Source organism: Salmo salar, chromosome ssa10 (assembly GCF_905237065.1).
Source record: "Salmo salar chromosome ssa10, Ssal_v3.1, whole genome shotgun sequence".
In the NCBI taxonomy this organism is placed as follows: Eukaryota; Metazoa; Chordata; class Actinopteri; order Salmoniformes; family Salmonidae; genus Salmo; species Salmo salar.
In genome coordinates this window covers 50,444,389-50,516,477 of record NC_059451.1, presented here as the reverse complement: position 1 = coordinate 50,516,477, position 72,089 = coordinate 50,444,389, and the positions used below count along the sequence as shown (strand labels likewise).

General features: G+C 45.5%; 4 protein-coding genes across 7 annotated transcripts in view; 2 read left to right on the top strand and 2 right to left on the bottom strand.

Annotated features, from left to right (window-relative positions):
• Positions 1 to 14,478: 14,478 nt before the first annotated feature.
• Positions 14,479 to 42,621, bottom strand: ushbp1 (Usher syndrome 1C binding protein 1). 4 transcript variants are annotated; one of them, XR_001318616.2, is made up of 16 exons: positions 42,152 to 42,621; positions 40,829 to 41,040; positions 40,589 to 40,725; positions 39,563 to 39,726; positions 39,069 to 39,278; positions 38,485 to 38,828; positions 37,895 to 38,035; positions 26,257 to 26,345; positions 25,916 to 26,069; positions 25,502 to 25,745; positions 24,507 to 24,665; positions 21,411 to 21,508; positions 20,259 to 20,381; positions 19,701 to 19,876; positions 16,123 to 16,431; positions 14,479 to 15,156 (listed from the first exon to the last, which is right to left on the bottom strand). XR_001318616.2 is itself a non-coding variant. In XM_014123585.2 (15 exons), exons 1-14 carry the CDS (start codon positions 42,155 to 42,157, stop codon positions 19,711 to 19,713), a joined length of 2,247 nt encoding a protein of 748 aa, XP_013979060.1. In that variant the 5' UTR covers positions 42,158 to 42,621; the 3' UTR covers positions 14,479 to 15,156; positions 19,701 to 19,710. The 4 variants fall into 4 exon arrangements, 3 of the variants coding, with proteins under 3 accessions (XP_013979060.1, XP_013979059.1, XP_013979061.1); XM_014123585.2 differs by lacking the exon at positions 16,123 to 16,431; XM_014123584.2 differs by lacking the exon at positions 14,479 to 15,156 and having other exon boundaries at positions 15,684 to 16,431.
• Positions 42,622 to 43,259: 638 nt separating this feature from the next.
• On the top strand, positions 43,260 to 53,155 carry babam1 (BRISC and BRCA1 A complex member 1). Its single transcript, XM_014123582.2, has 9 exons — positions 43,260 to 43,415; positions 44,171 to 44,602; positions 44,784 to 44,842; positions 45,161 to 45,281; positions 45,459 to 45,537; positions 45,658 to 45,682; positions 46,410 to 46,539; positions 48,993 to 49,079; positions 52,297 to 53,155. The coding sequence occupies exons 2-9, from the start codon at positions 44,183 to 44,185 to the stop codon at positions 52,495 to 52,497; spliced, it is 1,122 nt and encodes a 373-aa protein (XP_013979057.1). The 5' UTR covers positions 43,260 to 43,415; positions 44,171 to 44,182; the 3' UTR covers positions 52,498 to 53,155.
• Positions 53,156 to 57,122: 3,967 nt separating this feature from the next.
• plvapb (plasmalemma vesicle associated protein b) lies at positions 57,123 to 61,892 on the top strand. Its single transcript, XM_014123581.2, has 6 exons — positions 57,123 to 57,738; positions 58,163 to 58,259; positions 58,421 to 58,842; positions 59,234 to 59,530; positions 60,094 to 60,246; positions 60,407 to 61,892. The coding sequence occupies exons 1-5, from the start codon at positions 57,349 to 57,351 to the stop codon at positions 60,196 to 60,198; spliced, it is 1,311 nt and encodes a 436-aa protein (XP_013979056.1). The 5' UTR covers positions 57,123 to 57,348; the 3' UTR covers positions 60,199 to 60,246; positions 60,407 to 61,892.
• Positions 61,893 to 70,255: 8,363 nt separating this feature from the next.
• Positions 70,256 to 72,089, bottom strand: part of gtpbp3 (GTP binding protein 3, mitochondrial) — a 33,255-nt gene continuing 31,421 nt past the window's right edge. Inside the window, exon 9 of the mRNA XM_014123579.2 lies at positions 70,256 to 72,089. This exon is cut by the window's right edge and continues 886 nt beyond it. The gene's annotated coding sequence lies outside the window, so the exon portion shown is untranslated.

The window sequence follows — 72,089 nt, the reverse complement described above, 5'->3', positions numbered from 1 at the left end:
TGTAGAGGGAGCTACACTGGAGGGCTCTATCTCTCTCTCTCTCTCTCTCTCTCTCTCTCTCTCTCTCTCTCTCGCTCTCTCTCTCTCTGTCTCTCTCTCTCTCGCTCTCTCTCTCTCTCTCTCTCTCTCTCTCTCTCTCTCTCTCTCTCTCTCTACACACACACAGAGAGAAAGAATGCCGCTGACTGCTCGCCCCCGTCTCTAACTAAGCCCTGACCCCAGGCTGCCTCCCAGCACTAGGGGAGTTAACCCTGACAGTGCCAGCAAACAAAAGGGGGCCGCTGGCCAGCACACCAGGCGCATGGCAGGGCTTTTTTTTTAAACTCGTTTCATGTTCTTCTCTCCAATACGCCCGGCTGACTTCCTCTGACTTTGTTGACCCCATAATAGCGAGGAAGAGGTTTGTTGTTATGGAGGAACTTGGTTAAAGGTCATACAGTCTATTCTGGAATCTTTGACAGACTTACTTTGACACTGTTTGGGTTGGAGTCTTGTAGGCAGGATATTTAAATGAAAAGGAATGCAAAGAAAGTGTTCATCGTAACATATGATTTAGTACATATTTATACGGTGAGTGGACAAAACATTAGGAACACCTGCTCTTTCCGTGATATAGACTGTTCAGGTGAAAGCTATGATCCCTTATTGATGTCACTTGTTAAATCCACTTCAATCAGTGTAGATGAAAGGGAGGAGACGGGTTAAAGAAGGACTTTTAAGCCTTGAGACAATTGAGACATGGATTGTGTATGTATGCCATTCAGAGGGTGAATGGGCAAGATAAAAGATTTAAGTGCCTTTGAACGGGATATGGTAGTAGGTGCCAGGCACACTGGTTTGACTGTGTCAAGAACTGCAACGCTGCTGGGGTTTTCATGCTCAACAGTTTCCCGTGTGTATCAAGAATGGTCCACCACCCAAAGGACATCCAGCCAACTTGACACAACTGTGGGAAGATTTGGAGTCAACATGGGCCAGCATCCCTGTGGAACGCTTTCGACACCTTGTAGAGTCCATGACCTGACAAATTAAGGCTGTTCTGAGGGCAAAAAGGGTTTGCAACTCAATATTAGGAGGGTGTTCCTAATCCTTTGTACACTCAGTACGTTATAATATATAATATGGTAAGGCTCAATATTGTCCGCATTGTTAACTTTCCTTCCTAATCTAGCAACTATGGTTAAGAAATGTGTGTGTGCGCACGTGTGTGAGTGAGTGAGTGTGTGTTTATGTGTGTGTGTGTGTGTGTGTGTGTGTGTGTGTGTGTGTGTGTGTGTGTGTGTGTGTGTGTGTGTGTGTGTGTGTGTGTGTGTGTGTGTGTGTGTGTGTGTGTGTGTGTGTGTGTGTGTGTGTTTGTGTGTGTGTGCATGCCATGCCAACAGCATTGTCCTTTGAAGGTCTCCTGGAAAAGAGAGGAGAAAATAAACAGAGGGACCCTGCAGCCAAGGAGTCAGATAACAGCCTAACAACCTGCATGTTACAGAGGCAGCATTCAATAAACAGAGGGAACCTGCAGCCAAGGAGTCAGATAACAGCCTAATAACCTGCATGTTACATAGGCAGAGGAGCAGAGTAGAACAGGGAGGAGTAGAGTAGAGCAGAGAGGAGTAGAGTAGAACAGAGAGGAGTAGATCAGAGTAGAGCAGAGAGGAGTAGAGTAGAGCAGAGAGGAGTAGAGTAGAGCAGAGAGGAGTAGAGTAGAGCAGAGAGTAGATCACAGTAGAGCAGAGTAGAGCAGAGAGGAGTAGAGTAGAAATGAGAAGAGTAGAGGTGAGTAGAGCAAAAAGGAGTAAACCAGAGTAGAGCGGAGTAGATCAGAGTAGAGCAGAGAGGAGTAGATCAGAGTAGAGATGAGTAGAGATGAGTAGAGATGAGTACAGCAGAGAGGAGTAGAGCAGAGATGAGCAGAGATGAGTAGAGATGAGTAGAGCAGAGATGAGTAGAGTTGAGTAGAGCACAAATGAGTAGAGCAGAGATGAGTGGAGATGAGATGAGTAGAGCAGAGATGAGTGGAGATGAGATGAGTAGAGCAGAGATGAGCAGAGTAAAGATGAGATGAGTAGAGCAGAGATGAGTGGAGATGAGATGAGTAGAGCAGAGATGAGCAGAGCAGAGATGAGTAGAGCAGAGATCAGCAGAGCAGAGATGAGCAGAGCAGAGATGAGTAGAGATGAGCAAAGTAGAGTAGAGATGAGCAGAGATGAGTAGAGATGAGTAGAGCAGAGATCAGCAGAGCAGAGATGAGCAGAGCAGAGATGAGTAGAGCAGAGATGAGCAGAGATGAGCAAAGTAAAGTAGAGATGAGTAGAGATGAGTAGAGCAGAGATGAGTAGAGATGAGTAGAGATGAGTAGAGATGAGCAGAGATGAGTAGAGCAGAGATGAGTAGAGATGAGCACAGATGAGCAGAGCAGAGATGAGTAGAGTAGAGATGAGCAGAGTAGAGTAGAGTAGAGATGAGTAGAGTAGAGATGAGTAGAGTAGAGTAGAGTAGAGCAGAGATGAGTAGAGCAGAGATGAGTAGAGATGAGTAGAGATGAGTAGAGCAGAGATGAGTAGAGATGAGCAGAGATGAGATGAGTAGAGCAGAGAAGAGTAGCGCAGAGATGAGTAGAGATGAGTAGAGCAGAGATGAGTACAGTAGAGATGAGCAGAGATGAGCAGAGATGAGCAGAGATGAGTAGGGATGAGCAGAGTAGAGTAGAGTAGAGATGAGTAGAGATGAGCAGAGATGAGTAGAGATGAGTAGAGAGGAGCAGAGTAGAGTAGAGTAGAGATGAGTAGAGATGAGCAGAGATGAGTAGAGCAGAGATGAGTAGAGATGAGCAGAGAAGAGTAGAGCAGAGATGAGTAGAGATGAGCACAGATGAGCAGAGCAGAGATGAGTAGAGCAGAGATGAGCAGAGATGAGTAGAGATGAGTAGAGATGAGCAGAGTAGAGTAGAGATGAGTAGAGTTGAGATGAGTAGAGATGAGATGAGTAGAGTAGAGATGAGTAGAGCAGAGATGAGTAGAGATGAGCAGAGATGAGATGAGTAGAGATGAGCAGAGATGAGTAGAGATGAGTAGAGCAGAGATGATTAGAGATGAGTAGAGATGAGCAGAGTAGAGTAGAGTAGAGATGAGTAGAGATGAGCAGAGATGAGTAGAGCAGAGATGAGTAGAGATGAGCAGAGATGAGTAGAGCAGAGATGAGTAGAGATGAGCACAGATGAGCAGAGCAGAGATGAGTAGAGTAGAGTAGAGCAGAGATGAGTAGAGCAGAGATGAGTAGAGATGAGTAGAGCATAGATGAGTAGACATGAGTAGAGATGAGCAGAGTAGAGAAGAGATGAGTAGAGTAGAGTAGAAATGAGTAGAGTAGAGATGAGATGAGCAGAGATGAGTAGGGTAGAGATGAGTAGAGTAGAGTAGAGTAGAGCAGAGATGAGTAGAGCAGAGATAAGTAGAGCAGAGATGAGTAGAGATGAGTAGAGATGAGTAGAGCAGAGATGAGTAGAGATGAGCAGAGCTGAGCAGAGATGAGTAGAGATGAGTAGGGTAGAGATGAGTAGAGTAGAGTAGAGTAGAGCAGAGATGAGTAGAGCAGAGATGAGTAGAGCAGAGATGAGTAGAGCAGAGATGAGTAGAGATGAGCAGAGATGAGATGAGTAGAGCAGAGATGAGTAGCGCAGAGATGAGTAGAGATGAGTAGAGCAGAGATGAGTAGAGTAGAGTAGAGTAAAGTAGAGTAGAGTAGAGTAGAGTAGAGTAGAGTAGAGTAGAGTAGAGTAGAGCGGAGATGAGTAGAGAAGAGATGAGTAGAGATGAGTAGAGCAGAGTTGAGCAGAGCAGAGATGAACAGAGATGAGTAGAAATGAGTAGAGCAGAGATGAGTAGATTTGAGCAGAGATGAGATGAGTAGAGCAGAGATGAGTAGCGAAGAGATGAGTAGAGATGAGTCGAGCAGAGATGAGTAGAGTAGAGCAGAGATGAGTAGAGCAGAGATGAGTAGAGCAGAGATGAGTAGAGATGAGTAGAGCAGAGATGAGTAGAGCAGAGATGAGCAGAGATGAGTAGAGATGAGTAGAGCAGAGACGAGCAGAGATGAGCAGAGTAGAGTAGAGTAGAGTAGAGCAGAGATAAGCAGAGATGAGGAGAGTAGAGTAGAGATGAGCAGAGTAGAGTAGAGTAGAGCAGAGATGAGCAGAGTAGAGCAGAGATGAGCAGAGATGAGCAGAGCAGAAATGAGTAGAGTAGAGCAGAGATGAGTAGAGTAGAGCAGAGATGAGTAGAGATGAGTAGAGATGAGCAGATTTGAGTAGAGATGAGTAGAGTAGAGATGAGCAGAGAGCAGAGATGAGTAGAGCAGAGATGAGTAGAGATGAGTAGAGATGAGTAGAGCAGAGATGAGTAGAGATGAGCAGAGATGAGATGAGTAGAGCAGAGAAGAGTAGCGCAGAGATGAGTAGAGATGAGTAGAGCAGAGATGAGTACAGTAGAGATGAGCAGAGATGAGCAGAGATGAGCAGAGATGAGTAGGGATGAGCAGAGTAGAGTAGAGTAGAGATGAGTAGAGATGAGTAGGGATGAGCAGAGTAGAGTAGAGTAGAGATGAGTAGAGATGAGTAGAGATGAGCAGAGATGAGTAGAGATGAGTAGAGAGGAGCAGAGTAGAGTAGAGATGAGTAGAGATGAGTAGAGATGAGCAGAGATGAGTAGAGCAGAGATGAGTAGAGATGAGCAGAGAAGAGTAGAGCAGAGATGAGTAGAGATGAGCACAGATGAGCAGAGCAGAGATGAGTAGAGTAGAGTAGAGCAGAGATGAGCAGAGATGAGTAGAGATGAGTAGAGATGAGCAGAGTAGAGTAGAGATGAGTAGAGTAGAGTAGAGATGAGTAGAGTAGAGCAGAGATGAGCAGAGATGAGTAGGGTAGAGATGAGTAGAGTAGAGTAGAGTAGAGCAGAGATGAGTAAGGATGAGTAGAGATGAGTAGAGCAGAGATGAGTAGAGATGAGCAGAGATGAGCAGAGCAGAGATGAGTAGAGCAGAGATGAGTAGAGATGAGCAGAGTAGAGTAGAGTAGAGATGAGTAGAGATGAGTAGAGATGAGTAGAGCAGAGATGATTAGAGATGAGTAGAGATGAGCAGAGTAGAGTAGAGTAGAGATGAGTAGAGATGAGCAGAGATGAGTAGAGCAGAGATGAGTAGAGATGAGCAGAGATGAGTAGAGCAGATATGAGTAGAGAGGAGCACAGATGAGCAGAGCAGAGATGAGTAGAGTAGAGTAGAGCAGAGATGAGTAGAGCAGAGATGAGTAGAGATGAGTAGAGCAGAGATGAGTAGACATGAGTAGAGATGAGCAGAGTAGAGAAGAGATGAGTAGAGTAGAGTAGAAATGAGTAGAGTAGAGATGAGATGAGCAGAGATGAGCAGAGATGAGTAGGGTAGAGATGAGTAGAGTAGAGTAGAGTAGAGCAGAGATGAGTAGAGCAGAGATAAGTAGAGCAGAGATGAGTAGAGATGAGTAGAGATGAGTAGAGCAGAGATGAGTAGAGATGAGCAGAGCTGAGCAGAGATGAGTAGAGATGAGTAGGGTAGAGATGAGTAGAGTAGAGTAGAGTAGAGTAGAGCAGAGATGAGTAGAGCAGAGATGAGTAGAGCAGAGATGAGTAGAGCAGAGATGAGTAGAGATGAGCAGAGATGAGATGAGTAGAGCAGAGATGAGTAGCGCAGAGATGAGTAGAGATGAGTAGAGCAGAGATGAGTAGAGTAGAGTAAAGTAGAGTAGAGTAGAGTAGAGTAGAGTAGAGTAGAGCAGAGATGAGTAGAGAAGAGATGAGTAGAGATGAGTAGAGCAGAGTTGAGCAGAGCAGAGATGAACAGAGATGAGTAGAAATGAGTAGAGCAGAGATGAGTAGATTTGAGCAGAGATGAGATGAGTAGAGCAGAGATGAGTAGCGAAGAGATGAGTAGAGATGAGTCGAGCAGAGATGAGTAGAGTAGAGCAGAGATGAGTAGAGCAGAGATGAGTAGAGCAGAGATGAGTAGAGATGAGTAGAGCAGAGATGAGTAGAGCAGAGATGAGCAGAGATGAGTAGAGATGAGTAGAGCAGAGACGAGCAGAGATGAGCAGAGTAGAGTAGAGTAGAGTAGAGCAGAGATAAGCAGAGATGAGGAGAGTAGAGTAGAGATGAGCAGAGTAGAGTAGAGTAGAGCAGAGATGAGCAGAGTAGAGCAGAGATGAGCAGAGATGAGCAGAGCAGAAATGAGTAGAGTAGAGTAGAGCAGAGATGAGTAGAGTAGAGCAGAGATGAGTAGAGATGAGTAGAGATGAGCAGATTAGATTAGAGATGAGTAGAGTAGAGTAGAGATGAGCAGAGATGAGTAGAGCAGAAATGAGCAGAGACATGTAGAGCAGAGATGAGTAGAGATGAGTAGAGCAGAGATGAGTAGAGATGAGCAGAGATGAAATGAGTAGAGTAGAGATGAGTAGCGCAGAGATGAGTAGAGATGAGTAGAGCAGAGATGAGTAGAGTAGAGATTAGCAGAGATGAGCAGAGATGAGTAGGGTAGAGATGAGTAGAGTAGAGATGAGTAGAGCAGAGATGAGTAGAGCAGAGATGAGTAGAGGAGAGATGAGATGAGTAGAGTAGAGATGAGTAGAGCAGAGATGAGTAGAGATGAGCAGAGATGAGATGAGTAGAGATGAGCAGAGTAGCGCAGAGATGAGTAGAGATGAGTCAAGCAGAGATGAGTAGAGCAGAGATGAGATGAGTAGAGATGAGTAGAGCAGAGATGAGTAGAGCAGAGATGAGTAGAGATGAGCAGAGCAGAGATGAGTAGAGATGAGTAGAGCAGAGATGAGATGAGCAGAGTAGAGTAGAGCAGAGATAAGCAGAGATGAGCAGAGTTGAGTAGAGTAGAGATGAGCAGAGTTGAGCAGAGTAGAGTAGAGTAGAGCAGAGATGAGCAGAGATGAGCAGAGTAGAGTAGAACAGAGATGAGCAGAAAAGATTCGAGATGAGTAGAGATGAGCAGAGATGCTTAGAGATGAACAGAGATGAGCAGATATTAGCAGAGTAGAGTAGAGATGAGAAGAGTAGAGTAGAGCTGAGTAGAGTAGAGTTGAGATGAGCAGAGATGAGCAGAGATGAGCAGAGATGAGCACAGATGAGCAGAGATGAGCAGGGTAGAGATGAGTAGAGTAGACTAGAGCAGAGATGAGTAGAGCAGAGATGAGTAGAGCAGAGATGAGTAGAGATGAGTAGAGCAGAGATGAGTAGAGATGAGCAGAGATGAGATGAGTAGAGCAGAGATGAGTAGACATGAGTAGAGCAGAGATGAGTAGAGTAGAGATGAGTAGAGCAGAGATGAGTAGAGCAGAGATGAGTAGAGCAGAGATGAGATGAGTAGAGATGAGTAGAGTAGAGATGAGTAGAGCAGAGATGAGTAGAGCAGAGATGAGTAGAGCAGAGATGAGCAGAGCAGAGATGAGTAGAGATGAGTAGAGCAGACATGAGTAGAGATGAGCGGAGTAGAGTAGAGTAGAGTAGAGTAGAGCAGAGATAAGCAGAGATGAGCAGAGTAGAGTAGAGTAGAGATGAGCAGAGTTGAGCAGAATAGAGTAGAGTAGAGCAGAGATTAGCAGAGATGAGCCGAGTAGAGTAGAGTAGAGCAGAGATGAGCAGAGATGAGCAGAGTAGAGTAGAGATGAGCAGAGATGCGCAGAGATGAACAGAGATGAGCAGAGATGAGTAGAGATGAGCAGAGTAGAGTAGAGTAGAGTAGAGTAGAGTAGAGTAGAGTAGAGTAGAGTAGAGATGAGCAGAGATGAGTAGAGCAGAGATGAGCAGAGATGAGTAGAGTAGAGATTGGTAGAGATGAGAGGAGTAGATCAGAGTAGAGCAGAGAGGAGTAGAGCAGAGAGGAGTAGAGATGAGTGGAGATGAGTAGAGCAGAGATGAGTAGAGATGAGTAGAGATGAGTAGAGCAGAGATGAGCAGAGCAGAGATGAGCAGAGCAGAGATGAGTAGAGCAGAGATGAGAGGAGTAGATGAGAGTAGAGCAGAGAGGAGTAGTGCAGAGATGAACAGATCAGAGTAGATCAGAGTAGAGTAGAGATGAGTAGAGTAGAGCAGAAATGAGTAGAGTAGAGATGTGAGGAGTAGAGATGAGTAGAGCAGAGAGGAGTAGAGCAGAGAGAAGTAGATCAGAGTAGAGCAGAGAGGAGTAGATCAGAGTAGAGCAGAGAGGAGTAGAGCAGAGAGGAGTAGAGCAGAGAGGAGTAGAGTAGAGATGAGTAGAGCAGAGAGGAGTAGAGCAGAGTAGAGCAGAGAGGAGTAGATCAGAGTAGAGCAGAGAGGAGTAGAGTAGAGTAGATCAGAGTAGAGCAGAGAGGAGTAGAGCAGAGAGGAGTAGAGCAGAGTAGAGCAGAGAGGAGTAGATCAGAGTAGAGCAGAGAGGAGTAGAGTAGAGTAGATCAGAGTAGAGCAGAGAGGAGTAGAGCAGAGAGGAGTAGAGTAGAGATGAGTAGAGCAGAGAGGATTAGAGCAGAGTAGAGCAGAGAGGAGTAGTTCAGAGTAGAGTATAGATGAGTAGATCAGAGAGGAGTAGATCAGAGTGGAGTAGGTCAGAGTAGAGCTGAGAGGAGTAGTTCAGAGTAGAGTAGAGATGAGTAGATCAGAGAGGAGTAGATCAGAGTAGAGCAGAGAGGAGTAGAGTAGAGAGGAGTAGATCAGAGAGGAGTAGATCAGAGTAGATCAGAGAGGAGTAGATCAGAGTAGATCAGAGCAGATCAGAGAGGAGTAGATCAGCGTAGAGCAGAGAGGAGTAGATCAGCGTAGAGCAGAGAGGAGTAGAGTAGAGATGAGTAGATCGGAGTAGATCAGAGTAGATCAGAGTAGATCAGAGAGGAGTAGATCAGCGTAGAAGATCATTGAGGAGTAGATCGGCGTAGAGCAGAGGAGTAGAGTAGAGAGGAGTAGATCAGAGTAGATCAGAGAGGAGTAGATCAGAGTAGATCAGAGAGGAGTAGATCAGAGTAGATCAGAGAGGAGTAGATCAGAGCAGAGATGAGTAGATCAGAGTAGATCAGAGAGGAGTAGATCAGAGCAGATCAGAGTAGAGCAGAGATGAGTGGAGCAGAGATGAGTAGAGCAGAGATGAGTAGATCAGAGAGGAGTAGATCAGAGATGATCAGAGATAAGTAGATCAGAGAGGAGTAGATCAGAGTAGAGCAGAGATGAGTAGATCAGAGAGGAGTAGATCAGAGTAGATCAGAGAGAAGATCAGAGTAGAGCAGAGAGAAGTAGATTAGAGCAGAGATGAGTAGATCAGAGAGGAGTAGATCAGAGTAGATCAGAGTAGAGCAGAGAGGAGTAGAGTAGAGCAGAGAGGAGTAGACAGCCACCCTAAATCAAAAATAGGTTTTGGGTGACTGTCTGAGGGTGGAGTATGTGGTTGTGTATTGACCACTTTTTGCAAGAGAATGTTTGCATGTGCTTGTGCATTCATGTGTGCGACTCTCTGTGTGTGTCCCTTGCTCTTTGAACTGCAGGTCAGGAATGCATCTGTTTTCTGCATGGAGTCTGCTGAGGCAGGGTCTGTACATTCTCAACACATACAGAAGCCCATAGCAGAGTCAATCACCACCTTCCGGAGACACCTGAAACCCCACCTCTTTAAGGAATACCTAGGATAGGATAAAGTAATCCTTCTAACCCCCCCCTAAAAGATTTAGATGCACTATTGTAAAGTGGTTGTTCCACTGGATATCATAAGGTGAATGCACCAATTTGTAAGTCGCTCTGGATAAGAGCGTCTGCTAAATGACTTAAATGTAAATGTAAATGAGAGGAGCAGAGTAGAACAGAGAGGAGCAGACACACACACCTCTATATCTCTATACCTCTTTACCTCTGTACCTCTATAGATCTATACCTCTATAGATCTATACCTCTTTACCTCTATACCTCTATACCTCTATTCCTCTTGCTCTATAGCTCTATACCTCTATACCTCTATACCTCTATAAATACCTCTATACCTCTATAGATACCTCTATAGATACCTCTATACCTCTATAGATACCTCTATACCTCTATAGATACCTCTATACCTCTATAGATACCTCTATACCTCTATAGATACCTCTATACCTCTATACCTCTATACCTCTACCTCTATACCTCTATAGATACCTCTATACCTCTATAGATACCTCTATAGATACCTCTATACCTCTATAGATACCTCTATACCTCTATACCTCTATAGATACCTCTATACCTCTATACCTCTATAGATACCTCTATACCTCTATACCTCTATAGATCTATACCTCTTTACCTCTATACCTCTATACCTCTATACCTCTTGCTCTATAGCTCTATACCTCTATACCTCTATAGATACCTCTATACCTCTATAGATACCTCTATAGATACCTCTATACCTCTATAGATACCTCTATACCGCTATAGATACCTCTATAGATACCTCTATACCTCTATACCTCTATAGATACCTCTATACCTCTATACCTCTATATCTCTATAGATACCTCTATACCTCTAGCTCTATACCTCTATACCTCTATACCTCTATTGCTCTATACCTCTATAGATACATCTATACCTCTATAGATACCTCTATAGATACCGCTATACCTCTATACCTCTAGCTCTATACCTCTATACCTCTAAACCTCTATATCTCTATAGATACCTCTTTACCTCTATACCTCTATAGCTCTATAGCTCTATAGATACCTCTATATATACCTCTATACCTCTATCTCTATACCTCTATACCTCTATACCTCTACCTCTATACCTCTATACCTCTATACCTCTATACCTCTATACCTCTTTACCTCTATACCTCTATACCTCTATATATACCTCTATACCTCTATACCTCTATACCTCTATACCTCTATAGATACCTCTATACCTCTATACCTCTACCTCTATACCTCTATACCTCTACCTCTATACCTCTATACCTCTATAGCTAACAAGATTATAGCTAACAGGTTGACACATGCTGGCAGTCACTGGCTGATGTTCATAGCCTTACTAGTGATTCCTTCTCCTGACCCACCTGGCCTGTGTCTCTGTTCTACCACTCTCTCACCCACCCAGGGCCTGTCTCTGTTCTACCACTCTCTCACCCACCCAGGGCCTGTGTCTCTGTTCTACCACTCTCTCACCCACCCAGGTCCTGTCTCTGTTCTACCACTCTCTCACCCACCCAGGGCCTGTCTCTGTTCTACCACTCTCTCACCCACCCAGGGCCTGTGTCTCTGTTCTACCACTCTCTCACCCACCCAGGGCCTGTGTCTCTGTTCTACCACTCTCTCACCCACCCAGGTCCTGTCTCTGTTCTACCACTCTCTCACCCACCCAGGGCCCGTGTCTCTGTTCTACCACTCTCTCACCCACCCAGGGCCCGTGTCTCTGTTCTACCACTCTCTCACCCACCCAGGGCCCGTGTCTCTGTTCTACCACTCTCTCACCCACCCAGGGCCTGTGTCTCTGTTCTACCACTCTCTCAACCACCCAGGGCCTGTGTCTCTGTTCTACCACTCTCTCACCCACCCAGGTCCTGTCTCTGTTCTACCACTCTCTCACCCACCCAGGGCCCGTGTCTCTGTTCTACCACTCTCTCACCCACCCAGGGCCTGTGTCTCTGTTCTACCACTCTCTCACCCACCCAGGTCCTGTCTCTGTTCTACCACTCTCTCACCCACCCAGGTCCTGTCTCTGTTCTACCACTCTCTCACCCACCCAGGTCCTGTCTCTGTTCTACCACTCTCTCACCCACCCAGGGCCTGTCTCTGTTCTACCACTCTCTCACCCACCCAGGTCCTGTCTCTGTTCTACCACTCTCTCACCCACCCAGGGCCTGTGTCTCTGTTCTACCACTCTCTCACCCACCCAGGGCCTGTGTCTCTGTTCTACCACTCTCTCACCCACCCAGGGCCTGTGTCTCTCTTCTACCACTCTCTCACCCACCCAGGTCCTGTCTCTGTTCTACCACTCTCTCACCCACCCAGGGCCTGTCTCTGTTCTACCACTCTCTCACCCACCCAGGTCCTGTCTCTGTTCTACAACTCTCTCACCCATGCAGGGCCTGGCAGTTTTGACATCACTGGAAACAGAGAGTGAATTGATGTCTTAATCTAATGAACTGTCAAGGTTACCACAAAAACCTACTCACTTTTGTTTCCTTCTTCAATCTTGTTTAAAACTTCCATTAAAACTTAAAGCAAGCTGCACCTAAAATAGACAGAAAAGGTCCAAACTAAATGAAGCATACCTCAGTGTTTGTCCCAGGTCTGGTATCATGACCATGCTACTGAATGTGCTGCGGGTGTGAAGAAATTTGGCCAGCGGGTTTAAAGTTTAACCCTGTTTGTGGACTGACTCTCTGGCTGACTCCCAGCATGCTCACCCATTAGTTCCACTAACCTTTGGCCTACAAGTAATTATCTTTTTCTCGCTCTCCTTCTGTCTCTCTCCTTCTCTCCCTCTCCTTCTCTGTCTCTCTCTCTCTCTCTCTTCTCTCTCTCTCCTTTCTCTCTCTCTCTCTTCTCTAATTCTGTATTCCATCATGATCTATTTCTATTCTTCATCTCCTCTCCTTCTCTCCTTTCCTGCTCTCCTCTCCACAGAGCCTTTGACCTCTGTAGAACCTCCTCCGTCCTCCTCTAAACAGGGCAGTGGAACCTGCCTCAGACAACATCTACCTCATCCGTCCTCCTCTAAACAGGGCAGTGGAACCTGCCTCAGACAACATCTACCTCCTCCGTCCTCCTCTAAACAGGGCAGTGGAACCTGCCTCAGAACATCATCCACCCCCCCGGCCGCGACTGGGAGACCCATTGGGCAGCACACAATTGGCCCAGCATCGTCCGGGTTAGGGGAGGGTTTGGCCGGCAGGGATGTTCTTGTCCCATCGCGGAAAAGTGACTCCTGTGGCAGGCCGGGCTCAGTGCACGGTGACACGGTTACCAGGTGTACGGTGTTTCCTCCGACACATTGGTGCGGCTTGCTTCCGGGTTGGATGGGCATTGTGTCAAGAAGCAGTGCGGCTTGGTTGGGTTGTGTTTCAGAGGACACATGGCTCTCGACCTTCACCTCTCCCGAGTCTGTACGGGAGTTGCAGCGATGAGACAAGACTGTAACTACCAATTGGAAACCACGGAATTGGGGTGAAAAAAAGGGTGTAAAAAAAATTGAATAAAAAAATGAATAACTAAAAGAAGTCAAACATTACTAGTGTGTTTCCTATCAACTAAATATTTTGTTCAACAAATAAGAAATGAAACTGATCTACATACAGTTATATATTTGTTAAAAATATTTTAACACATTAAATAGCGTCATAACAGAAGACTGCTCTCTGCAGATAAGAAAACACACGTCCCAACACGTTATTTAAAATAACATTGAATCATCATCTTCTAACAAGCTTTACGTTTTAAGACTAAGCATTACCATAACACCCTGAGGCAGACACAACAGTTTGGACATCGGTGTCCATCTCCATTTCCTCTCTCCTGTTAAATCTCCATTTCCAATCTGTTGTTCAGTAGTTACTGTGGACGGATGGAGCGGAAGGCAAGACAGTGGAGAGCGGGTTAGCTGAGGCCAGGCAGACAGAGGCCCTGGCTAACGGGTCTAAGACATCTCAGAGTTAAACTAACTGGATTATCAGCCAGCCCAGCAGACAGGAACCACTCCCCTCCATGGCCTTCACCTCTCCAGACCTTAGTCCCATAATCCACCTCTTTACAGAGAGGCTGAAGCGCTAAATGACCTTAATTAGGTTGGTTGCTCTCCGTGATGGCCTTATCTGGGACCCGACATGATCAGGGCTTAGGTTTCATCCCAAATGGCACCCTATTCCCTATATAGTGCACCACTTAGTGCCATAGGGATCTTGTCAAAAGTAGTGCACTATATAGGGAATAGAGTGCCATTAGGGACAAACATTTGGTTATAAAGCCCTTTAGGTCATTGAATGTAGGCTAAATCCTACTACACCCTACAAAAGCAACTTGTTGTTGTAGGCTGCCCTGGTTCCAGTCCTGTGTGTCTGATAAGGAAGTGGCGAGACCCATTTGTGACTATTATAATGGTCGGCCATTGTGTTTCTGAACAGACGCGTGTGTGTGATTGTGTTGTGGAGTTGCCTGGGTCACCCTATCTGTCTGGGCTCAGTAATGACGGGATCATTTGGCTGTTGGCGATGTGGATTGTCGGGCGTCATTACGCGCGTGGGCGAGAGCACAAAGCGGATGTGATAGGTCATTTTAAATCGACGTCAGAGAAAATCTCTGACCCCTCTATAGTGCTCTGCCCTGGCAGGCTGTGTCATCATATCACTAGTCAGGGTATTGTAACGTTACAGGGGGAGAACAGAGAGGGTGCAGGGAGAGAGAGAAAGAGGGATAGCCGCTGAAAGAAAGGAGCAGGGAACAGCCGGTGATCTCTTTATACGGCTTAGCAGGACAATTTATTTAAATGACATACGGATGCAGAGAGTAAATGAGGTGACCTTCAACCCTAGGGTTATTGCCCTCTGTGTGTGTGATTGACAGCCTCTGTCATTGTGTAATAATGTTCCCAGGCATCTACAGATCCCCTTTTTCCCTATCCTCAATCTGTTCACAGATCATTTTTGTACATGGCGGTGGTGTGGAACATTTTTGATATATCCCTTATGCAAAGCAAACACACTTCATATCCACATTTCCTGCATTACATCATTACATCAGGATTATATTAAACTTGTACTTTTTCAAATAGATTCAATATGTCTTTCAGTAGCATGATTTCATTCCAAACCAAGGAGATAAGATCATTCAATAATTCAACACAGTCATTGTGAAACACATTCCAGTTCATGAAAATACATGATCATCAGCTGGACCCTATCATACAGCAGCTGAATCCTGAGACTGTAGAGGAATCACACATTACTATAATGACATAAGCCCAAGGGTTCTTTCCACATGATGTTTAGTGTAACAACGCTATAGATATGGGTGAGTGCATCAATATCTCCTTCTCTTTCCCCTTCTCTTCCCCTTCTCTTTTCCCCTTCTCGTGACATCTTTTGCCAGGAAAGCGGAGTCAACCAGAGGTTAGAACCTGGATTGAGACCCTTTGATGAGCAGGAGGTAAACGAACAGCAGTGAGAACGAGAGAGAGAAAGAAACAGAGACAGAGCGAGAGAGAGACAGAGACAGAGAGGGGGGAGAGCGAGGGAGACAGAGAGAGAGAGACAGAGAGAGAGAGGGCGAGAGAGAGGGAGAGAGAGAGACAGGGTTGAGAGAGAGAGGGTGGAGAAAGAGAGAGAGAGAGAGAGAGAGAGAGAGAGAGAGAGAGAGAGAGGGAGAGTGAGAGGGGGAGAGAGAGAGAGAGGGGAGAGAGAGGGGGAGAGAGGGGGCGAGAGAGAGAGGGGAGACAGGGAGAGAAAGAGAGAGAGAGAGAGAGAGAGAGAGAGAGAGAGGGGGATAGAGACAGAGAGAGAGAGGGAGAGAGGGGGAGAGAGATAGAGAGAGGGGGGAGAGAGGGGGAGAGAGAGGGAGAGAGAGGGGGAGAGAGAGAGAGAGAGAAAGGGGAGAGAGAGAGGGGGAGACAGGGAGAGAGAGATGGAGAGAGAGAGAGAGGGAGAGAGAGAGAGAGAGAGAGAGAGAGAGAGAGAGGGGGGAGAGAGAGGGAGAGAGAGGGGGAGAGAGAGAGGGAGAGAAAGGGGAGAGAGAGAGAGAGAGGGGGAGACAGGGAGAGAGAGATGGAGAGAGAGAGAACAAAATGGAATGATATTCGTATACTATGTTCTAATAGCAGCTATTATAACAATGGTCATTAAGACCCAGGGAGACCCAGGGAGACCCAGGGTGACCCAGGGTGATCCAGGGAGACCCAGGGAGATCCAGGGAGACCCAGGGAGATCCAGGGTGGCCCTGGGAGACCCAGGGAGACCCAAGGAGACCCAGGGAGACCCAGGGAGATCCAGGGAGACCCAAGGAGACCCAGGGAGAGGGGAACAGGGCAGCAGACCCACCCTGATGACCCCTGCTGCCATAGAGGGCAGGCTCAGGCAAGAGTCAGGGTAGCAGGGGCTCACCTCCTAGTCTGGCCCCCTGAACCCTCCATTCAGAGGTTGACACAACAGCCAGGCACCGCTGTGACCCGGTGGGTGTGACACTCAACCTTTGCCTTAACCTCCTGACCGCTGGTCACAGCTGCAGCTGGCCGGCCGCCTCAGACAGGGCAGAGGGGGAGAGAGGGAGATGAATGAAGAGAGGGCGGGAGAGAGAGATGGGGAGAGGAGAGAAGGAGAGTGAATGAGATGGAGGGGGGGGGGCAAGAAGATGGAGAAAGATGAAGAAAGGGAAAAGGCGAGGGAGAGAGGGAAATGATAGAGGGAGAGAGCCTGAGAGAAAGAAAGAAAGAAAGAAGAGGGAAGAGAGAGATAAAGATTGTGAAAAAGCACCAAAAACAAGACCAGCGGTGAGCGTGGACACATCAGATCTGATCACTTCTCCACTGTCAGATCAGAGGAGCAGGTCCAGGATTCATAGAGTCAGGCTGTGTGGGAAAATAACCCATGACCTCAGGGTCAAATCCTAACCAGGCTCAGAGCTGCTGCTTACAGCTCTCTGGATCTGAGCATGTGGATAATGCTGTCATTTTCTTGAATGAAGATAGCACACCATCGTCTCTCTATGGCCAGAATTGAGGCAGGGCTGGCAAGAGGAGTTGCCTCTAACCACAGATCAAGGATCAGATTATTTGATCATCAGTCCAATCCTTACTTGGCCTCGTACTACCATCCTGATTTCGCAAGCTTAGTAAAGTAGATTAGTAAAGTAGCTTAGTAAAGTAGCTGTATTTATTTCACCTTTATTTAACCAGGTAGGCTAGTTGAGAACAAGTTCTCATTTGCAACTGCAACCTGAAGTAAAGTAGCTGTAGTAAAGTAGCTGTAGTAAAGTAGATGTAGTAAATTAACTGTAGTAAAGTAGATGTAGTAAATTAGCTGTAGTAAAGTAGCTGTAGTAAAGTAGCTGTAGTAAAGTAGATGTAGTAAATTAACTGTAGTAAAGTAGCTGTAGTAAAGTAGCTGTAGTAAAGTAGATGTAGTAAATTAACTGTAGTAAAGTAGCTGTAGTAAAGTAAATGTCGTATAGTAGTTGTAGTAAAGTAGCTGTAGTAAAGTAGCTGTAGTAAAGTAGATGTAGTAAAGTAGCTGTAGTTAAGTAGCTGTAGTTAAGTAGCTGTAGTCAAGTAGCTGTAGTAAAGTAGCTGTTGTAAAGTAGCTGTAGTAAAGTATATGTAGTAAAGTAGTTGTAGTAAAGTAGATGTAGTAAAGTAGCTGTAGTAAAGTAGCTGTAGTAAAGTAGATGTAGTAAAGAAGCTGTAGTAAAGTAGTTGTAGTAAAGTAGCTGTAGTAATGTACAGTTGAAGTCAGAAGTTTATATACACTCAGGTTGGAGTCATTAAAACTCGTTTTTTAACCACTCCACAAATTTCTTGTAAACAAACTATAGTTTTGGCAAGTCGGTTAGGACATCTACTTCGTGCATGACACAAGTAATTTTTCCAACAATTGTTTACAGACAGATTATTTCACTTATTATTTCACTGGATCACAATTCCAGTGGGTCAGAAGTTTACATACACTAAGTTGACTGTGCTTTTAAACAGTTTGGAAAATTCCAGAGAATGATGTCATGGCTTTAGAAGCTTCTGATAGGCTAATTGACATAATTTCAGTCAATTGGAAGTAAACCTGTGGATGTATTTCAAGGCCTACCTTCAAACTCAGTGCCACTTTGCTTGACATCATGGGAAAATCAAAAGAAATCAGACAAGACCTCAGAAAAACAATTGTAGCCCTCCACAAGTCTGGTTCATCCTTGGGAGAAATTTCCAAATGCCTGAAGGTACCACATTCATCTGTACAAACAATAGTACGCAAGTATAAACACCATGGGACCACGCAGCCGTCATACCGCTCAGGAAGGAGACGTGTTCTGTCTCCTAGAGATGAACGTACTTTGGTGTGAAAAGTGCAAATCAATCCCAGAACAACAGCAAAGGACCTTGTGAAGATGCTAGAGGAAACGGGTACAAAAGTATCTATATCCACAGTAAAACGAGTCCTATATCGACATAACCTGAAAGGCCGCTCAGCAAGGAAGAAGCCACTGCTCCAAAACCGCCATAAAAAAGCCAGACTACGGTTTGCAACTGCACATGGGGACAAAGATCATACTTTTTGGAGAAATGTCCTCTGGTCTGATGAAACAAAAATAGAACTGTTTGGCCATTATGACCATCGTTATGTTTGGAGGAAAAAGGGGGAGGCTTGCAAGCCGAAGAACACCATCCCAACCGTGAAGCACGGGGGTGGCAGCATCATGTTGTGGGGGTGCTTTGCTGCAGGAGGGACTGGTGCACTTCACAAAATAGATGGCATCATGAGGAGAGAAAATTATGTGGATATATTGAAGCAACATCTCAAGACATCAGTCAGGAAGTTAAAAGTTGGTCGCAAATGGGTCTTCCAAATGGACAATGACCCCAAGCATACTTCCAAAGTTGTGGCAAAATGGCTTAAGGACAACAAAGTCAAGGTATTGGAGTGGCCATCACAAAGCCCTGACCACAATCCCATAGAAAATTTGTGGGCAGAACTGAAAAAGCGTGTGTGAGCAAGGAGGCCTACAAACCTGACTCAGTTACACCAGTTCTGTCAGGAGGAATGGGCCAAAATTCACCCAACTTATTGTAGAGAGCTTGTGGAAGGCTACCCGAAACGTTTGACCCAAGTTAAACAATTTAAAGGCAATGCTACAAAATACTAATTGAGTGTTTGTAAACGTCTGACCCACTGGGAATGTGATGAAAGATATAAAAGCTGAAATAAATCATTCTCTCTACTATTATTTTGACATTTCGCATTCTTAAAATAAAGTGGTGATCCTAACTGACCTAATACAGGGAACTTTTACTAGGATTACATGTCAGGAATTGTGAAAAACTGAGTTTAAATGTATTTGGCTAAGGTGTATGTAAACTTCCAACTTCAACTGTAGATGTAGTAAAGTAGCTGTAGTAATGTAGATGTAGTAAAGTAGCTGTACTAAAGTAGCTGTAGTAAAGTATATGTAGTAAAGTATATATAGTAAAGTAGCTGTAGTAATGTAGATGTAGTAAAGTAGATGTAGTAAAGTAGATGTGGAAAAGTAGATGTAGTAAAGTAGAGGTAGTAAAGTAGCTGTAGTAAAGTAGTTATAGTAAAGTAGCTGTAGTAAAGTAGATGTAGTAAAGTAGCGGTAGTAAAGTAGCGGTAGTAAAGTAGCTGTAGTAAAGTAGGTGTAGTAAAGTAGATGTAGTAAAGTAGATGTAGTAAAGTAGCTGTAGTAAAGTAGCTGTAGTAAAGTAGATGTAGTAAAGTAGCTGTAGTAAAGTAGGTGTAGTAAAGTAGCTGTAGTACAGTAGGTGTAGTAAAGTAGATGTAGTAAAGTAGCTGTAGTAAAGTAGCTGTAGTAAAACATATTTTATGTAAACTCGCGAGATCAGGATGGTAGTACGAGGCTAATCCTAACTCTCAAATCCCAATTTCATCCTAACCATTTTTGGAGGATAATATCTGACCCTGTACCAGAAGTTAGGACCAATGTCCCAGAAGCTGACCTCAGCTCAGTCAGAGTACAGTCTCCTCCCTCCTGCACTCCATGGCCTCCAGCGTGGCCTTCAGGGCCCCGATCTGGGTCATGTGACGATCTGACATTGCTGACACCTGACTCTCCAGCCTCCACAGCTTCTCCCTGTACTTCCTGCGAGCGTTCCGGTACGACCCTGTGGCCTTGCTGCAAAACAGAGACAGATGGCTGTCAGAGCCACTCACTAAGTTTATTGATTGATTGAATTGATTAGCTAATTAAAAGTTACAGGATGCTCTAGCCAGAGACAACATTATAAAACAGAGAAAGATGGCTGTCAGAGTCATGCGAAACCGGATTTAACTCCAGCTCTAATCTAGCTAACATCTGACTCCATTTATCAGCTGCACATCAATACCTTGAATAACTGAATCAGGTGTTTTAGTGTAGGGATACAGCAAGAAACCTGCACACCCACTCGCTCTCTGTATGTCAAAGAGATACTATAGAGAGCGAACTGGAAGTAGTCATAGAGGTAGGTAGTGGACAGGAAGTGGTCATATAAGAAGGAAGTGTGTTTCCTGGTTACCTGTGAGCTTGTGCGAGCCGAGCCATCTGCTCATCATTGTCTCTCTTGCGAGAGGAGCTGTCGGAGAGAACCAAGTCCAGAGACTCCCTCACCGCCGACACCCTCCTCTTCAGCACCTGCTCCCTGGGAGAGCCCAACACCAAAACCACAACACAGGGGTGACTTTACTGTTCCACAAAGCTTCGTAATGGATGTGGTCCTTCATTTCCCTCAACATGACGACCCAGCCCCATTACTGCAAGTAAAGCAGGGTGCATTTTTTAAGTATTTGAACAAGGCCTGAGGCACAACAAAACACTCTCTCATTCCACACACACCCAACTTCAAGGACCCTCAGTGCTGATCTGGAAGGTATAACCCCCCCAACAGTAAGCCCCAGTAGACAGCCAGTAACAATTTACATCCTCAGTCTGCATTTCTCCTGATACCGTTCCTAAGCAACAGTCTAACACCCGGCAACAGATGCCCTGAGAGATGGCCTGTATGGGCTGAAGTGATTCTGATCAGCTGAATACCTCTTTGTAAGTACACACACACACACACACACACACACACACACACACACACACACACACACACACACACACACACACACACACACACACACACACACACACACACACACACACACACACACACACACACACACACACACACACACACTACAGAAGACCTTTTAAGACCTTTTGTTTAAGATACATGCTCAATGCAAGTAAAGCTAGTACCCCATGATGATAAACATGCCTTTAGGGTACAGTCAGTTAAGGACTTCTTTTCTCGTTATACATTCTATATTCAATGTAAAGTACCAATACTATATGTCTACAAACAGATAGGCCTCCAGGGAAGGTTGTGATCTGGCGGAGAGACACAGCTAGTTTGGATCCCTGAACCCGTCACTGGGAATTGTGCTCCAGAGTTCTATTTGTCCTCAGTGTTCTGAGAATGTCCCTTAGAGAACATTCCAGAGCAGTAACATTTGGGTAATGTTACTTTGACCTTGATTCATGGAGCAATTTTTCTTTGACATTGTTTGGAACATTTCTGGAACTTCACACTTGACTACAAAGTAGTGTCATCTTAAAATGTTATCCCATAACCTGGAAACCATATGAAAATATTCCCTTATATATTTTTTTAAGTGTTTCTGACCGTTGCAGGACAGCCTGTAGCTCTCGAAGGATGGTGCGGTTTTGAGGCCCAGGGATGTCTCCATCGCTGCTTAGCTTATCCTCGTTCTCAGAAGTCCTCTGGAACACACAACAGGCAAATAGATGACAGGTAATTAGATCCTCATTAGCTTGTAGCGTGCTAAGCTGTATATCCCTCTGATGCAATATGGTGTCATAGGTCATCTACAATAACAGCAACAGAAACACATTGGGCCTGTGTCATTGAACACATGACTTCAGTTAAAGTTAAAGGATGCGATTAAGGGGGAATTCCCAGACCAGGGTTTGAACCTGCTACACAACAGACGCAAAGCATTGGTAAGATGTAGTGATTCTACAGACAGACAGACAGACAGACAGACAGACAGACAGGGAAGGGAGGGAGGAGGGAGGGAGGGAGGGAGGGAGGGAGGGGAGGAGGGAGGGAGGGGCTACCCGTCTATTATTTATAATTTTTTGGTACATTGTTTGTTGTTTAAACAATAGAAAACATACACATGTAAACAGCATACAGACAGACGCACACCAACATCAACAACATCACACCTGCCCAGACCCACCTGCTCACACCCTGCCCAGACCCACCTGCCCAGACCCACCTGCTCACACCCAGCCCAGACCCACCTGCCCAGACCCACCTGCTCACACCCTGCCCAGACCCACCTGCCCAGACCCACCTGCTCACACCCTGCCCAGACCCACCTGCCCAGACCCACCTGCTCACACCCTGCCCAGACCCACCTGCCCAGACCCACCTGCTCACACCCTGCCCAGACCCACCTGCCCAGACCCACCTGCTCACACCCTGCCCAGACCCACCTGCCCAGACCCACCTGCTCACACCCCCATCTCCAGCTCCTGCATCACTCTCCACCACATGACCTCAAACTGCACCATTTTGTTTCTCTCCGTCGCCCACAAACTTTCAACATTTAGATAATAAAGCATGTGACCTTTCCGTTGTGTTAACGATGGAGGATTGGTTGATTTCCACTTAAGTACACGTTTTTCCAAGATTATTGACGAGAAATTCAGATTTTAAATCATCTCTGTAGGTCTAATAAATCACTGTGTTTATTTCATGAAAACCACCTTCAAATATATATTTTTTATAATGTATTTCCCTGAGCCTCCTTTTGAAATGCTCAGACTAATTCTGTGGGTGTTGGTACATTTTCACAACTCCTAGTACAAAACTCATAACAGATCATTAAAAAGGCAGTTATTTCAAAACTATACGCATATTTTCAATTGACTAAGTACAACACACACAATCATAAAGTTACTTTTCTACCAAACGTAATCAGTGTTTCATCTGGAAATACACAGTTCACATTACAAGACATATCAAGTAATTATATAAAGTAATTTCCTTTCGGCATGCTCACATTACTTTTTATAGAATTGTCTTGTCATTTGTTCAAATGCATTTTACTATTACTTAATCACACTGCTCTTAATAAATCATTTATGCCTATAGATTTTAAAGTAGTTTGTCTACTACAGATTGAGAACTACATAATGAAAATGTATGTTTGTAAAGTATAAAGAATTTAAGTATGATATATACTGTAAAGTATTATTATGATATTGACAAGAGATGAGATGCACTGTATGTTACAAATGGCCTGTACAGTAAACATGTATCCAACATGAAGTTGCTGGGGTCTTCTTGATAGAGGGTTTCACACCGCTTTACTAAAACTGCATTGGCCAATACTGTACTGTAACACCATAATATATGTAATTTACATAGCAGACGTCACACTTTATCCAAAGTGATAACAATACATTGTCCTATTTGACCCCAGTGGGAATCGAACCCACAACTCTGGTGTTTCTAGTGCTATGCTCTTACTAATTGAGCCAGACAGGTCCACAAGTACAATACAATACGGTAAAATATAAATATAGGATTACTATACATGTGAAAGGATCATGTTTTCCATCCCCAATGAGCCACCCTCCTTCTGGCCATTGATGAGGCACACGATGATGACATCAATTCAGACCAATGTCAAGCTTGGATTCGCCATGCCGAAAGGTTTTCCCCCCAGCTGCGTGAACAATGAGGACATTTACTGCGATATCGATGAGAACCTATGGCCAAAGGCTCAAGACAAGCTTGATGCAAATCAGTGCCTGCTAAATGTTATGTTTCTTTTCTTTCATTACATTTCATTTGATTACAGTACATCTATGCTGTAATGATATTGGAACAGTACATTTACTTTTCGCATCAATGATTGTGAAAGACGTCTTCAAGTATCCCACCTTGGATCACACACGGCATAGAGATGATGGAAATTGGATTTTCAGTCAATGTTGATGGGTAGTGCCTAAAGTGCTGTAATTTACAGCACTGTGGCATATTAAATTCAAAGGTCAATTTTGAGACACGTACTGTATCTTGCCTATTGGATTAACTGGTTGTTATATCAACTAAATTGAGATGTTAACGTTGTTGTGTTTTGGTGATTTACATCAATGTTCTCATGGTATTTTACAGTAAACTTATATTTTGGATCAATGGTTGTGTAGTGAAAGATGTCTCCAAACAAAAGGAACGCACAATAAAAGGCTTTGAATATAAGACTTGCTGCATTACAAGTATTACCAGCCTGGTCTCATAGACTAGATGTAATATAGTACATGTAAATCCAGGGGACTGGAATTAGTATGATATATTTTGTTTGGTATGGTCACATGAGACAGATGGTTACTTAAGTAGGGTGGTCAGGGTTGATGGGTGAGCTTATAACGCGAACCCAAAGGTTAAGAGTTCAAATCTCATCACGGACAACTTTAGCATATTTTGCTAATTAGCAACTTTTAAACTACTTTCTATTTTTTAGCTACTTTGCAACTCCTTAGGGTTACAGTTAGGGGAAGGGTTAGCTAGGGTTAGGAGGATACATATGCAAGTAAAAGATGACTGGTCATTGATCAGAAGAATCAGATCAGATTGTGATGTCCTGCTACCTGCTGTTCTGTCCTGCCCTCTATCTCCTCAGTGAGGCTCTCAGGTGGTTAGGTTAAGGTTAAATTAAAGTTAGGGATAGGTTAGGGTTGTTACCTGCTGTTCTGTCCTCCTGTCCGCTATCTCCTCAGCGAGGCTCTCAGAGATCAGGGCTCCAGCTGCATCCTGGGCCTTCTGGGCCATTAGACTCCAGTCCAGACACCTCCGCTCCTTCTCCGTCAGACGGATTAAACCTCGCAGCTCCGACATCTCCTCCTGTATAATAGATCATATAATAATGGATTCCCTTCAGCAGACGCTTTTATCCAAAGCGTCTTGTCTTACAGTCAGTCAGTCATACATGTTTTACCTATGGGTGGTCCCGGGAATAGACCCCACTATCGTGACAATGCAAGCGTCACACTCTACCAACTGAGATAAAGAGGTTCACAAAGATAAGACATGACCACCTAGTCAAGCTCAGACATTTCTCGAAGACACACTAGTTGTTAGTGAATGATTCCTTTTAGGTCGAGACAAAAAAAGTGGGTCGAGACTATAAATATTGGTTTTGTTTTTTTGTGCATCAGAGGAAGCTTCCAAAGGGCTCACAGCATAAAAAAAGGTGTTAAGACAAGCACTAATATAGACTCAATTGGTCCGTCCAGAAATATCTGTCTGGAAATAGCTGTCTGGAAATATCTGCCTCTATAAATAGTTTGGCCTCTCCTGGCTATATGCAAATGAAGATGAATTAAGCAGCCTTCTGAATTTAAACAACTCAATTATTCTTCTGAAATGATTATTCTGATTCCACACCATGGTTCTGGGCTATGCTCATTACACTGTGATTATTTTGTTCATATCTTCATCTCTGGATCTTACAGTCTACTACTGTGTAGTTGCTTGTAAAACAAAAAAGACAGTCATTGTATCTCTCTTTGATCAAAACTATACACACCATGTATATAGCAAAGTTATAGTTATACTGTTGGATAATCAAAGACAGAAATAGTCTGTGCAAAATTAGAGTATTCAGATTCATATTTCATGAATTGAATGTAAAGCCGACACAGTACAGTAAAGTGTATAGTACAATATATATCACCCACCCTGACAGTGACCAGGTCATAGAGCAGAACAGCCTTCTCTCTCTTGGTGCTCTGGGGGTTGGAGGTGTCCTGGCCCCCCTGTGCTCCGCGGCTCCCTCTAAGCCCAGCCAGGGTGCCTGTATCTGGGCTGAGATTCCCCTCTCCCCCAGGCCCTGGCTTAGGGACACACACTGCTGCCCTGTCGTGCTTCAACCGCTCAATACGCTCCCGAATGTCCGCCTCGCACCCCTCTACCTCGGACCCCCTGTGGTGAGAGTAGGTCGTGTTTTATCAGACAATGTTTTGATGTTGTTTCAGTTTTAAATGTTTGTCAATGTTATTGCATGAAGCCAAAGGGAGATGTCCACATGTTGTGGACAATAACAGTTTTTCTATTATAGTCAGAAAATGCTATTTGATCTGCCACAGACAGACCTGGCTGGATAATAAAGATGGAACCTGGTCTGGATGTGTGTTTCTGTCTCAACAGCACCCCCTGGTGTTGAGAAGGAGGTTGACAACTCCTCAGTTCTCAGACTCCTAAGGGACGGCCTGGGACTTTTGGCCTGCTGACTCTCCATGACCGGGCCTGGGAAGAGGAATTAACTGCTATGAGTGTGTGTGTGTGTGTGTGTGTGTGAGTGTGTGTGTGTGTGCGTGTGTGTGTGTGTGTGTGTGTGTGTGTGTGTGTGTGTGTGTGTGTGTGTGTGTGTGTGTGTGTGTGTGTGTGTGTGTGTGTGTGTGTGTGTGTGTGTGTGTGTGTGTGAGTTAGCCACCTGCTGTGTGTCTCCAGTGTGGTATGACCTGCTGTCTCCTGCCCTCGTACACAGACAGTAACTCACTGTAGGCCTCCTCACACTCCTCGCTGTCGATCAAACAGGGAAAACGTTTCATCAGTATATATAGCAGCAGCATAACACTCTCAAAGCACATGGTCATAGAGGAACAGGTGTCACCACGGAATGTATGTAAATGTAACACAGATGTAGGTTACAGTGCTACATAACCTCCCCAGGCTCCATTGCTACCACATATGTTTGCTAGAGAAAGAGCCGGCTGGTGGACGTAGCGTACGACTCCAAACACCATCATCAAGTTCACTGACGACATGACCGGCGGTAGGACTGATCAACGATGACGAAGAAGGCAGCCAACAGGGAGGAGGTCCGAGACCTGGAACTGTGCTGCCAGGACAACAACCTCTCCCTCAACGTCAGAAAGACGAAGGAGCTGATGGTGGACTACAGGAAACGTAAGGGGCGAGCACGCCCCTCATCCACAGCGATGGTGCTGTGGTGGAGCAGGTCTTACACATTCGAGTTCCTCAATGTGTCCACATCACTGAGAAATGAACATGGTCCACACAGTTGTGAAGAAGGCACGACAATGCCTCTTCCCCCTCAGGAGGCTGAAAAGATTCACCATGGGCCCTGAGATCCTCAAAAACATTGACAGCTGCACCAATGAGAACATCTTGACGAGCTGCATACCCACTTGGTACGACAACTGCAAGGCGCTACAGAGGGTAGTGCGTATGGCCCAGTACATCACTGGGAATGAGCTCCCTGACATCCAGGACCTCTTTACCAGGCGGTGTCAGAAGAAGCCCCAACACTTGTCAAAGACTCCAGCCACCCTAGTCATAGACTGTTCTCTCTGCTACCACACGGCAAGCGGTACCAGGAACCAACAGGACCCTGAACAGCTTCTACAACAAAGCCTTAACTAAACAAGACTGCTAAATAGCTAATCAAAGGGCTACCCAGACTACCTGCATTGACCCTTTTTTGCACTAACTCTCTTTCACTCTATATACACACACTGGACTCTACCCACACACTGGACTCTACCCACACACTGACACATACTGGACTCTACCCACACACTGACACATACTGGACTCTACCCACACACTGACACATACTGGACTCTACCCACACACTGACACATACTGGACTCTACCCACACACTGACACATACTGGACTCTACCCACACACTGGACTCTACCCACACACTGACACACACTGGACTCTACCCACACACTGACACATACTGGACTCTACCCACACACTGACACATACTGGACTCTACCCACACACTGACACACACTGGACTCTACCCACACACTGACACATACTGGACTCTACCCACACACTGACACATACTGGATTCTACCCACACACTGACACACACTGGACTCTACCCACACACTGACACACACTGGACTCTACCCACACACTGACACACACTGGACTCTACCCACATACTGACACACACTGGACTCTACCCACACACTGGACTCTACCCACACACTGACACACACCGGACTCTACCCACACACTGACACACACTGGACACTACCCACATACTGACACACACTAGACTCTACCCACACACTGACACATACTGGACTCTACCCACACACTGACACACACTAGACTCGACCCACATACTGGACTCTACCCACACACTGACACATACTGGACTCTACCCACATACTGACACACACTGGACTCTACCCACACACTGACACACACTAGACTCTACCCACACACTGACACACACTGGACTCTACCCACATACTGACACACACTAGAATCTACCCACACACTGACACACACTGGACTCTACCCACACACTGACACACACTAGACTCGACCCACATACTGGACTCTACCCACACACTGACACATACGGGACTGTACCCACACACTGACACACACTGGACTCTACCCACATGCTGATACACACTGGACTCTACCCACACACTGACACAAACTGGACCCTACCCACACACTGACACATACTGGACTCTACCCACACACTGACACATACTGGACTCTACCCACACACTGGACTCTACCCACACACTGACACACACTGGACTCTACCCACACACTGACACACACTGAACTCTACCCACACACTGACACATACTGGACTCTACCCACACACTGACACACACTGGACTCTACCCACACACACTGGACTCTACCCACACACTGACACACACTGGACTCTACCCACACACTGACACATACTGGACTCTACCCACATACTGACACACACTGGACGCTACCCACACACTGACACACACTGGACTCTACCCACACACTGACACACACTAGACTCTACCCACACACTGACACTTACTGGACTCTACCCACACACTGACACACACTGGACTCTTCCCACACACTGACACTTACTGGACTCTACCCACACACTGACACACACTGGACTCTACCCACACACTGGACTCTACCCACACACTGACACACACTGGACTCTTCCCACACACTGACACTTACTGGACTCTACCCACACACTGACACACACTGGACGCTACCCACACACTGACACATACTGGACTCTACCCACACACTGACACATACTGGACTCTACCCACACACTGGACTCTACCCACACACTGACACACACTGGACTCTACCCACACACTGACACATACTGGACTCTACCCACACACTGACACATACTGGACTCTACCCACACACTGACACACACTGGACTCTACCCACACACTGACCAACTGGACTCTACCCACACACTGACACATACTGGACTCTACCCACACACTGACACATACTGGACTCTACCCACACACTGGACTCTACCCACACACTGACACACACTGGACTCTACCCACACACTGACACTTACTGGACTCTACCCACACACTGACACACACTGGACTCTACCCACACACTGACACACTGGACTCTACCCACATACTGACACACACTGGACTCTACCCACACACTGGACTCTACCCACACACTGACACACACTGGACTCTACCCACACACTGACACACACTGGACACTACCCACACACTGACACACACTAGACTCTACCCACACACTGACACACACTGGACTCTACCCACACACTGACACACACTAGACTCGACCCACATACTGGACTCTACCCACACACTGACACATACTGGACTCTACCCACACACTGACACACACTGGACTCTACCCACACACTGACACACACTAGACTCTACCCACACACTGACACACACTGGACTCTACCCACACACTGACACACACTAGACTCTACCCACACACTGACACACACTGGACTCTACCCACACACTGACACACACTAGACTCGGACTCTACCCACACACTGACACATACTGGACTGTACCCACACACTGACACACACTGGACTCTACCCACACGCTGAAACACACTGGACTCTACCCACACACTGACACACACTGGACTCTACCCACACACTGACACACACTGGACTCTACCCACACACTGACACACACTGGACTCTACCCACACACTGGACTCTACCCACACACTGACACACACTGGACTCTACCCACACACTGACACACACTGAACTCTACCCACACACTGACACATACTGGACTCTACCCACACACTGACACACACTGGACTCTACCCACACACTGACACACACTGGACTCTACCCACACACTGACACACACTGGACTCTACCCACACACTGACACTTACTGGACTCTACCCACACACTGACACACACTGGACTCTTCCCACACACTGACACTTACTGGACTCTACCCACACACTGACACACACTGGACTCTACCCACACACTGGACTCTACCCACACACTGACACACACTGGACTCTTCCCACACACTGACACTTACTGGACTCTACCCACACACTGACACACACTGGACTCTACCCACACACTGACACACACTGGACTCTACCCACACACTGACACACACTAGACTCTACCCACACACTGACACTTACTGGACTCTACCCACACACTGACACACACTGGACTCTTCCCACACACTGACACTTACTGGACTCTACCCACACACTGACACACACTGGACTCTACCCACACACTGGACTCTACCCACACACTGACACACACTGGACTCTACCCACACACTGACACACACTAGACTCTACCCACACACTGACACTTACTGGACTCTACCCACACACTGACACACACTGGACTCTTCCCACACACTGACACTTACTGGACTCTACCCACACACTGACACACACTGGACTCTACCCACACACTGGACTCTACCCACACACTGACACACACTGGACTCTACCCACATACTGACACATACTGGACTCTACCCACATACTGACACACACTGGACTCTACCCACACACTGACACACACTAGACTCTACCCACACACTGACACACACTGGACTCTACCCACACACTGACACATACTGGACTCTACCCACACACTGGACTCTACCCACACACTGACACACACTGGACTCTACCCACACACTGACACACACTGGACTCTACCCACACACTGACACACACTAGACTCTACCCACACACTGACACACACTGGACTCTTCCCACACACTGACACTTACTGGACTCTACCCACACACTGAAACACACTGGACTCTACCCACACACTGACACGCACTGGACTCTACCCACACACTGACACACACTAGACTCGACCCACATACTGGACTCTACCCACACACTGACACACACTGGACTCTACCCACACACTGACACAAACTGGACTCTACCCACACACTGACACACACTGGACTCTACCCACACACTGACACAAACTGGACTCTACCCACACACTGACACTTACTGGACTCTACCCACACACTGACACACACTGGACTCTACCCACACACTGACACTTACTGGACTCTACCCACACACTGACACACACTGGACTCTACCCACACACTGACACTTACTGGACTCTACCCACACACTGACACACAATAGACTCTACCCACATACTGACACACACTAGACTCTACCCACACACTGACACACACTAGACTCGACCCACATACTGGACTCTACCCACACACTGACACATACTGGACTCTACCCACACACTGACACACACTGGACTCTACCCACATGCTGATACACACTGGACTCTACCCACACACTGACACACACTAGACTCACCCACATACTGGACTCTACCCACACACTGACACACACTGGACTCTACCCACACACTGACACACACTGGACTCTACCCACATGCTCACACACACTGGACTCTACCCACACACTGACACACACTAGACTCTACCCACACACTGACACACACTGGACTCTACCCACACACCGACACATACTGGACTCTACCCACACACTGACACACACTGGACTCTACCCACACACTGACACACACTGGACTCTACCCACACACTGGACTCTACACACACACTTGACTCTACACACACACTGGACTCTACCCACACACTGGACTCTACCCACACACTGGACTCTAACCACACACTGGACTCTAACCACACACTGGACTCTACCCACACACTGACACACACTGGACTCTACCCACACACTGACACATACTGGACTCTACCCACACACTGGACTCTACCCACACACAGACACATACTTACACTGACACTACAACACACACACACTGGACTCTACCCACACACTGGACTCTACCCACACACTGACACATACTGGACTCTACCCACACACTGACACATACTGGACTCTACCCACACACTGGACTCTACCCACACACTGACACACACTGGACTCTACCCACACACTGTCACACACTGGACTCTACCCACACACTGACACATACTGGACTCTACCCACACTGGACTCTACCCACACACTGGACTCTACCCACACACTGACACACACTGGACTCTACCCACACACTGACACACACTGGACTCTACCCACACACTGACACACACTGGACTCTACCCACACACTGACACAAACTGGACTCTACCCACACACTGACACTTACTGGACTCTACCCACACACTGACACACACTGGACTCTACCCACACACTGACACTTACTGGACTCTACCCACACACTGACACACACTGGACTCTACCCACACACTGACACTTACTGGACTCTACCCACACACTGACACACAATAGACTCTACCCACATACTGACACACACTAGACTCTACCCACACACTGACACACACTAGACTCCAACCACATACTGGACTCTACCCACACACTGACACATACTGGACTCTACCCACACACTGACACACACTGGACTCTACCCACATACTGACACACACTGGACTCTACCCACACACTGACACACACTAGACTCGACCCACATACTGGACTCTACCCACACACTGACACACACTGGACTCTACCCACACACTGACACTTACTGGACTCTACCCACATACTGACACACAATAGACTCTACCCACATACTGACACACACTAGACTCTACCCACACACTGACACACACTAGACTCGACCCACATACTGGACTCTACCCACACACTGACACATACTGGACTCTACCCACACACTGACACACACTGGACTCTACCCACATGCTGACACACACTGGACTCTACCCACACACTGACACACACTAGACTCGACCCCATACTGGACTCTACCCACACACTGACACACACTGGACTCTACCCACACACTGACACACACTGGACTCTACCCACATGCTCACACACACTGGACTCTACCCACACACTGACACACACTAGACTCTACCCACACACTGACACACACTGGACTCTACCCACACACCGACACATACTGGACTCTACCCACACACTGACACACACTGGACTCTACCCACACACTGACACACACTGGACTCTAACCACACACTGGACTCTACCCACACACTGGACTCTAACCACACACTGGACTCTACCCACACACTGGACTCTACCCACACACTGGACTCTAACCACACACTGGACTCTAACCACACACTGGACTCTACCCACACACTGACACACACTGGACTCTACCCACACACTGACACATACTGGACTCTACCCACACACTGGACTCTACCCACACACAGACACATACTTACACTGACACTTCAACACACACACACTGGACTCTACCCACACACTGGACTCTACCCACACACTGACACATACTGGACTCTACCCACACACTGACACATACTGGACTCTACCCACACACTGGACTCTACCCACACACTGACACACACTGGACTCTACCCACACACTGTCACACACTGGACTCTACCCACACACTGACACATACTGGACTCTACCCACACTGGACTCTACCCACACACTGGACTCTACCCACACACTGACACACACTGGACTCTACCCACACACTGACACACACTGGACTCTACCCACACACTGACACACACTGGACTCTACCCACACACTGACACAAACTGGACTCTACCCACACACTGACACTTACTGGACTCTACCCACACACTGACACACACTGGACTCTACCCACACACTGACACTTACTGGACTCTACCCACACACTGACACACACTGGACTCTACCCACACACTGACACTTACTGGACTCTACCCACATACTGACACACAATAGACTCTACCCACATACTGACACACACTAGACTCTACCCACACACTGACACACACTAGACTCGACCCACATACTGGACTCTACCCACACACTGACACATACTGGACTCTACCCACACACTGACACACACTGGACTCTACCCACATGCTGATACACACTGGACTCTACCCACACACTGACACACACTAGACTCGACCCACATACTGGACTCTACCCACACACTGACACACACTGGACTCTACCCACACACTGACACACACTGGACTCTACCCACATGCTCATACACACTGGACTCTACCCACACACTGACACACACTAGACTCTACCCACACACTGACACACACTGGACTCTACCCACACACCGACACATACTGGACTCTACCCACACACTGACACACACTGGACTCTACCCACACACTGACACACACTGGACTCTAACCACACACTGGACTCTACCCACACACTGGACTCTAACCACACACTGGACTCTACCCACACACTGGACTCTACCCACACACTGGACTCTAACCACACACTGGACTCTAACCACACACTGGACTCTACCCACACACTGACACACACTGGACTCTACCCACACACTGACACATACTGGACTCTACCCACACACTGGACTCTACCCACACACAGACACATACTTACACTGACACTTCAACACACACACACTGGACTCTACCCACACACTGGACTCTACCCACACACTGACACATACTGGACTCTACCCACACACTGACACATACTGGACTCTACCCACACACTGGACTCTACCCACACACTGACACACACTGGACTCTACCCACACACTGTCACACACTGGACTCTACCCACACACTGACACATACTGGACTCTACCCACACACTGGACTCTACCCACACACTGGACTCTACCCACACACTGACACACACTGGACTCTACCCACACACTGACACACACTGGACTCTACCCACACACTGACACACACTGGACTCTACCCACACACTGGACTCTACCCACACACTGGACTCTACCCACACACTGACACACTGGACTCTACCCACACACTGACACTCACTGGACTCTACCCACACACTGGACTCCACCCACACACTGACACACACTGGACTCTACCCACACACTGACACACACTAGACTCTACCCACACACTGACACTTACTGGACTCTACCCACATACTGACACACACTAGACTCTACCCACTTACTGACACACACTAGACTCTACCCACACACTGACACACACTGGACTCTACCCACATACTGACACACATTGGACTCTACCCACACTGACACACACTGGACTCTACCCACACACTGACACACACTGGATTCTACCCACACACTGACACTTACTGGACTCTACCCACACACTGACACACACTGGACTCTACCCACACACTGACACACACTGGACTCTACCCACATACTGACACACACTGGACTCTACCCACACACTGACACACACTGGACTCTACCCACACACTGACACACACTGGACTCTACCCACACACTGACACACACTAGACTCTACCCACATACTGGACTCTACCCACACACTGACACATACTGGACTCTACCCACACACTGACACACACTGGACTCTACCCACATGCTGATACACACTGGACTCTACCCACACACTGACACATACTGGACTCTACCCACACAGTGGACTCTACCCACACACTGACACACACTGGACTCTACCCACACACTGGACTCTACCCACACACTGGACTCTACCCACACACTGACACTCACTGGACTCTACCCACACACTGGACTCTACCCACACACTGACACACACTGGACTCTACCCACACACTGACACACACTAGACTCTACCCACACACTGACACTTACTGGACTCTACCCACATACTGACACACACTAGACTCTACCCACATACTGACACACACTAGACTCTACCCACACACTGACACTTACTGGACTCTACCCACATACTGACACACACTAGACTCTACCCACATACTGACACACACTAGACTCTACCCACACACTGACACACACTGGACTCTACCCACATACTGACACACACTGGACTCTACCCACACACTGACACACACTGGACTCTACCCACACACTGACACACACTGGACTCTACCCACACACTGACACTTACTGGACTCTACCCACACACTGACACACACTGGACTCTACCCACACACTGACACACACTGGACTCTACCCACATACTGACACACACTGGACTCTACCCACACACTGGACTCTACCCACACACTGGACTCTACCCACACACTGGACTCTAACCACACACTGGACTCTAACCACACACTGGACTCTAACCACACACTGGACTCTACCCACACACTGGACTCTACCCACACAGTGACACACACTGGACTCTACCCACACACTGACACATACTGGACTCTACCCACACACTGGACTCTACCCACACACAGACACATACTTACACTGACACTTCAACACACACACACTGGACTCTACCCACACACTGGACTCTACCCACACACTGACACACACTGGACTCTACCCACACACTGTCACACACTGGACTCTACCCACACACTGACACATACTGGACTCTACCCACACACTGGACTCTACCCACACACTGACACACACTGGACTCTACCCACACACTGTCACACACTGGACTCTACCCGCACACTGGACTCTACCCACACACTGACACACACTGGACTCTACCCACACACTGACACACACTGGACTCTACCCACACACTGGACTCTACCCACACACTGGACTCTACCCACACACTGACACACACTGGACTCTACCCACACACTGACACTCACTGGACTCTACCCACACACTGGACTCTACCCACAACCTGACACACACTGGACTCTACCCACACACTGACACACACTGGACTCTACCCACACACTGAACTCTACCCACACACTGACACACACTGGACTCTACCCACACACTGACACACACTGGACTCTACCCACACACTGACACATACTTACATTGACACCTCAACACACACATACAGACTTCAAACGCCTGCACACACTTAACACATACACACATGTGTACTGATGCCACACACACACACACACTCACACATACACACACTCACACATACACACACTCACACACACTTTCACCCTCACCACATACACTGCTGCTACTGTTTATTATCTATCTTGTTGCCTAGTCATGTACATAGCTACCTCAATTACCTCCCCTCCTCCTGCACATGGACTCGATTTTTATACTTCCTGTATATAGCCATGTTATTGTCTACTTCCTGTATATAGCCATGCTATTGTGTACTTCCTGTATATAGCCATGTTATTTTCTACTTCCTGTATATAGCCATTGTATTGTCTACTGCCTGTATATAGCCATGTTATTTTCTACTTCCTGTATATAGCCATTGTATTGTCTACTCCCTGTATATAGCCATGTTATTGTAACGGTCGTCGTAGGTAGTGGACCAAAATGCAGCGGTTTGAGTGCTCATTTTAACTTTATTAGAACACTTACTAAACAAAACAAGAAAAACTAACTGACGACAAACAGTAATGCAGGCTACACACAGCTATGCAATAACAACCTCCCACAATTCCCATAACAAACACACCCCTAATTATAGGACCTTCAATCAGAGGCAATGAGAAACAGCTGCCTCCAATTGAAGGCCCCAATCCCAATAAACTAAACATAGAACTAAACACCCTAGATCAGACATAGAAATACACAACATAGAACGTAACCAAAAACCCCGGACTAATCTAATCAAACACCCCTCTACATAAACACATACTCTAACACACCCCGAACCACATAAAACAAACAGCCCCTGCCACGTCCTGACCAAACAATAATAACAAAATAACCCCTTTACTGGTCAGGACGTGACAGTTATTTTCTACTCCCTGTATATAGCCATGTTATTGTCTACTTCCTGTATGTAGCTATGTGTGTGTCTGTACCAGTATTGGAGAGCCATCTGCAGGGCTGTGCTGTCAGCTTCGTGTCTGCTGAGCGTCATACTGATCTGCTCAGACTCTCCCTTTCTCCTGTCCAGAGCTGCAGTCAGACGCTCGTTCCGGGCCTTCAGCCTTTCTATACACCTGTGGGGGTTATCGAGGGAGGTCAGGGTCACGACACCCAACACACCACACACCACACACCACACAACACAACACACACAACACACCACACAACACACCACACACCACACACCACACCACACAACACACACCACACAACACAACACAACACACAACAACACAACACACACCACACAACACAACACACAACACACAACACACAACACACAACACACAACACAACACACGCAACACACCACACAACACACCATACATCACACAACACACACAACACACCACACAACACACCACACACCACACCACACACCACACAACACAACACAACACACACCACACAACACACAACAACACACACAACACACCACACACCACACACCACACAACACACCAGTTGGGAAACACTGACCCACACCACCATGTTGTAATTTAACCCTCTCAGTTGTACGTACCTCTGTAGTCTGTCTGTCTCACCCTCCAGGCTGACGCTGGGGCTGGGGCTAGGGCTACGACAGGGGCTGCCTTGTGGGACACTCCCAGGCCAGGGGGAGGGTGATGGAGAGGCCGAGGAGGATATGTCCCCCCCAGTTGAGAGGGCCGGGAAGATCCCCATGGCGATGGGTCTCCTGAGGAACAGAGGTGACCCGGGGAAGGGAGGAGAGCCAAGGAATGAAGGGGAACCAGGGGAACCAGGGGAGGCCCAGCCAGGACTCAGAACCACACCACTGGAGCTCCCTGAGGAGCTGTAGGGAGGAGAGAGGCTGCCTGTTCGCCACGCTTTATGGAGACCCAGTAACTGGCACCAGACCCATAGACAGAGAGAGTTTAGCCATTCGCCAGCAGACAGACATAGTTTGACCATTGTGGTTTCAACCAAAGCATTATGATGCTAGATCAGAAAGATACAGTAAACTATATGGTCATAGCTCTCCCTAGCTCCCTGATTGGCTAGTTTGTGGAGTTTTCACCAAATTGATTACACAAATCCTTTTAGATCTAGGATTATTGAGATGTAGCCTGTTGCACTTCCACCTACCCTCTCATGTAGACTGTTCCTCTCAACCTCTATGTCTCCCACCGTGACCTTTGCCCCCTCCAGTTCTTCCTGTCTGCTTTGCAGGCTGCTGCGCAGGTCACAGTTCCGCTGGTGAAGTGCCAGGATGTCCTTCTGGTATTGCTGACGCTCCTCAGGGGGCAGACCAGACGGGTACGAGATCCCAAACTCTCTCTCCATCTCCTCTAAGACCTGAGGAGAAGTTTGAGGTCACACATAACTTAATTAGTTAGGCATGATTCCAGGGTAATTAGGTTTTGAGGCCCACGTGGTAATTAGCCTACATAGGTCACTCAACTGGTAGTTACAGCACTGTAGCCCGTGTTTCGAAAATATCCTGTTAGTGTGTCAAAATAAAGTTACAAGTTTAAATATAGTTCACATTGATAAAGTGTTATTCCAACGAGCTTGTTACATGGTAATAAAAAATGATGTAACATCACTCCTTGTCACCTGAGATTGTGACCATGTCTCACCTGTGTGACTTGTACCCAGCTGTCCCTGGTGGCTGTGAGGTGTTCCGTCTGTCTGTCCTGCCCACAGGCAGTGTGAGAGGCAGCCCAGGCCCTCCTGGTGTTGATGGAACCCTCCAGAACAGACATGACTCCCTGGAGTTCTGACCATACTTCACCACTACCCTCTGCAGGACAACACAGAGCAGACACGCTATTACTGTCATCACTAAAGATCTGTACACCATTTAGAAAGTCTATATATTCTATTCATTATAAATGTTGTGAAAGGATGTGGATAACGTACTGATGGCTACTCTTTGTAGTCAACTGCTAACATTTGGATATTGGTAATCCCGTACCCAGGCAGCTCTGCAGTAGCAAACAATTAAGCCTGGGGATGAGGTTAGGATATGGGTAAACTGAGCCTGGGGATGAGGTTAGGATATGGGTAAACTGAGCCTGGGGATGAGGTTAGGATATGGGTAAACTGAGCCTGGGGATGAGGTTAGGATATGGGTAAACTGAGCCTGGGGATGAGGTTAGGATATGGGTAAACTGAGCCTGGGGATGAGGTTAGGATATGGGTAAACTGAGCCTGGGGATGAGGTTAGAATATGGGTAAACTGAGCCTGGGGATGAGGTTAGGATATGGGTAAACTGAGCCTGGGGATGAGGTTAGGATATGGGTAAACTGAGCCTGGGGATGAGGTTAGAATATGGGTAAACTGAGCCTGGGGATGAGGTTAGGATATGGGTAAACTGAGACAAGTATGAATGTTTTCTACTGTTTCTAAACGAGCATTCAGAAGATTATGACCAAGAAACAAAAACAGGCAGATTACCAAGAAAATGAAAACCTCCCAAATGATAGAGGCTGTTCTTTTCTTTGGACACACAAATAGATTATGTTTGGTCTGGCACAGTAGCCAGAACTACAACCATCATCCCTTTCTGCTCAATGCTACAAAGCACAGCACACACAGAGAGAGAGAGATGGATGTGTGGGTATTGTGAATTGTGAAGTCATGCCATGGAGCCTATGCCAACCTCTGTTGGTTACTGGTGTTTTAGATGCGGTGCCAGTGCGTTTCTCTGGGTTGCAGAGGGATGGAGGAGGGCTGGACAGGGAGGCTGGAGCCGGAGGGAGGATGACTGGCTCCTGTGGTTTAAGGTCATCTGGATCACTGAAGAGGAAAGAAGTACATCTTTCTATGAGCACGCAGCTCAGGGCAAGTCTAGTGATATTTTACAGCTCCATGAAGAATGTTCTCTCTCTCTAACACACACCTTGGTGCTTGTAATGCGCCCATTTTCCTGTTGAGTTCAGCAATGATGCTGAGTAGAGTTCCGACCTCCGCCTCACACTGAGCCAGCTCTGCCTGGGAGGGCTCAGAGTTCACCTCGGGGTCAGGGGTCATTGTGGCTACCAGGGTAACCGGGGTCATCTCCTCACCCTCTGACTGTATGTTCAAGGTATCAGATCTCCCTCGTTTGAACTCCTGTGTGGAAATAATGGACATTTTTTCTGACTACATTTTGTTTCATAAAATATATTGGACCTGAGTCAATTCAATGACCTTTGTTTTTTACTGTAAACAAACACTAAGGATTTGATATGGCCTTTGATTTTTACTGTAAACAAACACTAAGGATTTGATATGACCTTTGCTTTTTACTGTAAACAAACACTAAGGATTTGATATGACCTTTGTTTTTTTACTGTAAACAAACACTAAGGATTTGATATGACGTTTGTTTTTTACTGTAAACAAACACTAAGGATTTGATATGACCTTTGCTTTTTACTGTAAACAAACACTAAGGATTTGATATGACCTTTATTTTTTACTGTAAACAAACACTAAGGATTTGATATGACCTTTCCATAGAGCTCTCCATTAAATTACTGACAGCTGCTGTGCTCGTGACATGGAGGTTATTGTTGTTCTCTTTGGACAACCATTGTTTTGAGAAGCGGAAATGGAGGAAACAGAAGCATCCTGCAAAACCACTTCCCGCTCAGAAATATGTAGCCCAAAAAACACCTATAAGTCATGCCAAACTGAAAACAACATCACTCTTTTACAACTACTTGCTTTAATTCTGATAGTGTATAAAATGTACAAATCAACCTACTTGAACTGTTAAACACAGTTGTCTTTTAAGCAACGTATAAGGGACATTTGTGACTGTAGTACCTGTACAACACACACAGTAAGCAGTGGACAGAAGGATGTGGAAGGTTAGAGTTTGAACCACAGATGATATCAAGCTCTCAAAGACAATCATACAACCAGATAGATACACAGACAGACTTGAAAGTAATAAAAGAAGCTGGTCCCTGCATTATCTGACACACAAATGTGTCCAATGAAAGACATCAATGGTGTGAGTTCATTGCAAAATGTGGGTTACTGTACAGGTACACTTAGCCTTCACGGTAAAAAAAACACTCTAATATGACTGTTAAGAAGGCTACCCCTCAAATGTTTTCGTGCTAGCAGTCAGCACCTTTGAATGTGTGTCATGCTTGGTTTGGTACAAGATCAAATTGACAACCCCTCCCCCCCAAAAAAAAATCAGTTAGCAAAGAGGACATGATAGACTTACCTCCATGGCTTCTGTGTCAGAAGTTCACTGTGATTCTCCTGCTTCTATCTGTTGTCCACTAACTTCCATTAAACACTCGAGAACTGAGCTAACCTCTGTGGTGCTGCTGCAGCCAGACACTGCTATCCTGTTGCCTGTAGTTTTGTATAATTATACCTTCCAATGGTTCCTCCGTTTCTCTCTGTTGTAAAACTTCTGCCTGCCTGTGTGCTGCCTACCCGCTCGACTGCCCCCCCATCTCTCTCTCTCTCTCTCTCTCTCTCTCTCTCTCTCTCTCTCTCTCTCCAGACACTCACCATTTCTCTCTCTCTTTCTGTTTCTCTATTTCTGTATCTCTCTATCTGTGTGAAGCCTCTGGTGTATTGGTATTTTAGTTTTAGGAGTTCAGTGACATCACTCTGTCTGTTCCAGCTCCATCTCAGCTCCAGGATATCACAATACATAGAATAGGGCGTTTTGGCATCTAGTAGCAAATGGAAAAAACATCAGATAGTGATCCCAACCCAACCCTTGTTCTCCCTCGCATTGGATCTCTTCCTGTCTGTCTCTGATTTTATACTGTGTTTTTATCTCCGTTGAGATGCCCACTTTCAGAAGCTAAGCATAAGTATTTGAGTGACGATATGGTTGGTAATCCTTCTTAATGCGCTTCCAAGTCCACTTCATGTTTATGAACACTCCAGTGTTTAATTGCTAAATTGTAATTATTTCGTCACTGTGGCCTATTTATTGCCTTACCTCCCTAATCTTACTACATTTGCACACACTGTATATAGATTTTTCTATTGTGTTATTGACTGTATGTTTGTTTATACCATGTGTAACTCTGTGTTGTTTGTGTCGCACTGCTTTGCTTTATCTTGGCCAGGTCGCAGTTGTAAATGAGAACTTGTTCTCAACTGGCTTACCTGGTTAAATAAAAAATATTAACTAATAAACTTCAAGTTGCTTTATTATTTACTTGAATTGTGTCATCATATAAAGGGGAAGTTACTTGTTTGCTGAAAATAAGTGGACCCATTGACATAATATTAGCAACAATGTATGTGATTACACACATACAGTATTATATGATTTTACAGGACAATTTCATATTCGGACTACAATAACCACAATTCCCCGCTGCCGGAATTCCTGAATGACATCCTTCCGATCAGGAAGATGGCCGTACACAAGAAATAGTTAGCGAAATATGAACTATATTTCATTCGTTTTCTTAGTTTTATAGACGTATAACCGAGGTATTTCCTGGAGAGAAAAAAATGTAAGTTAGCGTTTTAAATATAACTATGTTTACGCATATCTATGCTTTAGTTTCGATGCTGAGATTGCTAACGTTAGCTAGCCAGCCTGCTGCCTGAGCCGGTGTCTTGATTGTGTTCATTTACATTGCTAGTTCCAATATTTAGCTAGCTGGTTTGCTAGCTATGGATTTATCTTGATTCATCCCCTGTATGTATTCAATATGCAGCCTCACGCGCTGTTTTTGAGATTAGGCTCACATTTTGCCCTGTCCGGCAACGGTTGTACAGTGAAAAGGGAACTGCTATTTGATTCACTGTTGCTGTCGAGAGGCTGGCTGCTGCGTCACTGACTGCCTGCACCTGGCATCTTTTTTTTCTGTTGGGATTCATTTGGCCCCCTGACAGCCGAGAGGATTTCTGAGGAAGGGTTGTGAACGTCTAGACTAGAGGATGCGCCCTGGTTCCCGACACTCTCACTAGGGCTACAGGCCAAATATATCACCTCTCCCCCCGACACCAAATCCAGTAGCAGGCCAGCCAATGCATCACACGGATTGATGTCTGAACAGGTTCCTTGGGACGTCACCCCATTGAAGTTGACATTTAAAAGGATTAGAGTAGGGGTTAGACTTCAGTGATGTCTCAAGGAGCACTAACCCACACGGATGCATCACACGTGTCATTCATTGTGTCCATATTTTAAGCTCATCTGTTTCCATCAAATAACCTTTCAAATAAAGTAATAACTAAAATATGTGATGATATATCCCCGCAGAAACCAGTATCCATGGAGACCCCACAGCCCGGCCCAGCAGACGGAGAGGAGCGATCAGTGGAGCTGCGGCCCAGAACACGCTCCAACCCGGAGGGTGCAGAGGACCGGCGCAGCAGCACTGGTAGCCTAGGCAACAGCAACCCCAGCACCCCGCAGCCCGCAGTGGGCAGCCGAGTGGAGGGAGAGGGGGAGGCCTCGACCAGCGACAGTCCTCCTAGCTCCACCACCACCACAGTCTCTGCCACCACAGCCCAGACCGTAGCCCCTATAGTGGCAGCTACGGTCAATGCCATAGTAGGCCTGCCCACCCCTACGCCAGTGGCCAAGGACAGGCCCAAACCCACCCAGGCTCCTCCTCCTCTGACGCCCCCCATCCCTCCCACGGCAGAGTTCCAGCTACGAGCACCCCGCGTCAACTGTCCAGAGAAAGTGGTGCGTGGTCCTGTATTGTTGATGACTAGAAACGGAATGAGATCAAAGGGATGTCATTGTGAGAGATATTGGGCTAATGAAGTTCACTCCTGGGATTTAGGCTAGATGAAAGGACGTGCAAAGGGGTTGGCTCAGACCATGTTGTTATAAGATTGTAATCCTATATTTTTTATTATGACAGATCATCTGTTTGGATCTCTCTGAAGAGATGTCATCACAAAAGCTGGAGTCCTTCAATGGGTGTGTTCTACTTCTGGTCTTGTTGACATATTTTTATTTTTTAATTAACCTTTATTTAACTAGGCAAGTCAGTTAAGAACAAATTCTTATTTACAATGACAGCCTAGGAACAGTGGGTTAACTGCCTTGTTCAGGGGCAGAATGACAGATTTGTACCTTGTCAGCTCAGGGATACGATCAAGCAACCTGTCGGTTACTGGCCCAACGCTCTGACCACTAGGCTACCTGTCGCCCCATATCTTTATCTGCTTGACGACATGTGAAGTGGCCACTCTCTAACTATGTCCAAGTTCTGAATCCTTTCCCCTCTCCCTTCAGATCCAAGACCAACGCTCTCAATATTTCCCAGAAGATGATTGAGATGTTTGTGAGAACAAAGCACAAGATTGACAAGCGCCATGAGTTTGCCCTGGTGGTTGTTAATGATGATGCCTTGTGGGTGAGTGTTGTTGACCCATTCACTTTAAGTAAATGTATTTTTCCTGAAGGCCACAACCAAACCGTTATTATTATGCTCAGTTATCACATGGTACTGTATTTCCAATCTGAGTCTAATACTATTCCATCCTTTCCGTATGCGTGTGTGTGTGTGTGTGTGTGTGTCGCTCTCTCTTAGCTGTCAGGTTTCACCTCTGACCCCAGGGAGCTGTGCAGCTGTCTCTATGACCTGGACACCAACGTGTGTGAAACCTTCAGTATCCTTCCTCTGTCACAACAACAACAAGCCATTCAGCCTGTAGTGTAGTCTAGCGTGGTATTGTATTACTGTTGGGGCTAAACATCCTGGAAGTTGTCTCCTTAATATCATTCACCAGATCTAGAGGATCTTCTTAGTGTTATGTAAGTTACATCACTTCCTCCTTTAATCACCTCTACTTTTCCCTTCTGTTGTGGTTAACTGTTGTCCTGTATCCTCTGCTGTAGTTGTAACTGCTGTCCTGTACCCTCTGCTGTGGTTGTAACTGTTGTCCTGTATCCTCTGCTGTGGTTGTAACTGCTGTCCTGTATCCTCTGCTGGGGTTGTAACTGCTGTCCTGTATCCTCTGCTGGGGTTGTAACTGCTGTCCTGTATCCTCTGCTGTGGTTGTAACTGCTGTCCTGTACCCTCTGCTGTACTCTGCTGTCCATGTAACTGCTGTCCTGTATCCTCTGCTGTCCATGTAACTGCTGTCCTGTATCCTCAGCTGTCCGTGTAACTGCTGTCCTGTATCCTTTGCTGTGGTTGTAACTGCTGTCCTGTATCCTCTGCTGTGGTTGTAACTGCTGTCCTGTACCTCTGCTGTACTCTGCTGTCCATGTAACTGCTGTCCTGTATCCTCTGCTGTGGTTGTAACTGCTGTCCTGCACCCTCTGCTGTACTCTGCTGTCCATGTAACTGCTGTCCTGTATCCTCTGCTGTCCATGTAACTGCTGTCCTGTACCCTCTGCTGTCCATGTAACTGCTGTCCTGTACCCTCTGCTGTCCATGTAACTGCTGTCCTGTATCCTCTCCTGTGGTTGTAACTGCTGTCCTGTATCCTCTGCTGTGGTTGTAACTGCTGTCCTGTATCCTCTGCTGTCCGTGTAGACGTCAGAAGATAGATCTTCCTCTCATGGATAACATCCAGACCATCCCCCCTCCGTTTGTAGTCAGGACTCTCCTCATCTACAGTAGACACGCTGGACAGCTGCAGTTCAGCCCCTCAGACGCTGTCAATGTAAGGGACAATACTGGACCACCACTGTATCAACCTACTACTGTCTACTGTTAACTCTACTACTATACCACCACTATCAACCTACTACTGTTAACTCTACTACTATACCACCACTATCAACCTACTACTGCTAACTCTACTACTATACCACCACTATCAACCTACTACTGTCTACTGTTAACTCTACTACTATACCACCACTATCAACCTACTACTGCTAACTCTACTACTATACCACCACTATCAACCTACTACTGTCTACTGTTAACTCTACTACTATACCACCACTATCAACCTACTACTGCTAACTCTACTACTATACCAACACTATCAACCTACTACTGTCTACTGTTAACTCTACCACTATACCAACACTATCAACCTACTACTGCTAACTCTACTACTATACCACCACTATCAACCTACTACTGCTAACTCTACTACTATACCACCACTATCAACCTACTACTGTCTACTGTTAACTCTACCACTATACCAACACTATCAACCTACTACTGCTAACTCTACTACTATACCACCACTATCAACCTACTACTGTCTACTGTTAACTCTACCACTATACCAACACTATCAACCTACTACTGCTAACTCTACTACTATACCACCACTATCAACCTACTACTGCTAACTCTACTACTATACCACCACTATCAACCTACTACTGTTAACTCTACTACTATACCAACACTATCAACCTACTACTGTTAACTCTACTACTATACCACCACTATCAACCTACTACTGTAATCTCTACTATACCACCACTATCAACCTACTACTGTTAACTCTACTACTATACCACCACTATCAACCTACTACTGCTAACTCTACTACTATACCACCACTATCAACCTACTACTGCTAACTCTACTACTATACCACCACTATCAACCTACTACTGTCTACTGTTAACTCTACTACTATACCACCACTATCAACCTACTACTGCTAACTCTACTACTATACCACCACTATCAACCTACTACTGTCTACTGTTAACTCTACTACTATACCAACACTATCAACCTACTACTGCTAACTCTACTACTATACCACCACTATCAACCTACTACTGTTAACTCTACTACTATACCAACACTATCAACCTACTACTGTCTACTGCTAACTCTACTACTATACCACCACTATCAACCTACTACTGTCTACTGTTAACTCTACCACTATACCAACACTATCAACCTACTACTGCTAACTCTACTACTATACCAACACTATCAACCTACTACTGCTAACTCTACTACTATACCACCACTATCAACCTACTACTGTCTACTGTTAACTCTACTACTATACCAACACTATCAACCTACTACTGCCTACTGTTAACTCTACTACTATACCAACACTATCAACCTACTACTGTTAACTCTACTACTATACCACCACTATCAACCTACTACTGTCTACTGTTAACTCTACTACTATACCACCACTATCAACCTACTACTGCTAACTCTACTACTATACCACCACTATCAACCTACTACTGTTAACTCTACTACTATACCACCACTATCAACCTACTACTGCTAACTCTACTACTATACCACCACTATCAACCTACTACTGTTAACTCTACTACTATACCACCACTATCAACCTACTACTGTTAACTCTACTACTATACCAACACTATCAACCTACTACTGTTAACTCTACTACTATACCAACACTATCAACCTACTACTGTCTACTGTTAACTCTACTACTATACCACCACTATCAACCTACTACTGTTAACTCTACTACTATACCACCACTATCAACCTACTACTGTTAACTCTACTACTATACCACCACTATCAACCTACTACTGTTAACTCTACTACTATACCAACACTATCAACCTACTACTGCTAACTCTACTACTATACCACCACTATCAACCTACTACTGTTAACTCTACTACTATACCAACACTATCAACCTACTACTGTTAACTCTACTACTATACCACCACTATCAACCTACTACTGTCTACTGTTAACTCTACTACTATACCACCACTATCAACCTACTACTGTTAACTCTACTACTATACCACCACTATCAACCTACTACTGTTAACTCTACTACTATACCACCACTATCAACCTACTACTGCTAACTCTACTACTATACCAACACTATCAACCTACTACTGCTAACTCTACTACTATACCAACACTATCAACCTACTACTGCTAACTCTACTACTATACCAACACTATCAACCTACTACTGCTAACTCTACTACTATACCAACACTGAATCAATGACCTTATCAGATGTCTACTGCTCTGACTCGTCACTGAATACTATTATGTACAGCTGTGTATCACGTGTCTTATATCTGTCGTGAGACCTAGCTCTTTCAGTGTTTGTGTTATTATACGAACAGAGACACTAACTGTCCTTGTCTCATCCTGTAGAGCATGCTGCTGTCTCCCTACTTCTTCTTTGATGTGGTTTACCTTCACAACGGGGCTGAGGAGCAGGGGGATGAGGCCAGCTGGAGGGTGAGTGGTTGAGGAGAGGGAGGGGATGGAGGGATTCAATGAGAACAACGGCACAGACATTCATCCAAGCTCTGAAATGTTACTATGTAAGATTGTGATGCCTGCTGAAAAACACTTCCATCTTTTAGTGGCACCTTACAGCTCATGTACAGTACATGACCAAAAGTAAGTGGACACCTGCTCGTCTTACATCTCATTCCAAAATCATGGGCATTAATTTGGACTTGGTCCCCCCTTTGCTGCTTTAACAGCCTCCACTCTTCTGGGAAGTCTTTCCACTAGATGTTGGAACATTGCTGCGGGGACTAGCTTCACAAGAGCATTAGTGAGGTTGGGCACTGATGTTGGAGCGATTAGGCCTGGCTCGCAGTCGGCGTTCCAATTCATCCCAAAGGCTCTGTGCAGGCCAGTCAAGTTCTTACACACCGATCTCGACAAACCATTTCTGTATGGATCTCGCTTTGTGCACGGGGGCATTGTCATGCTGAAACAGGAAAGGGCCTTCCCCAAATTGCTGCCACAAAGTTGGAAGCACAGAATTGTCTATAATGTCATTGTATGATGTAGCGTTAAGATTTCCCTTCACTGGAACTAAAGGGCCTAGCTCGAACCATGAAAAACAGCCCCAGACATTATTAATCCTCCACCAAACTTTACAGTTGGCAGTACTATGCATTGGGGCAGGAAGGGTTCTCCTGGCATCCACCAAACCCAGATTCGTCTGTTGGACTGCCAGATGTTGAAGCATGATTCATCAAATCAAATGTTATTAGTCGAATACAACAGGTGTAGACCTTACAGTGAAATGCTTACTTATGAGCTCCTAACCAACAATGCAGTTTAAAATAAAGAAAAAGGTAATTAAGGTAATATGTACATGTAGGTAGAGTTATTAAAGTGACTATGCATAGATGATAATAACAGAGAGTAGCAGCGGTGTAAAGGGGGGGGGGGCAATGCAAATAGTCTGGGTAGCCATTTGATTAGATGTTCAGGAGTCTTATGGCTTGGGGGTAGAAGCTGTTTAGAAGCCTCTTGTACCTAGACTTGCCGTGCGGTAGCAGAGAGAACATTCTATGACTAGGGTGGCTGGAGTCTTTGAACATTTGTAGGGCCTTCCTCTGACACGGCCTGGTATAGAGGTCCTGGATGGCAGGAAGCTTTGCCCCAGTGATGTACTGGGCTGTACGCAGTACCCTCTGTAGTGCCTTGCGGTCGGAGGCCGAGCAGTTACCATACCAGGCAGTGATGCAACCAGTCAGGATGCTCTCTCTGGCGCAGCTGTAGAACCTTTTGAGGATCTGAGGACCCATGCCAAATCTTTTCAGTCTCCTGAGGGGGAATAGGTTTTGTCGTGCCCTCTTCACGACTGTCTTGGTGTGCTTGGACCATGTTAGTTTGTTGTTGATGTGGACACCAAGGAACTTGAAGCTCTCAACCTGCTCCACTACAGACCCGTCAATGAGAATGGGGGCGTGCTCGGTCCTCCTTTTCCTGTAGTCTACAATCATCTCCTTTGTCTTGATCACATTGAGGGATTCATCATTCCAGAGAACGTGTTTCCACTGTTCCAGAGTCAAATGGCGGCAAGCTTCACACCACTCTAGTTGACGCGTGGCATTGCGCATGGTGACCTTAGGGTTGTGTGCAGCTGCTCAGCCATGGAAACCCATTTCATTAAGCTCTCGACGAACAGTTCTTGTGCTGACATTGCTTCCAGAGGCAGTTTGGAACTTGGTAGTGAGTGTTGCAACCGAGGACAGACGATTTTTCAGCACTCGGCGGTCCCGTTCTGTGAGCTTGTGTGGCTTACCACTTTGCGGCTGAGACGTTGTTGTTCCTAGACGTTTCCACTTCACAATAACAGCACTTAGAGTTGACTGGGGCAGCTTGAGCAGGGCAGAAATTTGACAAACTGACTAGTTGGAAAGGTGGCATCCTATGACGGTACCATGTTGAAAGTCACTGAGCTTCTCAGTAAGGCCATTCTACTGCCAATGTTTGTCTATGGAGATCGCATGGCTGTGTGCTTGATTTTATACACCTGTCAACAACGGGTGTGGCTGAAGTAGCCAAATCCACAAATTTGAGGGGGGGTCCACATACTTTTGTACAGTGCATTCGGAAAGTGTTCAGACCCCTTGACTTTTTCCACATTTTGTTATGTTACAGCAGTTTTCTAAAATTGATTTAAATTGGGGTTTTTTCCTCATCAATCTACACACAATACCCCATAATGACAAAGCAAAAACAGATTTTTTAGACATTTTTGCAAATGTATAAATAAATAACATCGCTGCACAGCTATTTCCAGGTCTCTTCAGAGATGTTCGATCCAGTTCTAGTCCGGGCTCTTGCTGGGCTACTCATGGAAATTCAGAGAATTTTCCTGCTTTGTCTTGGCTGTGTGCTTAGGGTCATGAGCGCTCTGGAGCAGGTTTTCATCAAGGATCTCTCTGTACTTTCATCCGTTTATCTTTCCCTTGATCCTGACTAGTCTCCCAGTCCCTGCCGCTGCAAAACATCCCCACAGCATGATGCTGCCACCACCATGCTTCACCACTTGGCATTCAGGCCAAAAAGTCTGAGAGAATCTTGTTTCTCATGGTCTGAGAGTCCTTTAGGTGCCTTTTGGCAAACTCCAAGTGGGCTGTCGTGCCTTTTACCGAGGAGTGGCTTCCGTCTGGTGTAGTGCTACAGAAATAGGAGAACCTTCCAGAAGGACAGCCATCTCCACAGAGGAACTCTAGAGCTCTGTCAGAGTGACCATTGGGTTCTTGGTCACCTCCCTGACTAAGGCCTTTCTCCCCCTATTGCTCAGTTTGGCCGGGTGGCCAGCTCTAAGAAGAGTCTTGGTGGATCCAAACTTCCATTTAAGAATGACGGAGGACACTGTGTTTTTGGGGGCTTTCAATGCTGCAGAAATGTTTTGGTACCCTTCCCCCAGATTGTGCCTCAACACAATCACCTGAGCTCAATTTCGAGTCTCGTAGCAAAGGGTCTGAATACTTATGTAAATAAGGTATTTCTATTTTTTAGAACTTCGCAAACATTTTCATTTTTTCCCCCATACATTTTAGAATAAGGCTGTAATTCTGAATACTTTCCGAATTCACTTCCTGTTCTATCACTGAAACCTGAAAAACTTTTCCACTTAGAGGAGATATACTTTCACAATTACAAACTGTAATTTCTTCCGTGTATTTTCTCTCTGTAGGACATCTACACATCGTTCTGTAACCTGGACTCTAAAGGCACCTGTTACCACTTCGAGGTATCTCTGTGTGGGCCGGCCATCGAGCTCCACAACTGCATGGCCAAGCTGCTGTCCCACCCCCTCCAGAGACCCTTCCAGAGCCATGCCTCCTACAGCCTGCTAGAGGGAGATGACCCCCAGGATGTAGAGGCCACCGTCTAACTGGAGGTGCCTGGTAGAGCGACGGACCCCCAGGGGAGGCCAGTGTTTAACTGGGGGTCTTCAGAGTACCCTGGTCCTGGAGAGTTACAGGGTCTGCAGGCTTTTACTCATTTGACACTGAATCAAGAGGAATGTTAGTGCAGGGCTGGCGCAAAAGCCTGTTGAGTCAAGTGTGTTAGCGCTGGACTAAATGTCTGCATACGTTGTAGCTCTCAAGAACCAGGCTTGGAGAACAATGCTCTAACTGGACAAGGAGATGGGTTGCTAGGAGATGACAATGGGGGAAATTAGGAAGCATGTGTGTATGTATTCCATTTTGTTTTAAACCTGATCTGGGGACAGTGTTTTCCTTACAAGTCTTAAAGAGTGAAATCCATGGCAGCACTTCTAGGCCTACACAATAGATGTCACCCATTTCCATGGCAATAACTAAATATAGCTATATACACTGTCAGGAGCAAGGTTGTTGTAATGGGCTGTTTGGGAAGGGTTGTAAACTGATTCATTTTCTTGTTTTTACATCAGTACACCCTCTGATGGGTACATTTGCCTTGTCAGATCAACTGTTTATATTCCCACTTATGTTGCTTGTTTTGTTTTGTCAATTGTATTTTCGTTGATCTGTATCTGATGATTAAAAGATAAATGTTAGGTTTAATCTACATGTTGTTTTTGTGTCCCAGTCCCAGTATGTCTTTTCACCACTAGGTGGTAGTATGTATATGTGTCCTTTAGAAAGTTTACCCATGTACTCAAGGGGCTACAGTCTCTTTTTAATGTTTCACTGGTAATATACTGCTTTGTAGGGGTATATATTGAGATTAGAGACCCAGGTATAATTAAATATTTGATTTAAAAGGCAAGGATAAACATCCCTCAAGGACCACAATCTTATTTTAGTTACGGAGCCAAAGGCTCAGAGATGTCAGTCCCTCTGACCTGTATCTCATAACACTTCAACATTTATCATGTTTTTATAAGCATCTCCTATCTTGAGAGGTTATGGCTTCAACAAAAAACATCACAAATCACAGCCTCTCTAAAATGGATTTAAGAACAGAAATCAAATATGTCAGTAGCCAGCCACTGGGCACACCCTGGTTCAATCATTGTAATTTGTCAACGTATTGTGACGTGGAATCAGGGCCTAAAACTAACTTTTTTGTATACCAGGCACTGGCAGGTAGATATAATAATAATAATCTACCAGCCACTATAATCTACCAGCCTCAATATTTGTTTCCACCATAATTACACCAAAAAATAGATGAGCACGCTTAGCAATGTTTGTAAAACATGAAATGTATTACTAGTAAGAAGTAATGTGGTATATTGCTCGATTTCATTTAATATTCTGTGATCTGAGTCTTCTAACCAAAATATCACAGACAAAATGTTTCGGCTGCTGCTTTGAGCCAGCGGCATACCACCCTGCACCCCACTGCTGGCTGGCCTCTGAAGCTAAGCAGGGTTGGTCCTGGATGGGAGACCAGATGCTGCTGGAAGTGGTGTTGGGGGGGCCAACAGGAGGCACTTTTTCTTTCCTCTGGTCTAAAACAAATATCCCAATGCCCCAGGGCACTGATTTGGGATATTGCCCTGTGTAGGGTACTGTCTTTCGGATTAGACGTTAAACAGGTGTCCTGACTCTGTGGTCACTAAAGATCACGTTGCACTTATAGTAAGAGTAGGGTTGTTAACCCCGGTGTCCTGGATAAATTCCCAAATCTGGCCCTCCGACCACCACGGCCACCTAATCATGCCAAGGTTACAATTGGCTCATTCCTCCCCCTCCTCTCCCCTGTAACTATTCCCCAGGTCGTTGCTGTAAATGAGAATGTGTTCTCAGTCAACTTTACCTGGTTAAATAAAAAATGAAGGTTACCTTGGTAACAGGTCCAGTGAGTAACTTGTAGAGGTCTTTTTTTGCTAGCAGTGGAAGCAAACTGAAACATTGAAAAGCATCCTAGCTTGAGAACAAATCAATGTAAATAGCCAAGAAACACAAGAACAAAGTCTCACTTTAGTAGACTTTGCAGTATATTAGACCAAGTTTTATGCCTGTACGCATTGCTTCTAAAAAACAAATCTTTCAGCACTTCACTCACAGTGCTCACAGCAGCCCCCCAGACACAGGCATTCTCTTCAATCATCTTGAAATAACATGTACTTAAACACTGGAAATCAACCAAAGGTCAAATGCTTTATTATCTAAATGTTGAAAGTGTGTGGGCAACAGAGAGAAACAATATTGTGCAGTTTGAGGCCATTTGGCAGAGAGGAGATGGGGGGGTGAGCAGGTGGGTCTGGGCAGGGAGATGTGCATGTTGGTGTCTGTATGTTGTAGTTTTGTATGTGTATGTTTTATATTCTAAAATATTTGAACAATCGTACAAAATTATATTACAAAACAGAAATTCCAGTAACTTCTGATTAATTATAGACAATCACAATTCGGAGTAAAACGGCAGATATCACGCTAAACAACTCAAATGCCAAATTCCTGATCCCATTCCATCCACAAATGAATGAACAATGTGATCCACACATGCAGATGCTATTTCCTGTTCCCCAGGCAGCACACAGACACAGGGGCAGCTACGATAGAGGAGTTAACAGAACAACAATAAGGAACTGTCCTCCTCTCAGGGATCACAAAATAACAACTATTCCCCACAGTGCTGCACGGGCCACGTCCACATTTGGTGTCTAGGAGGGGCGAGAGAGGTCTGACTGTGAGAAGCCTGGGCTGGTGTCTTGGAGGGGTGAGAGAGGAAGAATACAGAGCCTGGGCTGGTGTCTGGGAGGGGCGAGAGAGGTCTGACTGTGAGAAGCCTGGGCTGGTGTCTTGGAGGGGCGAGAGAGGTCTGACTGTGAGAAGCCTGGGCCGGTGTCTTGGAGGGGCGAGAGAGGTCTGACTGTGAGAAGCCTGGGCTGGTGTCTTGGAGGGGCGAGAGAGGTCTGACTGTGAGAAGCCTGGGCTGGTGTCTTGGAGGGGCGAGAGAGGTCTGACTGTGAGAAGCCTGGGCTGGTGTCTGGGAGGGGTGAGAGAGGAAGAATACAGAGCCTGGGCTGGTGTCTGGGAGGGGTGAGAGAGGAAGAATACAGAGCCTGGGCTGGTGTCTAGGAGGGGTGAGAGAGGAAGAATACAGAGCCTGGGCTGGTGTCTGGGAGGGGTGAGAGAGGAAGAATACAGAGCCTGGGCTGGTGTCTAGGAGGGGTGAGAGAGGAAGAATACAGAGCCTGGGCTGGTGTCTGGGAGGGGTGAGAGAGGAAGAATACAGAGCCTGGGCTGGTGTCTAGGAGGGGTGAGAGAGGAAGAATACAGAGCCTGGGCTGGTGTCTGGGAGGGGTGAGAGAGGAAGAATACAGAGCCTGGGCTGGTGTCTAGGAGGGGTGAGAGAGGAAGAATACAGAGCCTGGGCTGGTGTCTGGGAGGGGTGAGAGAGGAAGAATACAGAGCCTGGGCTGGTGTCTGGGAGGGGTGAGAGAGGAAGAATACAGAGCCTGGGCTGGTGTCTAGGAGGGGTGAGAGAGGAAGAATACAGAGCCTGGGCTGGTGTCTGGGAGGGGTGAGAGAGGAAGAATACAGAGCCTGGGCTGGTGTCTAGGAGGGGTGAGAGAGGAAGAATACAGAGCCTGGGCTGGTGTCTGGGAGGGGTGAGAGAGGAAGAATACAGAGCCTGGGCTGGTGTCTGGGAGGGGTGAGAGAGGAAGAATACAGAGCCTGGGCTGGTGTCTAGGAGGGGTGAGAGAGGAAGAATACAGAGCCTGGGCTGGTGTCTAGGAGGGGTGAGAGAGGAAGAATACAGAGCCTGGGCTGGTGTCTAGGAGGGGTGAGAGAGGAAGAATACAGAGCCTGGGCTGGTGTCTAGGAGGGGTGAGAGAGGAAGAATACAGAGCCTGGGCTGGTGTCTAGGAGGGGTGAGAGAGGAAGAATACAGAGCCTGGGCTGGTGTCTGGGAGGGGTGAGAGAGGAAGAATACAGAGCCTGGGCTGGTGTCTAGGAGGGGTGAGAGAGGAAGAATACAGAGCCTGGGCTGGTGTCTAGGAGGGGTGAGAGAGGAAGAATACAGAGCCTGGGCTGGTGTCTAGGAGGGGTGAGAGAGGAAGAATACAGAGCCTGGGCTGGTGTCTAGGACACAACATATCTCCCAACATGATATCTCAACCTCATTTCTAATTATTTTTTTGTAATGCTTTTTATTTTCAAATGAAATAACTGGTATCTCAGCTCCTATTGGGTTGACATGATAAAACAATAAGATAGATGTTCCCACTAACATACCAAGGTAGATGGATCAGTCCTTCAGCCATGCCCCATCTGCAAATAACTCATGACATTACTGTATGGATTTACCCTGTCTATGCACATTGTTGTTTTATTTCAATATATTCAATATGTTATTCTGTGATGTTAGTCTCTGACAGTTGTAGGAGGGCTGTGCAGTGCTAGCAATGTGAATGTGATGTGAGCCCAGACGTCCCTGCTGACTGCAGGGCAGGGTGAAGTTATGATAACCTCTGGAGCGGTGCGCTGGCTGGGCCGGGCTACCCAGGGGCCAGGGGAGGGCCAGGAAGGAGTCACAGCGTAGGAAGTGTGCCTCAGTGTTAATAAACCTGGTCCTCAGGGTCACCCTTTACATAGATACGGGACTACTGACAAAGAGAATTTGACTCTTGCTCGTTTTAGACTTTAGTAACCTAAGAGTTTACTCATTTTGAGGCTACAGCACCTTTTGAGAGAGCACCAAGAGAGCTTTTGAAGGAGGGAAATTCCCCTGAGAAACCAAAGAGACCTCCATTGACTTTTCAATACCCTCGTCTTGACCACACCGACATCCAGCAGAGATGTACAGCAGCAACAGCTACTCACAGGCCAAGTTTGGCCTGGAGGCCAAGGACATCCACAAGGCAAAGGGAAAGAGCTGCGGCTATTACATGAGGGTGGTCTTCTTCTTCTCCTCTCTGATCCAGTCCCTCATCATCGTGAGCCTAGTGCTGTTCCTGGTCTACGGCCAGCCAGAGAAGTCTGCTGAAGAGAGGAGAGTAGAGGAGCTGGAGCAGAGTTTGAACAAGATCAGCGAGAACAACATTAACCTGAGGAAGGATAAAGCTGACCTGGGAGCTGCGCTGGTGGCCAGGAAGGCTGAGAAGACAGCCCTGGAGGGAGAAGTGGCTGTGCTAAAGAAAGCAGCTAATGCCTCCGGGGTGCAGATCAAAGCCCTCATACTGAAAGCGGTGAGGAGATGGGACTGTAACATTATGATGCAATATAAATAGATACTAGCTAATTTTTTGTTCATTTTGTTATTGTGAGCTGACATACAGCACTAGACACATTTAGTGTGCAGGAATTACTTTGGCATTAGATCTGAGAAATAATTAATATACAGAGAAAATTCTACATTTATGAACAATTTGTTAAACTGGTTCTGCTGCAGAAATGGTATCAGTTCTCTCTTGTGAAATTGATTTATGTTTTATCTCAGAGCTTAGATAAAAAGGTTAGATAAAAACAAATGTTTTTGCACTTACATGACTATAATGCAAGGATATCTGCACACTAACTTTTCTCCCAAAAAGTGACAGTTCATTTCAATTAGTGGAGCATAGCTAACATTTATGAAGACAAAACCTGACACTTTCTTTCTTTCCTCCACAGAGCCAGTGTGAAGCAGACAAGAAGAAAATAGAGATGAGCCATGTCCGGGGTCCCAGCACCCCTCTTCAAAACACTTTCATCGTCACCACTCCTAACAGTACGTTACTATTTCCCCTTTGTCACTCAGGCTTAGGCAGAGCGTTCTATCCTAATACTGTGATAGAGACCTGACACAGTGAAACAGTACATTGACCCAAACATTTCAATCTAATAACAACAAGTAACAACAATTTCTGCTGTAATATCTTTTCTCCTCAGCTGAGGTAAAAACCCTCCAGTCTCTGAACTCCCAGCAGGCATCAATAATCAAACTGATCGAAGCCAACTTCACCAAGACCAGCCAGTACATCCGCATCGAGAGGGACAATGCCATCAAGGACCGTGACGCCCACAACCTTGAGACCATCTCTCTGCGGAGGGAGAACAACAACCTGAAGGAACATCTGACTCTCTACACCCAGAAGTGTAAAGAGGACTTTGCCAAGTCTCTGGAGGGGATCCAGATGGTGACCAGTAACTTCCTGGTGCGCATCGACAACCTGTTCCCCCATTCCATGACCTTTCACCTGACCTGTGAGAAGCAGACAGAGCAGATGGAGAACATCAGGGCCAGATGCTCCAACCTGTCTAAAGAGGTAGAGGACAAGTTCCAGAGATACCTGGACAACGTGGGGAACAAGGTATGTAGAGTACACCAGACCTGGGTCAAATATATATGTAACATACTTTGAAAGTATTGGTATGTTCAATTTAGCTTGGAGTTTACAGGTTAGCCAGTGTCCCAGTTTGTTTCTGCTTTACCCAACTGCCTACAATATCAATCAATTAATCAATAAAAGTATATTTGCATATCGCTTTCTACAAACAAACATACAGCAACCTGCCTCTGTAGAGCATCTTAATGAAACATAATATAGTGACCTTAAGCCAACACCTAGCGACCTTGTCAAGAGGTTCGGACCTCTTAGCGTAACAGTTAAGGTGTTGGCTTGACAGTCGCTGGACCCGGGTTCAAGTCCCGGTTGGGGATACCCCAAGAATTTGCTACAATATGTTAACATCTTCATCCAGGTGGCAAACATCCAGGCCCAGTCCAGTCGCCTGGAGGTCCAGAACAGCCACCTGACCCTTGACCTCCAGCAGTGTCATCAAAATCGCAGCGTGACAGCGGCGGAGGGCAGCAGGCTGCTGCTAGAGATCCGGGAGAACCACGATAGGCAGGTAGAGACCCTGCTGAAGGAACAGAACCGGCTGAGGGAGGAGAAGAGCCTGCAGGGAGAGAGACTGGTTTTGAGGGAGGCTGAGGTCAAAACACTCAATGGGAAGGTCGAGTCACTCACCACTGCTATAACCAGCTGTAACCCTAAGGTAAGAGAATAATAACTGTGCACACTATCAGAACTGTAAATAACTTTAGATAGCAAGCAGATCCAACCAAAGAAGCTTGTTATCAGTGAGGACCGTATGGTATGAGTCAACTACATTACCAGCACACTACAACCCTACATTAGCAGTTGAGCAATGTAACCCAAGGAAACACTGTGACCCTACCAGCCTCTGGAATGGGATTTGTGGCCTTCAATAATGATTGTCCCCGTGCATAGTTGAGGAGAAAGACTCAGTCAGCATAATAGTGGTGTCGGGGGGGAACACAGGAAGAGACAGACAGACTAGATAAATGAAGGGATGGACAGACAATAACAACCACACGTCAGGAGGAAGCACAGTTTGACCGATGGTTTGTCGGTAGCTACGGGCTATGGAGGTCTCATGCCGATTAAGAAATTCACTGTTTCAAGTGTGTGTGTCTGTGCATTTTTTATATATTTTTGGCTACTTCACAAGTATTATGACGAGTCCATAAAGCGTTGTGGATGAGGAGGATCTGCTGTAAAACTCAATCCGTTTGTGATGTTTTGTCTGTAATGCAGCTCACCGGCCAAAAGCCTGCTGGACTGATGTCAGCCTGGAAGGGGGGGCCATCCATTGCAGCACCAGTGATCAGTAAACCCCCCATGGTGCATACACACCACTGACTCTCATAGTCACTGGTGTTACACTCACTGTCAACTGCAGAAATAAAGGTTCAATAAATAACTCATTACATGTTCAAAAGATCAGTTTGAGCTGATCTCCTAATGCTAGACGTTAGTAATGATAAACCCAGTTTAGGTATTAAAATGGAATCAATCAGACACCACATCGTAATCATGTTACTGATGGCGGCTATGTTTGGTCCTTCAGGTGAGGTGAGGAGAGACGGGTGTGAGGAAGATGCCCCACTCACACAGCTCTACCTAGGCCATGACAGAGTGAGAAAATGAAGGCACTTACTGATATGGTCCCTGGAGAATTGGGTGTGGTGCCTTTCAGTGATCAACGTGTGCTGTTAGACCTTAAAATGTCCATGTGTAAATACTACAGACACTATAGGTTGTATCTACTGTCCTACATCATGTACACTGAACAAAAATATCATTGCAACATGTGAAGGTGTTAGTGCCATTTTTCATGAGCTGAAATAAAAGATCTCAGAAATGTTCAATACGCACAAAGAAAACGTATTTCTCTCAAATTGTGCACAAATTTGTTTACATCCCTGTTAGTGAGCATTTCTCATTTGCCAAGATAATCCATCCACCTGACAGGTGTGGCATATCAAGAAGCTAATTAAACAACATGATCATTACACAGGTGCACCTTGTGCTGCAGACAATAAAAGGCCACTCTAAAATGTGCAGTTTGGTCACACAACACAATCCTACGTTTTGAGGGAGTGTGCAATTTGCATGCTGACTGCAGGAATGTCCACTGGAGCTGTTGCCAGAGAATTGAATGGTAATTTGTCTACCATAAGCCACTTCCAACATCATTTTATCGAATTTGGCAGTACATCCAACCGGCCTCACAACCGCAGACCACGTGTAACCACGCCAGCCCAGGACCTTTACATCTAGCTTCTTCAAGGGATCGTCTGGGGGGGGGAGATGCTGAAGAGTATTTCTGTGGGGAAAAACTCATTCTGATTGGCTAGGCCTGGCTCCCCAGTGAGTGGACCTGTCTCCCAAATGGGTGGGCCTATGCCCTCCCAGGCCCACCTATGGCTGTGCCCTTTCCCAGTCGTGAAATCCATAGATTAGGGCCTAATGAATATTAATATTCCTTCTATGAAGTGTAACTCAGTAAAATCATAGAAATTGTTGCATGTTGCGGTTATATTTTTGTTCAGTCTAAAAACTGTATCTACAAATGTACGCTGAGTGGACAAAACATTATGAACACCTGCTCTTTCCATGACATAGACTGACCAGGTGAATCCAAGTGAAAGCTATGATCCCTTATTGATGTCACTTGTTAAATCCACTTCAATCAGTGTAGATGAAAGGGAGGAGACAGGTTACCTTCAACTCAATATCAGGATGGTGTCCTTAATATTTTGTACACTCAGTGTATACAGTACATATCGCTTTTAAATGTAATTCATTTAATAATGAATTTAATAGGGTTGACTTTATCCTTGTAATTCCACTTGTATTTGATTGCTGAGTTTAGGCTGGGAATTCACTGTCTACTGGCATTCACCGTTTACTGGGAAAAGCGTTGGTGTTCTCCTTTAACTCTATACTCAGGTTAAAGAACAATAAATGTGTACAAATAAAGTTAATGTGATTATATGTAAATAATTTTTCCTAAGACGCAATTCAATGTTTATTAAATGTTTCTGAAAGTGTGTTGGTTTTGAGAAAATACAATTTTGAATTTGCAGTTCTTTAAAGAATATTCTTCCTCTTTGAATGTGAGTGATCTTTGTTATACACGTGTAATCCTCACCACCAGTTGAAGAACCGCAGCAGTGGCCTTTGTGAAACACATATATTTTTATTTTTTTGGCAAATTTCAAAGAATAGTGGAAGAATTGGAGAGAAAATAATGTCTATAGCCTTGTTATGCAAAATGAAGTCTGTAAATAGCTCCACATGGGAAAACTGTTATCACAGCTAGTATAACAGAGGTGAAATCCCATGATGGCTATGTCTATACACACATCCGTAAATCCATACATAATGTATCTACATCCTGGTCTGGGATGTCTATATATCCATACATAATGTATCTACATCCTGGTCTGGGGTGTCTATATATCCATACATAATGTATCTACATCCTGATCTGGGATGTCTATATATATCCATACATAATGTATCTACATCCTGGTCTGGGGTGCCTATATATCCATGCATAATGTATCTACATCCTGGTCTGGGGTGTCTATATATCCATACATAATGTATCTACATCCTGGTCTGGGGTGTCTATATATCCATACATAATGTATCTACATCCTGGTCTGGGGTGTCTATATATCCATACATAATGTATCTACATCCTGGTCTAGGGTGTCTATATATCCATACATAATGTACCTGTTGTCCCAGTGTATCTAACCTGTTACTAGCTACTCCATGTTGTCCTACTTTAGCTACTCCATGTTGTTCTACTCTAGCTACTCCATGTTGTCCTACTCTAGCTACTCCATGTTGTCCTACTTTAGCTACTCCATGTTGTTCTACTCTAGCTACTCCATGTTGTCCTACTCTAGCTACTCCATGTTGTCCTACTCTAGCTACTCCATGTTGTCCTACTTTAGCTACTCCATGTTGTGCTACTCTAGCTACACTGTGCTGTCCTACTTTAGCTACTCCATGTTGTTCTACTCTAGCTACTCCATGTTGTCCTACTCTAGCTACTCCATGTTGTCCTACTCTAGCTACTCCATGTTGTCTTACTTTAGCTACTCCATGTTGTTCTACTCTAGCTACTCCATGTTGTTCTACTCTAGCTACACTGTGCTGTTCTACTCTAGCTACTCCATGTTGTTCTACTCTAGCTACTCCATGTTGTTCTACTCTAGCTACTCCATTTTGTCCTACTTTAGCTACTCCATGTTGTCCTACTCTAGCTACTCCATGTTGTGCTACTCTAGCTACTCCATGTTGTCCTACTTTAGCTACTCCATGTTGTTCTACTCTAGCTACTCCATGTTGTCCTACTTTAGCTACTCCATGTTGTTCTACTCTAGCTACTCCAAGTTGTTCTACTCTAGCTGCACTGTGCTGTCCTACTTTAGCTACTCCATGTTGTTCTACTCTAGCTACTCCATGTTGTGCTACTCTAGCTACTCCATGTTGTCCTACTTTAGCTACTCCATGTTGTTCTACTCTAGCTACTCCATGTTGTCCTACTTTAGCTACTCCATGTTGTTCTACTCTAGCTACTCCAAGTTGTTCTACTCTAGCTGCACTGTGCTGTCCTACTTTAGCTAGCTAGAGTTGGTATAGCGGAACAACAACAACAACAAAAAATACACAATTACAAAATTAAAACACAATATTGGCAACTTTTTCATGTATTTTGATGCACCAGTACATAGTATGTACATTTACATCAGAATTCGGCAAAGTGCATATTTATGGAAGTTTTATAACTTTAACATCAAAACAGGAAAAAAAACTTTGTGCTTGGGGGGGTAGCTTCCTGTTTGAAGCTTGCTCTGCCGCACTCTTATGATGTTGCAAACATGAAGTGATGTGATTTTTATCATGTGGTTTGTCTGCAAGGGCTTAGTAACATACAGCCACTCTATACCCTAATAACATACAGCCACTCTATACCCTAATAACATACAGCCACCCTATACCCTAATAACGTACAGCCACTCTATACCCTAATAACGTACAGCCACTCCATACCCTAATAACATACAGCCAATCCATACCCTAATAACATTCAGCCAATCCATACCCTAATAACGTACAGCCACTCCATACCCTAATAACATACAGCCAATCCATACCCTAATAACATACAGCCACTCTATACCCTAATAACATACAGCCACTCTATAGCCCAATAACATACAGCCATTCTATAGTCTAATAACATACAGCCACTCTATAGTCTAATAACATACAGCCAATCCATACCCTAATAACATACAGCCACTCTATACCCTAGTAACATACAGCCATTCTATAGTCTAATAACGTACAGCCACTCTATAGCCCAATAACGTACAGCCACTCTATAGTCCAATAACATACAGCCACTCTATACCCTAATAACGTACAGCCACCCTATAGCCTAATAACGTACAGCCACTCTATAGTCCAATAACGTACAGCCACTCTATAGTCCAATAACATACAGCCACTCTATAGTCCAATAACATACAGCCACTCTATAGCCCAATAACATACAGCCACTCTATACCCTAATTTTTACATTTACATTTACGTCATTTAGCAGACGCTCTTATCCAGAGCGACTTACAAATTGGTGCATTCACCTTATGATATCCAGTGGAACAACCACTTTACAATAGTACATCTATATATTCTTTTGGGGGGGTTAGAAGGATTACTTTATCCTATCCCAGGTATTCCTTAAAGAGGTGGGGTTTCAGGTGTCTCTGGAAGGTGGTGATTGACTCCGCTGTCCTGGCGTCGTGAGGGAGCTTGTTCCACCATTGGGGTGCCAGAGCAGCGAACAGTTTTGACTGGGCTGAGCGGGAACTGTGCTTCCGCAGAGGTAGGGGGGCCAGCAGGCCAGAGGTGGATGAACGCAGTGCACTTGTTTGGGTGTAGGGACTGATCAGAGCCTGAAGGTACGGAGGTGCCGTTCCACTCACAGCTCCGTAGGCAAGCACCATGGTCTTGTAGCAGATGCGAGCTTCAACTGGAAGCCAGTGGAGTGTGCGGAGGAGCGGGGTGACGTGAGAGAACTTGGGAAGGTTGAACACCAGACGGGCTGCGGCGTTCTGGATGAGTTGTAGGGGTTTAATGGCACAGGCAGGGAGCCCCGCCAACAGGGAGTTGCAGTAATCCAGACGGGAGATGACAAGTGCCTGGATTAGGACCTGCGCCGCTTCCTGTGTAAGGCAGGGTCGTACTCTGCGAATGTTGTATAGCATGAACCTACAGGATCGGGTCACCGCCTTGATGTTAGTGGAGAACGACAGGGTGTTGTCCAGGGTCATGCCGAGGCTCTTAGCACTCTGTAGGAGGACACAATGGAGTTGTCCACCGTGATGGCGAGATCATGGAAAGGGCAGTCCTTCCCCGGGAGGAAGAGCAGCTCCGTCTTGCCGAGGTTCAGCTTGAGGTGGTGAGCCGTCATCCACACTGATATGTCTGCCAGACATGCAGAGATGTGATTCGCCACCTGGTTATCAGAAGGGGGAAAGGAGAAGATCAATTGTGTGTCGTCTGCGTAGCAATGATAGGAGAGACCATGTGAGGATATGACAGAGCCAAGTGACTTGGTGTATAGCGAGAATAGGAGAGGGCCTAGAACTGAGCCCTGGGGGACACCAGTGGTGAGAGCACGTGGTGCGGAGACGGATTCTCGCCACGCCACCTGGTAGGAGCGACCTGTCAGGTAGGATGCAATCCAAGAGTGAGCCGCGCCGGAGATGCCCAACTCGGAGAGGGTGGAGAGGAGGATCTGATGGTTCACAGTATCAAAGGCAGCAGATAGGTCTAGAAGGATGAGAGCAGAGGAGAGAGAGTTAGCTTTAGCAGTGCGGAGAGCCTCCGTGACACAGAGAAGAGCAGTCTCAGTTGAATGACCAGCCTTGAAACCTGACTGATTTGGATCAAGAAGGTCATTCTGAAAGAGATAGCAGGAGAGCTGGCCAAGGACGGTACGTTCAAGAGTTCTAATAACATACAGCCACTCTATAGCCCAATAACATTCAGCCACTCTATACCCTAATAACATACAGCCACTATATAGCTCAATAACATTCAGCCACTCTATACCCTAATAACATACAGCCACTATATAGCCCAATAACATACAGCCACTCTATACCCTATTAACATACAGCCACTCTATAGCCCAATAACATACAGCCACTCTATACCCTAATAATGTAGAGTGACCACTCTTGGAGGAGAATAATAGTTAAACTAAAAAGTGATTGTTTATTAGATACATCTTGCTGGGACTGCGTCTGTTCATCATGCATGACAGAACTACAGGTGAAGGAGCATTTACTGTTCTCAGGAAATCCTTTGTTTAAGGACTGTTTTTTTCCCCCTGTGCGGTCAGTCAAAAACACACACACACACACACACACACACACACACACACACACACACACACACACACACACACACACACACACACACACACACACACACACACACACACAGTCTGTCTTACCCTGGGTCAAACAGGGGGAGTGCGCACACAGAGCACATCTGTGAATGTGAACCCGAATGCCCCCAATTACACTCTATTGCCACCCTGTTCCTCACAACACAAGTACATGCTCACAGACGCACAAACACCTCCGTCAGAGGAAACACAATTACCACACAGGTTCAACTACACTCATCACTCAACCATGACACGTCCATTGGTGTCTTGTCATAAAGGTCATGTTGAAAACGTCCATATAATAGAGAAACAAGAATATTCAATTATGTTCTTGTTTTCATCACTTTGTTGTAAAAGCACACGTTTATCCTGGTAATCACTAAGCCGAATTCCAGGTGTTCTTCACCTAGGTAAAATATTTTTTTATATTAGATATTCGGTTCTCTCATCAATAGCTATTGAACCAAGCATGCCATGCCAATGAAGATGGTATATTCTGAATCAGGGGTGGATGGACAAAAATCCATGTGTTTTTTAAAACTTTTTTTTTTGCTTTCAATCTTCAATAGCTCTTACACAAAAGCCCCTGCCCCCAGAATAAAATCAAAATGTCTACAAAAAAGGTGTGGATTGTTGTCCATCCTCCCCCGATTCAGAATATATCCTTTTCATAGTCACAGAAGGCATTGTTTACAGGGGCGAAAATCTGATATCCACTTTGGAGGGGACAATTACATGACATTTTCTCAAGAGCAATTCCTGAGGGGGACACCAAAAGTAGTGCTGTAACACATAGCCTACATTGTAATATGGTAAATGTATATTGAGGAACCAAAGAAATAAAGTGTTTGCCGTACTCCTAACTACCGGTACCCAAAACTACACAACTAATCACAACAGCAATACCATTGCCTTTAACAAATCTTAGTTCAGTCACCAGTTTAAGTTGAGAGTGGGGGTATCCATGGCATTTTCCAATTATGTTCCTATTTTACAAGTCAAAAAAATTGAGAACCTTTCATAATGTTGCCAAACAAAGACTCAACAAACTTACCTGAGACTCCCTGTCTCTGCCAGTCTGTCCCTGCATATCTGTCCCCAACTCTGCTGTCTGTGTGCCATCTGTTGCCTGCTCTACCTAATGACATTATTGTGAAACATTTCCATTAGAATTTCATTTCTTTCTTATGAACATTTTATCAACTAGTCTGAGATATTAGGCTACTATGAGATATTAGGTACTTACTATGCGTTTTGGTGTATTGAAAAATACTCTGATGTCCGTCTTTTATTTTTCTGCCATTTTTCTACCTGGCTGGCTACACACACAGTGTGTAGGTTATTTACAGTAGGAGATGGGCTTCTATCATCTTCAATCATTTTATATGGGCTTCGATCTAAAAGGTAGCTAGCAAATGTGAAACGGATTAAAATGACAAGAGTTGACAGCTGTATGAGTTCACCATTTACACAACTTATGCTGCAACCTTTTGTAATTTTAATAGTTTGTTTCATATTGGCTGGCTTCCAACAATAGCTGAATTTGCAAAGCTAGCGAGCACCAATTCAGTTTCAGTGGTGTTTACTATAATCTTTGCTACCCGGGTTAAATAAAGGTGAAATAAAATAAATAAATAAAAGTTCCCTTGCGACAATTTAGCTTTTGCAACGAGACCATTAAATCTATTTAAGACAATGGTAGAAGAGAGTGTAGTTCTGTTCAGTTTGGACTTCAGTTTATCGCTAACCTTATCACAGGGACTTTGAAGCACTAACTTACATCATCTGCATGCTGATTCCATCTTTGACGACGCCACATAAATGGAATAGGTACTAGCTAGCTTAATAGTTAATATTTGCACGCAAGCTCTGCATATTCAGCTAGTGTGTGTGTGCGCGATTGACTGGATGAACCTCACGGCAGTTACGTAGCAAGCTAAGGAACTGGCAGTGGATCAAACCATTGTGAGGCAAAGGGCGGGGGGGTCGCAATCTTTTGAAACTTAAAAACGCGCTATTAAGTGTCTGTAATCAGCACAATTGCTTTCATTGCGTATTATTAATATTATTTAAATTACATAGTTATGTTTCAGTGATATATTGGGGAGGACAAATCATATTTTTCCCAGGATGGGGGGTCGTGTCCCCCCCGGGATTTCCGCCCCTGATTGTTTAAGACCATCTTCATAGATGACGGTTTGCTTGGTTCAATGCTATTGATGAGAATATCCACCGAGTATCCAATATAAAACGAATTTTACCTTGGTGTGTTCTTCCAGTTCTAACAAATCAAATGTATTTATATAGCCCTTCTTACATCAGCTGATATAACAGACTTATTAAAAATAGATTACAATACTAAATGGTCTTTTTTTTTTTTTTTTATCAAACACTTATCAGGAACATTGTTTCTCAGAAGATCAGAGAATTCCAAGTACCAACAATCCAGTTTCCAAGGAAAAACAAGCAGCCTTTTCCAGGATTTCCAAGGTTAATGATAATAACATATCAACTGGTTATCATTATCAAAATGTCGGCTCATTGCCACCCATACATGTAGACTTCCTTAATTCCAATAACTTGCCTTTTGTTTTGTTACTTACTGTTCTCCATTGTGCTCTATTGATTCAGCAGTATTATACAGCTGGGTTAAACACATCCCCTAACTGCTGGAGAAAACATCAAGGCCTGAGTAGATGCCAAACAGAAAGGCATTTCAATATAGAGGTCTGCGCGCCACTGATTTATTCATCCCTCTCCCACAGTTTTTCATATCGCACCAGGAATAACTGGACCTGAACTCAACCGTAGGCCCGCAACGTTCATTTAGGCGTATGTGAGGACACAACTCACTTGTCAGCTATGGTCCAGCAATTTTGCGCCCTATAGGCAATATCAAAATCCATCCAAAATAACCTAAGAAATAGTTTAAATTACCAGAGATTCTCACGAATCAGCCAAGAGGGTAGATGTAGTTTACTGAGTTGGAGACGTTTGCACTTTCTCTTAAGCAACATTTTATAGCCTACCTTTTAGGAGTGGGACGATTTTCAGACAGAGACAAATATGGGTGATCAATAATTATTTTTAGGCAATGTAGTAAACTATAGCCTAATCATATTTAGGAAGTACATTTCCTTGGAAAGATATCTGCCCCATTCTTCTCCCACCCCAGCATAGGCAGTCTACTCTATTGCATTGGGACCACACCTACACTGAGTGTACAAAACATTAAGGACACCTTCCTAATATTGAGTTGCATCCCAAAGTTGTCTGGTTTGACCGGCCGCTCCCGACCGCAGCATGAACAATACAGACTGCGCCACAATGATCTCTGTCGGGACCCACAGCCCTCTACTTCAACACCCACAGTAAACAATGTGACAGAAAGACAATGTGACAGAGAGACAGTATGACAGAGAGACGGTGTGTGCCTGCACGGTAAAGCAGGGTCTATGTCGTCATAGAGACGGTGTGACAGAGAGACGGTGTGACAGAGAGACGGTGTGACAGAGAGACTGTGTGACAGAGAGACGGTGTGACAGAGAGACGGTGTGACAGAGAGACGGTGTGACAGAGAGACGGTGTGACAGAGAGACTGTGTGACAGAGAGACGGTGTGACAGAGAGACGGTGTGACAGAGAGACTGTGTGACAGAGAGACGGTGTGACAGAGAGACTGTGTGACAGAGAGACGGTGTGACAGAGAGACGGTGTGACAGAGAGACTGTGTGTACGTGCACAGCCGAGCAGGGCCTATGTGACAGAGGTGAGAAGGAGTAAACTGGGGAAGAGGGGTGAGGAGTTCAGCGAGGAAACATAAATATTTAATCAAGGCCAGATTGAGGGAAAGGGCACAGAGATGATCGCCTATCAAACCGTCTCTTTCCCACAGAACAGAGACGATTATTTATTTCCCACAGAACAGAGATTATCGCTTACCAAACAGTTTATTTCCCACAGAACACAGAGATGATCACCTACCAAACAGGTTATTTCCCACAGAACACAGAGATGATCACGTACCAAACAGTTTATTTCCCACAGAACACAGAGATGATCACCTACCAAACAGTTTATTTCCCACAGAACACAGAGATGATCACCTACCAAACAGTTTATTTCCCACAGATCACAGAGATGATCACCTACCAAACCGTCTCTTTCCCACAGATCACAGAGCGTGATCCATCTATATCTGGAGATTAGATTGCTGTTTAGAAAGGATTTTAGCAGCTAACAAATGCCATTTCTATATCGTAACACTAGATCCTTTAACATCAAAATGAAGAAACGTTTCTGCCTGGTGTAGTGGGCTATCAACAAAGCTGAAGAAAAGAATGTTATGCTGAATGTCCCTCCCACTACCCACAGAGGGGTACAGGAGTTCTGGGAGGTGGGCTTGTTGTCCAGAGTGGACCAACTTAAACATCTGTTTGACATAATAAATGATTGTGCCCCAGCCCCTGGTTATATGACAAACCACATTGACAGGGTCTATAACCAGCACAGTTAAACCACATTGACAGGGTCTATAACCAGCACAGTTAAACCACATTGATATGGTCTATAACCAGCACAGTTAAACCACATTGACATGGTCTATAACCAGCACAGTTAAACCACATTGACAGGGTCTATAACCAGCACAGTTAAACCACATTGATATGGTCTATAACCAGCACAGTTAAACCACATTGATATGGTCTATAACCAGCACAGTTAAACCACATTGACAGGGTCTATAACCAGCACAGTTAAACCACATTGATATGGTCTATAACCAGCACAGTTAAACCACATTGACATGGTCTATAACCAGCACAGTTACAGTACCAGAGCTAGTGTTATGTCCCAAGACTAAACAGTAATGTGAAGAACACGTTTTTCTATACAGGCATTTGCCTATGGAATAGCCTTCCCTTAGAGATCAAGCCAACGGATAACAGAAATAGCTTTAAAAAGCAGGCAAAGGGTTTCATTTGGACCAGGTTGTCTAAGAGAAACCACTCCAGTACCCCCTTCATTACTTCTACTGCTGGTCAGGTTCTATTTTGTAACAGATAGGAATGATGTGCAATGAATTAGGTTGGATTTTTTAGTTTAGAGTTAAAGTACCACTTTTTAGGATGTCAATTTGATTTAATGTAACGTGTTTGTTTGTAATTTTGTCGTGTCTTTTAATTATTATATGTTCTATATGGTTTACAAGAGGACCACTTTGGAAACAAGTGTTTTCATTAATACTTTTAAGTGCTATCCTCTGGGTACACATTGTGTTGTATGTCTTTTGCCCAAATAAAATTCACTGATCACCCACCAAACCGTTTCTTTCCCACAGAACAAAGATGATCGCCTACCAAACCGTTTCTTTCCCACAGAACAAAGATGATCGCCTACCAAAACTGTTTCTTTCCGACAGAACAAAGATGATCGCCTACCAAAACTGTTTCTTTCCACAGAACAAAGATGATCGCCTACCAAAACTGTTTCTTTCCGACAGAACAAAGATGATCGCCTACCAAAACTGTTTCTTTCCGACAGAACAAAGATGATCGCCTACCAAAACTGTTTCTTTCCCACAGAACAAAGATGATCGCCTACCAAAACTGTTTCTTTCCCACAGAACAAAGATGATCGCCTACCAAAACTGTTTCTTTCCCACAGAACAAAGATGATCGCCTACCAAAACTGTTTCTTTCCCACAGAACAAAGATGATCGCCTACCAAAACTGTTTCTTTCCCACAGAACAAAGATGATCGCC

What these genes read in the sequence shown, in the direction of transcription:
- ushbp1 (XM_014123585.2), bottom strand. An exon ending in ACACTGGAGACACACAGCAG is followed by an intron (nt 26,070 to 26,256) that starts GTGGCTAACTCA and finishes TCCTCTTCCCAG; the next exon opens with GCCCGGTCATGGAGAGTCAG. An exon ending in CATCTTTATTATCCAGCCAG is followed by an intron (nt 25,746 to 25,915) that starts GTCTGTCTGTGG and finishes CTCTCACCACAG; the next exon opens with GGGGTCCGAGGTAGAGGGGT.
- babam1 (XM_014123582.2), top strand. Translation starts at nt 44,183, where the DNA reads ATGGAGACCCCACAGCCCGGCCCAGCAGACGGAGAGGAGCGATCAGTG. An exon ending in AAGCTGGAGTCCTTCAATGG is followed by an intron (nt 44,843 to 45,160) that starts GTGTGTTCTACT and finishes CTCTCCCTTCAG; the next exon opens with ATCCAAGACCAACGCTCTCA. An exon ending in GCCCCTCAGACGCTGTCAAT is followed by an intron (nt 46,540 to 48,992) that starts GTAAGGGACAAT and finishes CTCATCCTGTAG; the next exon opens with AGCATGCTGCTGTCTCCCTA.
- plvapb (XM_014123581.2), top strand. Translation starts at nt 57,349, where the DNA reads ATGTACAGCAGCAACAGCTACTCACAGGCCAAGTTTGGCCTGGAGGCC. An exon ending in AAGCCCTCATACTGAAAGCG is followed by an intron (nt 57,739 to 58,162) that starts GTGAGGAGATGG and finishes TTTCCTCCACAG; the next exon opens with AGCCAGTGTGAAGCAGACAA. An exon ending in TGGACAACGTGGGGAACAAG is followed by an intron (nt 58,843 to 59,233) that starts GTATGTAGAGTA and finishes ATCTTCATCCAG; the next exon opens with GTGGCAAACATCCAGGCCCA.